Source organism: Cornus florida, unplaced genomic scaffold, assembly GCF_030987335.1.
Source record: "Cornus florida cultivar Cherokee Brave unplaced genomic scaffold, ASM3098733v1 CherokeeBrave_3.0.0_Hap2_Chr02, whole genome shotgun sequence".
NCBI classification, from domain to species: Eukaryota; Viridiplantae; Streptophyta; class Magnoliopsida; order Cornales; family Cornaceae; genus Cornus; species Cornus florida.
In genome coordinates, this window is record NW_026775572.1 from 90,030,765 (window position 1) to 90,102,853 (window position 72,089).

The following is a 72,089-nucleotide window of genomic DNA, read 5'->3' on the forward strand; positions in this document are numbered from 1 at the left end:
AAAATAAAAATTAAAAAACAAACTAGATCAAAGCAATAGAAGCCATTCTTGAATGAAAGCATCTCATGATACTCTTTAAACAGAAACGAGACCAATACAGTTGCTTCACAAAATAAGAACTCAATTCCAACACAATTTTCAAAGCTTATTGGCAATGGTAGATAACCCAAAGGCATCTAATCTGTTAATGAGCAGTAAGTAAGTATCTCATTTTGATATAGATAGAAATAAATAAATAGTTAGTTCCAGAATCTTGTTGTCAAAGGACAATCTCAATAGCATTACTGTAGTTTAAATATGCAGATAATAGCCACGTAAAACATTATTTTTTGATCTTTCTAACATTGTTTCTAATAGGAATGAACTTGCGTGAAATAAGAAATTTTTAAGAAAAAGTATGATTATTCATTAAAGTATCACTCTTTTTACTTATCAAAAAAAAGTACCACTCTTTTAAGACCCCACAATAAAACAATCCAAACACAAACAAATGACAAAGACCCCAGTCATACATCTCCTTTCGAAACAAAAGCACCAAGGCATTCATATCACCCACAAAATAAGCCTACAATTTGGTAACAAAAAAAAAAAACTACCTCAAACATAAGTCTGGTCATCTTCGTGCTCTTCTGCCACCAAGGACTCAAGCCTGCACAAAAAATAATCTAAGTAAAAAAACAAAACTAGATCAAAACTGAAAGCATGGTTGTAAAGGAACGAGACCAATACAGTTCCTTCACAAAATAACAACTCCGCATAAAGCACAATCAATGAAATGCATTTCTAGACCAATGGTTGTAAATGATCATTTGACTTACCCCGCTCCCAAACAATTCCTTTAAGAAAATTTTCAATAACCCCATACTGGCAGAGGAACCTTTGGAGAACCGAGACTGCTTCTGGAAAAAAGAGCAAAAAGTTGTGTGTCTATGAAATCTATGTTCATGTCTTTTCCCCACGCTGGATAATTTGTGGCTGATTTTTTTCTCTTCCCTTCAGGCAATTTCAATCTCTAAGGAATCTATAATGAGCCCAAGAACTCTGGAGATTTTTATTTAATACATTCCCAGGAAGTGAATTTGTTGGTACCCTATCGCGCCAACTTGTACCTGGGTCGGATCCACCCGGTCGTAGTATTAAATTTTTGGGGAGTAGATCCACTATGTGCTGGGCGCTGCCTGCCCCAAGTGAGTCTATTCTCAGATATAACGCTCACCAAGAAGTATGCCCTTTGTCTTCCAGTCATGAGTGCAGAATGATACTGAAGCAGAAGTTTCACCCCCTATTAGTGCAACAAAGAAAAAAAATGATTACAATGGAAATTAATGAAGACAGCATATTTAGTATACCAAAGACACAGAAACAAAATCACCTATTCATATTGCTCATTCTCAAGAAAAAAGTATACTCCTTCATATCTAAAGGTGTCCGGTTCTCATTCGGAAAGAGCTTTTCCTTGATCCAACCTTATGGTACGAACTTCGTGTGCTCAATAACCTTGATAATAGTCAGCAATTTTGGGGTATCATTTGTAATGAAAACCCTCCAATCTGCACTGGTGTAATAAACTTCCTCATTCATCTTTAGAACTAAATCAACTAACCCCCTTAATAAAAGAAAATGTTAGCATATTGATTACAAACTTGAATTGCTAAATAAATAGCTAACAATAATTACCTAATTATCATTTGACATCGAGGAGTTGGTCTTGAATGATCAAGTTCCTCTTCACACTAAAGAGATTTATCTTCAAACTGAACAGGATTCTTCTTCACCCATTGCTCAATTGTTTGAGTACTGTTCTCAAACAAAGCCTTATGTGTTCCCGAGTCAAATCCTTTGAAGTTCAACAGGTTCTGGTGAACCATTTTGTGGTTGCCTGTGAAATCGTTCAGTTTTGTATTCAAGTCAAATGGAATAGTCAAATGGAACAACAAAATGCCTACAGTCTAGATCCTAGATATATGCAATATCAAAATTTTCACCATCTCTCTTTTTGGTAATTATGCAATTATATCCATGTATGTACATGGTTTCCTTAATCTCCCTTTTTGACTCCCATTTTGACATTCTAAAAGAGATAACAATAACATTCAATATGAAAGAAACGTGCAAGAAAACAGAGAAAAAAATAAAAATAAAAACACCTCTATAATGGCTGTCAATATAAGAAGATTAAACAACACATATAAGCAAGGCCGGATCCAGAATTTCTCATTGGGGTGGGCTAAATCAAAATATATATGAGTCTAAGTATAAAGTTATAAACATATATTTAGTATATATGTATGATATACGTAGTATCATATTAGATTAGTAAAGTAAGTTATAAATATATAATATTAATTATTGTCTCTGCTTGTAACTTTGAGTGCATCAAAGCTTTCCATTTCATTGTTGTACACTTCCAAGATCCCATGCGTGAAACAAGCCAAAAGCTCACAACCCTTTCATTGGTTCGCAGTTGTTGCACACTTTTGTACTCTCAACCATATATCTTTATCTCTACTAGTCCATATCTATAGAAGTCTCTCATGCCAATATTAGTCAAGACACTCAGAGAGATTATTTTGTCCTAAGTTGGGTAATTCTTATTGGTGGACTCTCTCTTCTTTGATGTTTCAGTTTCAACATTTCAGAAGCTCTGTTAATGCTCAAACTGATAAATTAAAATTGCATAGTCTTCTTTTTCTTTTTCACAGATAAAATTAGGGTTTAGAGAGATGAAAAAGAATAGAGCCCAAGTATATGAATCATAATACATACCATTGTTTCAGAATTTCAGGAACTGAAAAATCGTGTGTGAAGTGACCGAAGATTCTTGTAACTAAAAGAATTAGACATTATTCTCAATAATATGTCTTCAACTCTAAATCTCTTTCAATTCTAAGTGCTTTGACTTAATTTGAGTGCATCAACATATTATCAACATCATCAGTCGTCATCACTAGAGTCAACATTGACATAACATCCTCATAATGTTGACATTGACATCCTCATATAGAATCGTCATCTAGAATTACGTAATCCTCTTACATAGATATACATTTGATCAAGATAAAGATAAATTGAAAAGAGACTTCCTATCATAATTAGTCATTTTAAAACCAACATCACTGCTACAACGATAAGGAGATTTATATAATTCAATTAGCTAGGCAAAAAAAACATACCTATTTTCTTTTTGCCATCTCCGCCCATTCCCATCAATTCTCTTCTTTCATAAAAGAGACCTATATTATTAGGACAAAAGAGGAAAAGTTTTAAAAGCGTTAATAAACTTGTAAAACATGTATTCTGAAATTGAAAACTAAACTTCCAAGTCTTTAATTCCCATTAATAAATTGTTCGAGCATCACATCATAACAATATTATATATATGTATGTAGAAACAAAAACAAAAACAAAAAATCAGTATGTAAAACATGAATAAATAAACTTAACCAATAGCTAAAAATGCCTATCAAAATTTTAGAAAAACTAAGAGCTTGTTACCTGATGACTGAGGAGACATGTTTCTTGAACCTTGTTCTTGCTAAATGTTAAGGCCCGATGCTAACCCTAAAAATAATAAAACACTCAAGTTATGAGGAAGAGGTTTCAGAATCTCACTCATAACAATTAAAACACCACCATCCAAGAATTATCTGTATTATGTATCAATCCAACCCAACTATGCTTTCAGTCAAAATGTTGGACACATATCCGTAGAAAGAGGTGTGATTAGCACATATTATACTCAGCTCTTATGTTAAATTAATCCAATAACAAAGTACAATGCATCAGTTTAGGAATAATCTTCAAAATTAACAAATCAATACCCTGATATTCTGCATTCTAATAACAAAAGAAAATCAAAAACCAAAATTTGAAAATAAAAATATGGCAGAAAGATTGAATATATCCTTCGTGCATTACACAAATTATATTTCTATGTGAAACAAAACATCCAGGATTTCTCAATGGGGTGGGCTAAATCAAAATGTATCAACCAAAATCAACTGTTGTTTAATTCAATTTTAGTTAACTAACAATGTTTCTTTTAGACAATTGACTGATTAAGGCATAGAAAATCCTATTTGGGTAGTTAATAATAATAATAAAAAAATACCAATTTATTTTTGAACAATTCACCACTCAGTACCCTATTTCTTCTTTTGACCAATTTACTAATCCTATTTGAGAATCTACTAGTGGAAGCAGAGTGTGAGGTAGTTCATGGCATGTTTTACCAAAAAAATGCCATATATGGAATTCACTCCAAAGCATGCTTTTTGTAACTATTTTAATTTTCAAGAAGTAACTTTAGAGCTTTACCCTATATTAAGTACTTTTGGTTGTCAAAGTTCTTGTTATGTTTTTTTTTTTTTTTTTTTTTTTTTTTTTTGGTTCTGAAAAGATTTCAATCTTCAAAAAGCTTGGCATGTTGAAAAAAATTGTTTCAGATTCAACCTCTGCAGATTTCAAATCCAATTCAATCCAATTTAGATTCTTTTTTCATGCCCAGATTCAAATTTTCTTGTACACATAATTGACAGAAAAAAAAAAAACAGAAATAGAAGTTATAGAAATAATATATATATATATATATATATATATATTTGCTTTGCTGAAATAAAATGTAGATTACAGTGATTAACTCAAAATGCAATGCATTTTTACCTCAAAATGCAATGCAAATTTTGTTACTTTATATTGTATAAAAAATAAAAATATTAAAAAAAAAAGATCATAAAAAATTTCACCAAATAGGATTTAAACGCAAAACAAGAATTACAAACCTTGATTAGTTGATGTAGAAAAAAAATTAAAACAAAACCCATACATACAAGTTAGCAGTTGAGAGACAGCGGGCCAGCGGCTGAAGCTTGCGAACGGCGAACCCGAACTGGAATAGAGGGCGATGGAAACTGAAAGATATGGGTTTTGATTTTTTGAACAATCTGAAATGATATGCCGATATGGGTTTTGATTTTTTTGAACAATCTGAAATGATTCTTGCAGACAGATAGATAAACTGAAATATATGGGTTTTGAACTTTTGATTCTTGTAGATTTTGTAGTTTGCAGTTGCACAGAGAGAGAGAGGGGGGAAGTTCAGGGTGGAGAACAATAATAGAGATGAAGGCGACTGGGGAGGCTGAAATGATTTGCCTTAAAAAAAAATTTGGGTTCCTAGGGTTTGCTAGGGAGAGAGAATCAAAAGGAAAATGATAGGGTCACCGAATGGTTTTCCCGAATCATTCCTGAATCTGACTTGGCTAAAGCCACGTCAGATTATTTAAAACACAAAATCTTTAATCTAATCAGATGCTTAAAGTTCGCTAACGCTGTAAAAAAGGGTCGGCTTCTCAATTACCCGGGAAGATGAAGAGTGTTTCCACGCAATCTCTTGATCACGCGGGAAACTGAAAAGTCTCCCAAATTGAACAAAGAGATCCCACCTAGTTTTGCAAAAGAAGAAGAAAAATCCAATAATCTTGTTCTTGTGAAGTTGCTCACGAAGTAAGGTTGGAATGTCCCGTCGAAGTTAGCACGCTCTTTTTGATCGGGACCATCGATCACTATTGGGTCGGTTGGTGAGTCACCCAAAAAAAGCATCGAGGGTTTAGGTGTACTCACTAAACACAAGCACGAGAGATTGTTGACTTTGAGTTGCAGGTCTTCCATAAGAATACGGAAGCCCAGCCATAGCAGCATCCGAATTGACAGAAGAATTCTTAGTTTCTAATCTACTGAGCTAAACCTGAGCACTAGCTCTCCCCTACAAGATTAAAGGTATGTTTTTACATTTTTGCAATCATAGTTTTCAGAGGCTCCTCTTTGTTTCATCTATTCTGTCGTTCTACAAAGGAATTCTTGTTACATCTATTCAACATAGAAATATATGAAGATAAATAATATTACTTCATTAAAGCTGTGATTTTGTCTAGCCATGTTCTACTTTTATATCCATGAATGTTTTATACTCTTTCCTCTTAAAAGTAATATTGATGGGCTATTGTTTTGAGAAAATTATTAATTTTTTTTTTTTTACAATAATTTCATTTTTTATTTATGGAGTTTTGTAACTGATATTGCTTAATAATAAGAAAATGAAATTATTCTTCATTGGAAGACTTTAATGTATTGAACATTGTTAATTTAAATGTGTTCTCAAGTTATTGAAAACCCTCTTGATATATTTTACTATTGCAGAGCACTGCTATTTTACATTGTTAGGGTTACTTGGGTGATCAGTTGAATTTTATATTTTCAAGAGAATAGAGAAGGATTCTTACATGGAAATGCCATTAAACCAAGATAAAAATGTCCCTTGCAATCTCGAGAGTAATAACAATGATATAGTGAATAGCCAAGAGTTAGAAAAATCAATTAGTTAAGGATGAAGTGGAAAACCCCAAGGTAGGGATGATTTTTGAGTCTGAGGAAGAACTTCATAATTACTATAATAAGTATGCGAAGCTTCAAGGTTTTGATGTAGCAAAAATAAGTGCAAAAAGTAGAAGTAATGGAAAGGCAAGTTACTTTTCACTGGCGTGTGCTCGAAATGGTAAGACAAAATCAAAGGCAAAAGATTCTTTTCATCCAAGGCCTTCAACTAAGACAAACTGCAAGGCCAAAATCAATGTTATAGCTAAGGATGATGGAAAGTTCATTATTAATGGTGTCCATCTGAACCATAATCATGCCTTAAGTCTGGGAAAGGTTCACTATAGATGTAACAAAGTACTAAATTCTCATGTGAAAAAAAGATTGGAATAGAATGATTTAGCAGGTATAACACTAAGAAAAAAATTTCAGTCACTTGTTGTTGAAGGTGGTGGATATAAGAAATTATCATTTGGTGAGAGGGAGTGCAGGAACTACATTGCAAAAGCAAGGCAACTAAGACTTGGCATTGGATATACTGAAGCCCTTGTATTTTTGTGGCATGCAAAATAGGAATCCAAATTTCTTTTACATGATTGATATGGATGAGGAAGGACGCTTAAAGAATGTTTTTTGGGCTGATGCTAGATGTAGGGCAGCATATGAGTCTTTTAGAGATGTTATCACTTTTGACACTACTTATTTGACAAATAAGTATGGCATGCCTTTTGCTCCATTTGTTGGGGTGAATCATCGTGGGCAATCAGTTTATTTGGTTGTGGTTTGCTATCTAATGAGGATACTGAAACTTATATTTGGTTATTTAAGTCGTGGTTGACATGCATGTTAGGCCATGCTCCAAAAGCTATTATCACAGACCAATGCAAAGCCATTCAAGCAGCAGTTGCAAAGGTGTTTCCAAAATCTTCTCATCGATTGTGCCTTTGGCATATAATGCAAAAGATTCCTGTGAAGTTGGGTGGACTTGCCCAATATAAAGAAATTAAGAGAATCTTAAAAAGTGTTGTATATGAATCCGTGAATTGTGACGAGTTTGAAAGAAGTTGGATGGAATTGATTAAAAATTACAAGCTTGAGAATAATGATTGATTGAAATCATTATATAATGATCGACATCGTTCGGTTCCAGTTTATTTGAAATGCATTTTTTGGGCTGGAATGTCAACTACCCAACGGAGTGAAAGCATGAATGCTTTCTTTGATGGATATGTCCACTCAAAGACCTCCTTGAAGCAATTTGTTGAACAGTATGATAGTGCCTTAAAAAGTAAGGTTGAAAAAGAAAACAAAGTAGATTTTGCATCTTTTAGTTCTACCATTCCAACAGTAACTGAGTTCTCCATTGAAAAGCAATTTCAAAATGTTTACACCCATGATATTTTCAAGCATGTCCAGGATGAATTTAGGGGATTGATGTATTGCAATACATCTCTTATTAAGAGATAAGAGTCGATTTCTACATTTGAAGTCAGAGAACATTAATTTGGAAAATATGACATATCTCGGAAAGAGATAACTTATGAGGTTTTTTACAACACAAGTGAATGTGAAGTGCGATGCTTGTGCCATTTGTTTGAGTTTCGAGGGATTTTATGTAGGCATGCAATATCTGTGATGATACAAGAAAATGTAAATGAGGTTCCATCTCATTATATATTAGACCGTTGGCTGAAGGACATCAAGCGTGGGTATACTTTTGTGAAAAATATATATGATGGTTGCAGTAATAGTGAACAAAGGCAACGGAATAATTATTTAAGCCCACTGTTATATGAAGTGCAAGAGCTTGGAGTAGAGTCGGATGAGAAGTGAGTTTTTAATGAATCTATTAAAAGAGACAAAGAAAAAGCTCTTAAGCTTTGACACGTGTTGCCATGATAGTCAAGCAAGTGTTGTAGGTCAACCTACAATGGAGTGTAGTAATAAGCTTCACGAACCATCACGTTCTCAGAAGAAATTACTCACTCCTATAAAAGCAAAAACGAAAGGTCGCCCACCTTCCAACAGGAAACAATCACTTGTTGACAAAATGGCTAAAAAGGGAAAGAAGGTATGCTTTTATTTTATTTTTCTTTACTATTACCTTTACAATTTTGTTGGTTTTCATCTATCAACATTAAGTTTCTATTTCTATAATTTGTTAACAGGTTTTTCAAGGAAAACAGAGAGGCCAAATTGATCAAAATGAGTTGCAAGTGCCGAAAAGGAGAAAGGTAACATATTATTAGTAAAACAAAGAGAACAAATTGATCAATATTAAGAAATATACTTTCTTCAGATTTCTCTAATAATGACTTACCTATTGACAATAGTAAGACATCTTCCACTAGTCAATTGTGGTGAATTGTATTAGGTCTGATCAAATAGTTTTTTTTTAAACTTTAAGAATCAATCATCTGCTGTTATATGATTAAAATTGTAAATTACTCATTACTTGCATATATTATTAATTATGAACATAAATTTCTCTTGCAGGCTTATCAAAGCATTCCAACTACTGGGAAAGATGTTGTTTTACCAACCATAAGTCCTCATACTTCAGAAATTCTTGATAAGATGGCAACACAAGAAAGTCATTCCGTAATTGAATTGTCCATATTTAAATCAATTTATAGTTTATAAATGTATACATCGAACTTGGTGAAATGCAAACTTTGTATTTTATTTATAACATCTATTTATTTATTTTTTTAAACAGGTTAATCCATCTCAACATTGGAATGAAATGCAAGCTGAAGAGGTTAATGATTTTTCCAACCTTACAGAGAAGTCATTTGAGGTAATTGAGAATTAAGTGCATGCGTTATCCTTTAATTTCCCTTTCAACATTGTCAGTTTCAAGAGGTTAATGATTTTTTTGTACATCATTCATTGTACTTTACAGAATCATGAAAGATTCAGGTCCAATACTTCAACTTATGGTTGCTCTTTTACCGGTTAAAATAATTAGAAGCCAATGATTTAGTTAAGGTATATAATTTTATGAAAAGTTTTAGTTATGAGTGAAAAATAAGTGGTTATCAAATGCATTTTTACTTATCTAAAGCCACTTTGTTTTCAATGATTTTGCAGGTTCTATTTGAAGTGCTTACAATCAAATTAGTTTTGATTACAATCAAGTGCTTATAATGGATGCACCAACTTCTTTTTCTGGATATGGATGCACCAGTTTTGATATAGAAATTGGAAGAAATTGATGGATGCACCAGCTAGAAATAGAAATTGGAAGAAATTGGTGGATGCACCAGCTCTTTTTCCCTTTTGCCCCTTTTCCTTCTGTACTGGATTGTGATGGCATTCTGAATCTTAAATTACTTTTTAAACTCTTTTTGAGACACTTACAATATATAATTGGTATTTTTGGTTTGATTGCAATTGCTGAAAGTTATCTATTAGTGTCATTTAGAAAAAAAAAAAAAAAAAAATTCTTAATTTCATATTAGAATGGCCAACTCTTGCTTTGTGCCTTTCAAAGAGATCCACAAGTGCTTCAACAAACTCCTCCAGTTTTTATGCTATTTAAGCATGAACTAAGTTTAGAAACAGAAGCTGAGGCTCAAGAAAAATAAAAGCACCTCCTGATGTGGAAGTAGATGCAAAGGTTGGAGTTGGGTAATGGGTTAGCAGGCTGCTTAAGAAATTTCTCAATAAAAATTTCTCAGGCTGCTTAAGAAATTTTAGTTCATTACGCCAACCTATTCTAGCATCATTTTAAAATAGAGCAATATACATCAAAATTCAATATATTGAACTTGGATTTAAGAATTGGATTGCTAATAGGGGGTTACAATAATGATTCTATGAAAATATATTACAACATGAGTTCACTTAACGGGAACCAAAATAATAATAAGAAAATCTAACATTTCCAAAATGAATACAATGCTGCCATCACACAGTCCAAACAACCACGAGAAACCAAAACGCATGAGTTAAACCGAGTATGCCTAGATCAATAGCCTTTTGCAGTGACTTCTTCAATAGCCTCTTACGGATGAAAGCCCCCGGTGACAGTCCATTAAGTAGAGCATGCCCAGATCAATGGCCTGTAACCATTCTGCTTTTCCTGGCCAAACATTTTACAAAATTAATTAAAGTTGGAGTAATCATAGTTAAATAGCGTATAAAGAATAAGAAGTAACTATTCATATTAATTGTATTTATAGGAAATCAAGTATTACAATAATAACGGCGGAAACGTATTCGGGTTACCTCAAAGTTGTTTTACCCGAATCAGAAACGAACTGTTGGATGCTTCACATGCCAGCCAAACCTCGATCAATCTTGCAGTTGAACTACACTACGTAAATAGTTGTTAATGGCAATGAATCTATCTATATATATATATTGTCTTTGAAAAGGTAAACAAGAGATCTTATTCAAAACCAATTATGCAAAGCCTATATGCATGATCATGGAAACCCCTGTTCACCAAGTATACAACAACTAGCAAAGAAACCTATCCAACTTACAAGCATTTACTGCAACCATCATTTACCCAAAGGGAGACATTGAGACATGAATAGAAGGTGAGAGCCATACCACTGGTAACCCCATAAATCCGATGACAAAGATAGTTGTAAGGTAAAATAAATTTCTTTATAATCCAACACCACTAGTTATTCAGTCAAATCTAAACCAGTTGAATATAACTTATACCAGTAAACCATAGAAGGATGTACACCACTATAGTTCATCTGGTTGGACTCTTCATGCCACCCATTGGTGATTAATAATCAGAGCAGCCAAGATAATGAAGGCAGTCAACACTAGATTTATCAATACAACTATGAAAACACTAATTAGAGAAAATGCAATCAGAAATCTCCCATTCTCTACACTGCCATTCGTCAACTAAAAAATGAAGGCAATTGCAATTATATTAATATCGAATCCATTCATCAAACCATTTCATAATTCTAAATTCACAAAATAAAATTCATTGAACATTTGAAAGAAATATATCAAATCATTATCAAATAAATAAAAGAATCTTATGCTTCCACACCCTGAATAGAAGAACTAATTAGGCGAGTCAAAAAAACATAGCTAGCATTGTGGGCTTTTCACCAAATAGAAGTCAAAAGGAGGTTTTGAATAAGAATTAGCCTGAACCCCAGCAGAATGTCTTGACCATCAACACTCCAGTATATGGGCAAGAAATCAAGCTTCCTTTTCGCCAGCGTGCTATATCTCATAGCATAGTACCAATTGCAATTATATTATTATTGAATCCATTTATCAAACCATTCCATAATTCAAAATTCACAAAACATAATTCATAGAACTATAGTTTATATATATGTATATATATATATATATATATATATATCAAATCACCGAAACAATCAACCATTTTAATAGTAAGTCAACACATGCAGAACTATTGATTTTAACAAAATAGATATTAAATAAGAACTCAAGCACTCAAAATATACACACATTTAACTACCCATGTTCAAAACTATAGTAATCTATTGTAATACCCCCTAAGTTCGGAACACGGGTTGATCAAGTCCGCGCACAAAATCAGGGGATATCAAACCAATTAAAGTATTTAAACAAGCACAGATTACAAAATGAAATAAAGAATAAAATAAAACGCTGAAGAAATCCAATTAATAGTAAATCCATTAATAACTTCCAAATGGTTACAACTCGGGAATCCCGTAACTCAAGGACCCCTTAACCAAAGTTACTATTTAGAATTTCAACCAATTAAGTACTAATATCAACTGAAACAAAACTAATATCCTACTTTTAAGTAAATAGAAGGAATGGATAAGTCCTCCAGCTGCGGATCCTCAACCTTGAGACTTGACCTTCTACAACCTGAAAAATAAATCGCGGGTTAAACCCTACGAGCAAGTTCTCTCTACCAAGCCTCTGAAAACCAATAAACAGATCATCTTTACCAAAACCATCCCTAATTAAGCTTTAACTTTAATATACGATGCTACAAATATATATAAATACTTATATATATAGTGCAAGAATCCTACCAGTTAATAGGGCATTAAATTGTCAAAACCACTCACCAATAATTAATTATTAGTCATACCTAGACCAAGCCCCCCCTTTTATAATTTTCTCATAAAGTAAACCCCACTCACCTTAACTCTATCCTAAACAGTAATTTAGTCATCTACACATATAGCAATTTAAATATGCACCGGCAAATCAACCATACCATTTATAAATATATTTATTTATATACTAGCAATTGAACCATGCTTCCTTCACTATATTTACTTTTACAATTAATTAGCAATTCAACCATGCTTCCCATATATGAAATTTATTCATAACCAATAAGGCAGTATATCAAAGCCTTTGGCAACTCATCCATGCCTACAATTCAACCATGTATGAATTTTAAACTTAACTCTAGGTATAATTATACATAGATTTCACATGCATATAATAAGCATGTCCTTAATTTAATAACCGTGTATCTATTACGATTTTAAATCAACCATACCATACACGAATCAAGTCATACCAAACAAGATTTATAATATTTAATAATCTTAAATAATATATATATACACATATATTTTGTAATATATATATATGTGTGTATCATACATTCCATACCAATCGTTGACTATTTAAAATCATATTTACATATATATACACATATATACGCCTCCTTTCATTGCAACAATATTTAATTAATTATATTGATACCACTAAATGCTACTAGGTATCTTAGTAACACTCTGAGGCTCTCAAAATATCAAGAACACACCCTCTAATGATTAATTTTAACCCTAACAAGCTTAAGATAAATACTGGAACTTCACCGGAGTCTCAAGCAACTTTCCAGGACCTCACACGCATCCCCACACGCCTTCACGCGCCGCCACATAGCCCTAGACTACTCCCACGCGCCTCCACGCGCTTCCCCTTACCGGCAGGCGCGTCCACGCGCCTGCACGCGCCCTCACGCGCCTGAGCCACTCTCGGCGCGTGTTGGCAGCTCCTAATTGGTTGTTGTTTGGTGCTCTTGGTAAGCCGCGATGCACTGGATCCTCTCCCTTAATCAACTACATCTAACCATTGATGCCGCATGTGTATCAACTTACAATGGACCGCATCACACCAGATCAATCCAACTAAATAAAATTAATCCTATGGCCTAGATCAACGAGTGCACCCTTTTCCTACGTACGCGACCACACTGGATAAAAATCCTATTGATGCGCAAATACTAGCCGCCTCCAGTGTGTTTGTTAAACAATTTAACATATATATATATATATATATATATATATATATATATATATATATATATATATAACAATTTCTAAATTAACATTAAAAATATAAATTAATTTCAGAAATTGTTCAGAAAATCTCAGAAAAATCCCAAAAGCTCTATTTATTATTTTGGGCATAAATGAACATATACAATTAAATTAAAATCCATTTAATTTAATTAATCGTGCTACACAAGGTTAACGCAAAATATAAAAATTTTAGAAAAATAAAATTTAATTAACCTAACCTCACCTACAAGATCTAAATTATCAGAATAATGCATACATATATTCACATGTTTAATTCTATAATTTTGTAAAGAATAAATATGCTCCTCCAATCTGAATAATAATTTAATTTAATAAAATAAAATTATAATTTCGATAATCAAGGTGATAAGTTTATGAGTTCTAAGAGGAGAAGTAGAGAAGAACTCGCCTTTTCTTTTCCAAATCCGGTCTCCTCTTACGTTCTTTGATCCGGCCTCCTCTTCGTTAGCCCTTCTTCTTCTCTTTCTAATTCTCTTATTTTTCTAACGTGGAAAAACTCCTAACCCTAGAGTCTTATGTGTCTATTTATATACATACAAAAACTAAATCCTTTTCCCATTAGGATTATCATATAAAATAAATAATATTTATCTTTTAAATAATATATATACATACATATATTTTACTATAAACATATATATATTACCTTCCATAAATAACCATTAGTTAAATAAATTATATATACCTATATATATCAATATATAATTATATTGACATATATACCCCTCTACATGATTTAATAATGAATTAATATACACATGTAATTATATAGGTATAATTATGCAAAGATAATTATTAAATATCCTCACAACCACGGGCCTTTACCAATTAACCCAACAAGGCTTCCTTCAAGCCCAATACCACATCCATTGGTCCAACTTCCTTTAATCCCAATACAAATAACTTAAATACCTAAAATAATGAAATTAAATTTAATAGCTACCAATAATTAACAATAAAGTTAATAGCTACCAATAATTAACAATAAAGGTACACCAACATAAAATCACGCAAATCAAATAAACACTTCACTAACTAGCATTCCACAAATCAAACACCGTATAAATTTAACAAATAAAATTACAAAATATATAATTTAATTAAAACAATACAATTTACCTACGCACTTAATTAAATAAAACAAATCACAACTATCAAGCACCTAATTAAATAAAACAAATCACTTAAAAATAATAATAATAATATAATATAAATTAATTTAATTAAGAAATCCTTTTTACAATATCGGAGTATTACATCTATACTCTGTTATGTATTGCGATTTGGGACGGGAAGAGAGGGAAACAAATAATACAAAGTTTACAAGAGTCAAGGATATATAATTAGAGATTCTCGCCACTAGGGTTTTGAAATTGTAAAACCAATAGGGCTTACCTTCAGAGTCAAGTGCTTCAGAAAGATAGGTCTTAGCTTCAGAGTCCCGTGTTTCAGAAAGATAAGGCTTCGAAGAAGAAAAGTTGTCGTCGTTGAGATCATAACATGGATTCCATCCTCGTGCTAAAGATGGAGTTCGTGATCTGCAGAAAAAAATAAAATTACTTTAATAATAAATAATAAAAAAAATAGAGTTTTTTACGACGTGAGCCACGTTTTAACATTTAATATTTGCGTATTTTGAACAACCTGACGGGACTTTTGCTAACTCATATTCAAAACTTCTTAGGGAGAAATCGTTCACGTTTTAACATTTAATATTTGCGTATTTTAAACAATTTGACGTGACTTTTGCCAACTCATATTCGAAACTTCTTAGGGAGAAATCGTTCGACTATTCTATCACTACTCGAATCAAAATGGTGATAAAGTAAAGATGCTTTTAAGAGTCTCATTTGTCTTATTATACCCAAATTTATAGACAGCTAAGTCTAGACTCTAGAGCCAATAGAAATGAAACTGGTAGCTTATTTCAGAGGCACAGCATTGACCAAGGACAAGTGTCTCATTGCCTTTTGAAGTCACCCTCAATATTTAAAATATTTACATAATTTTGCCACCGTCTCTCATTTTCCACTAATCATATATCCTTGCTAAAAAAGTTTCATCATTTCTCCGCCTGCACACACAATCGGGTCTTGTCCCGTCCCTTCTTGTTTGGGTTGGTTCTAGCGTGAACCCGAAGCTGTCGTTTCTAACGATAGTTATAGATTAAAATCTCATCATATTTAGTTCTATACCGTCATGTCATGTCAAGTCATCATATTTATTTAGCAGACCATGCCAAGTCCCGTTTCATTTGAGTCGATTTTACCATTATAATTTTATAAATATTGAAATCAAATTAAACCATATTAATTGTTAAAATTAAACATAATTGAATTGCAATTGACCGATGCAGTTCAATTTAAATTCAAAATTTTGATCATTTGAATCGGTTATATTTCTTGTATTAAGATTATATTTTATTATTAAGCTAATTCTTCAACACACACACATACGGAGAGAAAGAGAGAGGGGGGGAGGGGTTATTGGTCATCTAAAATATAAAATAATTATATTCAAATTGAGTATAATTATTATTATTTTGTAAGTGTCAGTGCTTCCATTAAAAGTGAAATCCTTTTACAATTGATCTGTTCAAAACTAAATGCTAAAATGACTTAATTAAATAAACACTTCACTTATTCATAATTAAATGCTAAAAATAACTGTATTAAATAAATAATTGACCTCTTTTGAGTTAAGTGCTAAAATGAGTTTTTATTTTGTAAAATTTGTATTTTAAAAAAAATTACAAATTTTGAAAATCTTCTCTTTGTAATTGCTCATATACCTTTTCTCTCAGCACTTTTTGCATTTACTAATCTAATTTCTAACACTTTTTACCTTGTAAAAAACAAAAACAAAAAAAATGTAATTGCTCATATTTGATGGATTTGTGGAGGATAGGACGCATTACTTCAAAGTTATTTTAAATATATATATATATATATATATATATATATATATATAAAAATAAGAGAGTTAGGAGTAGTACCTTAAGGGCCCGTTTGGCATGCGTTTTGCTTTAGGTGTTTTGTTTTTGGCTAAAACAGAAATAATGTTTTTACTATTGGAGTGTTTTGGCAAAAATTAGAAGCACGTTTGGGAACGATGTTTTGCTGTGGACATGTTGGAAACAGAAATATGAAAAACATGTTTCGTAAAGCCATGTGTTTCAAGAATTTTGAAAATAAAACATGTTTGGTAACTCCAACTGTTGTAAAAAAAAAAATAAAACAGAAACAAAAAATATGTTTGGTTATCATTGTTTTTAATTTATTTTTATAAATTTTAAATATATTTACAAATTTATTTCTATATAAATAATCTATATGTTTTAATAAATATATTGAAATTTGAACACACAAATATATATATATATATATAACCAAAGTGTAATTACAGAAGCAATTGCTTTAGCGAGACCAATGTTTTGGCATCAACTTGAGTCTTGATGACATGTAGAGTTCCATCTTTTTATTGTGTTCTTATGATTTAGATATTAAGATCACCTTTTTCATTTCTAATCCATCTATTTTGAGTCAAACTTCACAAAACATCTATCAAGGAGTCATAACATATCAAAAAAAATTAAAAAAAAAAAAGCACCCTGCTAGAATGGAAGCTTTTCAAATCATACTCATTCTTCTGTAGTAGGAAAAATGATAAAGAAATTAAAAACAAATTAAAGAGTAGATTAAATTAAACAGGAGATATAATTCAAAATTCAAACATAATTCACTTCATTGTTTACAAATTTCAACAATAGGATTCAAAAACGAAGAGAAAGATGCTTAACAAATAAAAAGATATTTCCTTATGTTTTCCTTATAGGAGACATACTTCAAACAATACGAATTTCACTTCCATGGAACAAGCTTCAATAGTAGGACACGTCATCTACATAACTGCACACATCACTTTCAAAAAAGTATCAACACGCTTCACATCTGTAATGGTAGAATTTAAGTTAAAAAATATTAACAATAATATCAGCCAATAATAGTAAAAGCAAACAAAAGTCCTATCAACCATGTGACCATTTTAATTTCGATTGACGAAAATTGCATACAAATCCAAGTGAATTATTGGTTCAGCTGCATAATCTAAAACTCCTATCGTTGAGAATTTTTTTTTATATCAGAAGAAGTATTAATAACATTCTAAATATCGACATGTGCAAGACATTAAGCAGTAGCAGTCATGCTGTCATGGTTGCATTACATATTTAGTTGAAATTTGATGAACTCGATCAAGAAGGGCCCAAGCACATATAGCCCACTTATATTTGAGGAGTTTGTTATAATTAAATAATCAGTTTCTTTATTTCAATAGGTTCCGTTAAATAAAGACCAGAATGCTCAACAATAGTGGAGGTAACAAGATAAAAGTATTATCTGAATTGTTACCTGTATTCTCGGAATGCGTCGAGTCCCTTCCTTGCTATGTAGCTGAAGCGATGAATGTTGACGTCAACCTCAAAGTAATTGGGTCCCTGCATCAAACAAGAAAACAAAAAATCAACACATCCTATCCTTCAAGGGCAAGACACACTATCTAACAGTCTCGTAGAAATGGTTCACACTTCGAATGAGAAGAAAAAATACAGGCAGCCGATTGGCTTACAAACACGTCTTGACAAGTTCAGCAAATGATTACCGACTTCCAAAATTAGCTATGTTACTTGGTACATTACGCTAAGTTCAACATCATAGAAGAAGTACTAATCAACATAGTCATGGAAAGACCACATCACCACATAATTGTGTTTTTTATCCAACAAGTGCCATATAATTTATACCAAACTGGATTAGTATGGAATAAAAGCAATAAAAGCCATAGCATTCAACCGAATGGACCTAGATACCTTATTACTCCCATCTCTTTCTTACGGATCAGAAAAAAACCTTCCTCATTGTATTTATAAGGTTGCAGCATTGCCTTACGTGGATGAGTAATTTTGAAAGAAAAAAAAAAAAATCTGTATACTTCGCCTTTGTGTGTAGGCCTTGTAAGAGTCACCCCTAAGAAAATCAAAAGGATATAATCTCCTTTAAGAAGAATACAACAGACCAAAAAAATACTCTGCACTCCACCTCTCCCTCTCCATAATAATTCAGTATTTTAAAGTTCTACATCACACTTCTGTTTTTCCCAACAAATTTGATAGCTGAGTTTCAGGTGATGACAAAATCTGGACTTGACAAAAAAGACAGCTGGCAAATTGGCTTGCGAAACAGATAATTGAAAGAAGATAAAGGGGAGAGGTGAAAATTTTAAAAATTTTCAAAATGGATAGCTAGCAATCACCACATCAAAGGAGTAGAAAGAAAAAATGAAGCAAAATGGATGAACAAGTGGTTTATATATATATATATGCATATTGGAGTTTTAGAATCCATTAAATTGAGATTTTGAGTTATGGGATGATATTGTCGAGGAGTCTATATTTGGAATTATAAAGAGGAAAAGGAATTAAGAAAATAAGGAAGTATAAGCAATTAAAGTTTTAAAGAACATTGTGGATCAAGAAGTTTGGAAATATTGTCCAAGTTAGGTATGAAAAACCTTAATTTATTTCTACAATGAAAGATAGTATTTAACAATTGACTATTGGAATTCAAAATTATGATAAAGATGAATATAAGCAAAAATAAGAATAAAAGAAACACAAAGAAAAATCAAATAGTGAAATAAAGGCAAAATTTGAAAAAGAATAACTGGAAGGGAAAAAATAAATAGAAAAGAATAAAATGAAAGTGGTTGAAAATGAAAGTTTTGATAAAAGCAAGAAACCAAAGTGATCGAGTACAAGAAATTCAAATTTGGAAGAAGTTGGTGAGAAGCAATTTCAAATTATTAAGAAAAATTTTATTTTTCACAAGATTATTAAGTATCAAATAACTACCACATTGGTATATTAAAAAAATATTGGCTTAGCTGCATAATCAGAAACTCATTTTTCAATTTAAAAAAAAAAAACAACAACAACAACAACAATATTAATAACATTTCATTAACAAAATTCCAGTCCATCTCTAGTATAAAACTATAGTTGACAATCTAGATGCGATCATATTCCTTCCATACCAAAATATTCACCTAATTGTTACCCCTGGATATGGAATCAAACAAATACGTACATCGCATTCCATCTGTCTAGGTTGCTGAAGATAGATAGATAGGCCAACGATTCATAGTAATGAATTAATCCATAATAATTCCAGTCCATCTCTAGAACCATATATTAAACTATAGTTGACAATCTAGATGCTGTCATATGCTTTCCAGACCAAACTATTCAATTAATTATTTACCACTGGAATACAGAATCAAACAAATACGTACATCGCATTCAATCTGTCCAGGTCGCTGAGGAAGGATAGATAAGCCTAGTCCGAGCTGCAACATAACAGAGAAACCCACAAATCAAACTGATCACAACCCACTTCTCAAACCACAAAAATTCTGTAAAGATTATCAAACTCCGAGCAAAAAATTCAACTTTTTCACTATATCTTTTGCTATCTTTTTTTCCTTCCAAAAAAACAGCAAATAATGGTTCAATAGAAGTTCTTGGAGAAGATGTTTGCACACAATCAGATAAACCCACAAAAAAAAAAAAAGACAAATACAGAATACAGAACTGGTAGATATTAAAATAGATATTTTGGATTTAAAAGAACTAGAAACTATTCGGTTTTTAGAAGCCCTCAATGTGATACCCCTCGGATCCGAGACACGGGTTAATCAGGCCCAGACCCAAAACCGAGGGAATATCAAACAATTAAGTATTTTAAAACGAACACAGATGACAAAACGAAATAAGAATAAATATTAAAAGCTGAAAAGAATACTAATATAAAAATCCTCAACTGATAAAACTTAATAAAATTCAATTTCCAAAACCTCCATGATTACAACTCGGGAATCCATCGAGTGGACCCCTAAATAAAAACCCAACTGAACTGGAAACTGAAAGTAAATAAAACTAAAACATCGAGAGAACTCCTACGTAATCTGACGAATGGAAAACTGTCCTCGAATAGCACAATCAAGCTCTAAAGCTGGAATCGTCTTGTACCTGAAAAGAATAAAGGAGTGGGTCAGGCCCGCGAACAAGTTCTAATCTAACTGCAATCCATACAGTGACCCGATACGCAGATACACCCTAGATACCTCACAATATCTATTTAGTCCATACGTATATATATATATATATATATATATATATATATATCCACACTAAGGGACATTCACTGGATTATAATAGGGGTCTCAACCTGAATAGAAGGCAACATACGAATACGCACCCAAAGGTGGGCATGAGTACCTAGACCTAACAGGGTACACCTCAACCTACTATATCCAGCTACACATCCACTGCATATACGCACCCTAACCAACGAGTTTGAGACTCAAGCTCATCTCGTGGTACCATACTCATATATCTAAAGTTCGTCCAAATCTAGAGTATGTCATTCAATTGTTCATTGAGGTGACATACGACCCACAGTCCAGTTAGTCATTCAACTTATTCAGCTGATATGACTTAACACCATTTAAGATTCAATATTTTACAATTCATTCCTTTAATCCGATAGGTTACGTCTTAGCGTTTTGAGCTACACCATCCCTAGTATGCCACCGACCCATACCGGTGCATACAATCCTCTATATTCATATAAGTTACAGAACCAAGATAACAGTTCAGCAACTTAAATCCAAATTCATAATCCAGTTACCAACTATAACTCAAATAATTGCAGAATATGGTATGACATTTCAGCAAGTTCAGTTAAAAACATACTCCAGTTAATTGCAAAATAAGATTTAATATTTCAACAATTAAATTTCACAACCATTCCTCAGTCCAAATTCGAAGTCCTGTTAATTGCAAAGTAATGTGTGACATTACAGCAATTAAATCCAAAGTAAAAATCTAGTTTAAAGGATACCAAGTAAACTACAGAATTACGAACAGTAGCTTAGCAACCAAAGTCCAAAACATGCATATGTCAAAACTAATCAATACCTGACCCTATCATGCATTTAAAACAATTTTATAAACATATTAGATCCCACTAGAATGTCCAAAAATAAGCTTAAGCAATTAAGTCTTCATCCATCCATTAACCGTATACAATGTGCATAAATTTTATACGGTTTATTCCATTAATTTAAAGGTAATCTTTAATCAATTAAAAGTCTTAGTAACACCCAAAATTAACTTCTTAATCATTCTGGAGAGTTCCATAATTTTCCAAAACAGTTTAGACACTCAACAGCTTCAAAAAGTGCATTAAAAACATTATCAGGAAGCAATTTTGGGGTGGACCCTGCTCCAAAACTTTGGGAGCAGGCTCCAATTAGCCTGGAGCCGGCTCCTCTAACCTTGGAGCCAGCTCAACATGTATGGGAGCCGGCTCCCACTTCTATGGAGCCGGCTCTCACCTCCTTGAAAGCCGTCTTCAACCGCTGCAACTTCTGCGACCTTCTGCATCGTCTTCGGTCGCTCCCAAGCTGTCTATTTGATTTAAACAGTTCCTAAGGGTCCTAACTGTGTTCAGTATAATCCCCATGGTGTGTTTGCAACAGTTGAAATGAAATACAAAAACTGCAAGTTCTACAGACTAAGCATGTTTTACGAAGACAACTGAAATCAGACATGCATAACTTATAATTTAACAGATTACAACATAGATATATCATCAATATAATATCTAATATACATATAAAACTCAGTTAATAATTAATTAAACCCTAGAGACTATCTAGGTGCACAGAACACAAGCCACAGGGAAGGAAGAAGAAAAGAACATGCCTGTGATTTTAGTTATGAAATCTCGGCGTCATGTCCACTGTTCCGGCAACACTGAACGACTGTCTAGCCTCCTCTTACATCTGCTCTTCCCCTCTCCTAGGTCCGACCTTGAAACCTCAGTTGAATCCCACACTAAACGTGCTCTGTTCTCTCAAAACCTCACTCTGTATCTTTCCGTCTTTACAGAACTCAGTTTACGTCTATAAGCTAAGTGTTATGATCGTAAACCTTAGACTTATTGTCATAATGTATTTATAAGCTTTAATCTCTAAAACCCTAATCCTTGTAAGATTAGAGACAGAGCCCAACTCGGCCCATAAACAATCCTCGTTATAAACTTTGTCGGCTTCCACCTATGAGACTTCTAACGGAAACCCTAAAGAATTTACTAGCGTAATAAAAATACTCACTTAACCTAATTTCATAATTAAACCTCTATACTAATTAATTAAGGACACATAAATAATAAAACAATTCAGATAATCCAATTAAACTAAATAATACAAATAAAACAAATAAGGCAATCAAGTAAAACAAATAATGCAATTAAATCAAATATCAAATCAAATAATCCAAACAAGTTAATTAACCAAGGAACAAAACAATTAATTAAAATACCAGGACTATCCTTTTAAAATTAGGGGTATTACACTCAAGAACACAATTAAATCTAGAAAAACATTGCTTTAAGTAAAGCAACATCAAAGGAAATAACAAAGGAAAGGTCTTAAAACAGGAGATAAATAGAAGAGAGAGTACTCACAGACAATATCGCGATTCCTTTTCGTTGCCTCCCAAATCGCCTCCCAAATCGCCAGAGTCTAGGGTTTCAGAGGAGAGAGAAAATATCGGGCCGAATGTTGCAAATGCCTTTTAAAGTTACTTCATCCGCTACAGTGTTAGACCCAACTTACTTCATCCGCTACAGTGCTTTTTATTGGGTTACAGTATTGAAACAACAAAAAACACCATTTTGGTGTTTCACTTTTAGGCCCAAATTTAATACTATTTAAAATAATGTTTTAGGACTATTTAAAACAAAACAATAGCTACCAAACATGTTTTTGGGCTTGCAATGAAGCCCTGTAACAAAAACACCAAAGCAAAACAGTTAACAAACAGGCCCTAAGCCTTCCATGTTATTCAAAATTTCAAACATGACACCAATCTGCTAGTTACTTGACCTTTTAGTGGGCTTTTTGAACTTTATAATTTAATAAATTAGACTAATCTACCCCTATGTAACATTTGATGCAAAAAAAAGTGAAATACATTCAAACTGCTAGTGATATAGCCATTGGAGACTTCATATATATATATATATATATATATATATATATATATATATATATATATTTATTTATTTATTTATTTATTTATTTATGTGTGCATATTTGGAGAATAGATGTTATTCGCGCTCCAACATTATACGTAAGCGCATCACTTTTATTTATTCAGTAATCAAATGACAAAATTAACTCTCAATTATTGTAATAGGTCTCTTTCTTTTTAGACCTTTTTCTCTCCTCTTTGATCTCTACTACTCTCTCAAGAAAAAATCTCTTTCATTTCCATCTCTTTTCTTTCTATCTTTGTATGCTTCCTTTTTCACTTTAACTGAATCACGAAATCCTGCCATAAAATTATTCTTGTTTCCATCACTTTTGTTTCACTTTTTGCATGCTTCCTTTTCTCTCCAACTGAATCACCAACCTCTGCCATTTACAAATACCTATCTAGCAAATACTAATTATTTTGTATACAATTATGAATAAGAATATGCAAAATTTCTGCAAATCACTGTCACTTAGATTTTTATGGTGAATTTTTAGAATTATTGGAAGAAAATTGGAAGAAAAATAAAATTAAGAACATTAGTGTCCATTTCTATCAAGAAAATAAGTTATCAAAGTTGGGGAAAATTATACTTACCACACACACACACACTGTAATGACCCAAACTTTGGGGTCTGAATATCTAATCGGGTCCCAACCCGTCCCGGGAACACACAAGGGAAAAATCGTCATTATGCACCTTACTATATGTTAGGAGTCATAATGATGACATACCAATCATCTTTAACCAAATTGAATGATGAAAGATTAATAACCTTGACTTTGGGTTCACCCTAGGTCCCTAGGGTTGACAAGGGTAAAATGGTTATTTCATGTCAAAGTTATGGAATGGAACCGATACCATTAGAAATATGGCTAAAAAACATGCAAGTTAGACTCAAGAACGACCTTATTCGGGCTTAAAACGAAGAAATTATACATAAGCATAGGGTCAGACAACTTTGTGCTCAAGCACAACCCATTTGTGCTCTAGCTCAACCTTGTGCTGAAGCACAAAAATTCGTTCTCGAGCATTAGCCACCCTGCAGAACATGATTCTTGGTCAGGGCCCTGTGCTCGAGTACTGGCTAGAAAATTGGCCAAATGCTCCTATAAAACTACGGTATGGGTCAAACAAATTGCTTAGACACTTGAATACATTCTCATGATTTAAAAGTTGTTCCGAAATATGGTTATACACATGAGCAAATGGATGAATGAAATCTATACATCGACCTTAAAAACATAAATCTAACATTTATGAAATCAAATATGCATCATTGGCATTCTAACTTGAAATATCGCTAAATTGATCGCCATTCATTCTTCTCATGCCCCATTACATACAAAATAGTCCCAAAAGGATAAAGATAAATGTCATGACATTCAAGGCCTCATTATAATGCTTTACAAAAGAATAGATGTGGCTAACCATTGATTACAAAATACAACAAAACATAATTCTATCAACTCCAGCTATCTTTAGGAAGGCCTGTCATCAACTACATCTTTGCCATGACCTGAAAAATATTAAAGGAAGGGGTGAGCACAGAGGCTCAGTAGAAGTTTCCAAATGCATCAACTTTGGACTCCTTTGAGCCATGAAACACATAACGGGAATAAAACGGAACTTGGGTCATGCATCAGGGATTCTATAGTATTTAATTCACATGATCATTCTCATCACGGCAAATATATAACTTATCACAAGTATGCATAAAAATGCAATGCAATGCACTATGTCCCCAACTTGGTCTCTACCGACCCTAACACACACCGAAAACCGCTAACAGACTTTACCGATGCGAGATTGATTAGTTATCCCTGGCCTCTAAATCGACAACCATTTGGGTCTAGAAATCAACTTTATGCGTCTTAAATCGGCACACGCTTCCTCTAGGTCAAAGTTAGCATCAGACTCGCGAAATTTAGTTTCTTTTATAAAATTTTATTCAAACCCATTCCAGTTCCTTTTTCCCCCTTCCATGCCATGCAAAGTACTATCATTCATACTCTTAGTCTCAATTTCATCAATGTAGATACAATGGTGTGTACATGACATTCTTAACGAAATGAACATAGACGTGGCATTAACAAGGTACCAAGTACTAGCATGGCATTCTCTACAATATAGCAACAAGCATAGTATCTTCTACAATATGACTACAAGCATGCTCATCTCACCATTCACATTAACAACCATAGTAGCATTTAAAACTTAGCACCAATGGCATCATACAAATCACACATAAGCATGCTTAAATCAAATGAACATATCATCTACTTCCAACTAGTAATTAAATCATGTTATGACATTGAATAAGAAATTTAGTAAAGAACTAGATTTTAATTCTCAACAAAAGACAAAGTTCAAGGTATTAGAAAACCCATACCTCGTCTTAGCCAAACAAGCCCCCTAGTGCAAGCTAAATTCGAAATTTTCTCCAAACCCTAGCAAGATGGATGACAAATGGAAGCTTTCTCAAAGCCCTTTCACTTTGCCTTCATACTCATCACACAAATCACACTCTAAACCCCTTAAATTTGACCTTAAAGCTTGAAGTATGTGTGTGTATATATAATATCATTTCAAAAGATGTTACCATAAAGGAATGAATATAATTGTCTCTATAAAAAATAAGAAGGATAAATTTGTCTAATGAAAAAAAAAAAAAAAAAAAATTACCTCTACTTAAAAAACACAAATTTGAAAGTTCCAAATTCTTACTCATTCAGAAGTTATACTGAGCTAAATTTGATAACTACTATCAAAAGTGCTTTTAATAGTAGTTATTGAATTTAAATGTAATTTTTCAAAATAAAAAAGCTTTTAATTTTTCAAGCAATTCCAAACAGCACTTCAGTATGTTCCCATCAAAATCAAACATGATTCGAGCATGAAAGCATATAGGTGAGCCAACATAATACTCCTTCGGCAGAGTGAAACTTCACAATATGACCCCTCCAAACTCCACCTCTTCAATGACCCGTGAGACCACGAAAGAGAACGAACAATGATGGTGTACTTTATCTTTTCTTCTTCACACCTTCACCAAGCTTTGCATAGCGGATCCTTCATTCCATTTACAAAAATAACATTCTCTCAACGAATCACAACCCTTATCCCAAGTATATATATATGTATATATACACTATATGTGCATGCTCTTTGGTTACTTTCTATGTGTCTTTAGATTATTCTGTTCCTGTTATTCTCCACATAGAGAAAAGTTACGAGTAGAAGAATAAGCAGGAAACCTAATTGACTTTTGGGAGGGAGATAACCTATTTTAATGCACGAAAAATGAAAAAAAAAAAAAACATGATTGTCCATTGGTGAAAAGTACCACTCAGTGAATACCCTCAAGCATGTAATTATAAATAATTATACAATCAATTCAGTTAATATAGAATCTAATTATATAAAAATAAATAAAAACAATCCATTTCAAGTGTTTTCCCATCACAAGACTCAACAAAATAACAACCAATCATAAGTACTACAATAAAACTGTTTTTGCCACAAAAACTATTTTTGCAATATTATTGGACAATTTTCTGGCTCGTCCAGGGACTCAAATCTGAAAAAGAAAAAAAAGAAAAAAGACAAAAAAAAAACTAGATCAAAGCAATAGAAGCCATACTTGAATGAAAGCATCTCATGATACTCTTTAAACAGAAACGAGACCAATACAGTTGCTTCACAAAATAAGAACTCAATTCCAACACAAAATAAGAGAATTCGGAAACAAAAACAAAAACAAAAGAAGAAAGAAGAAAAAGCATACTTTTCAAAGCTTATTGGCAATGGTAGATAACCCAAAGGCATCTAATCTGTTAATGAGCAGTAAGTAAGTTATCTCATTTAGATATAGATAGAAATAAATAAATAGTTAGTTCCAAAATCTTGTTGTCAAAGGACAATCTCAAAAGCATTACTCTAGTTTAAGTATGCAGATAATAGCCAAGTAAAACATTATTTTTTGATCTTTCTAACATTGTTTCTAATAGGAATGAATATGTGAAATAAGAAATTTTTAAGAAAAAACATGATTGTTCATTAAAGTGTCACTCTTTTCACTTATAAAAAAAAAGTACCACTCTTTTAAGACCCCACAATAAAAATCCAAACACAAACAAATGACAAAGACCCCAGCCATACTTCTCCTTTCCAAACAACTTTCCAAACAAAAGCACCAAGGCATTCATATCACCCATAAAATAAGCCTACAATTAAACATAAGTTTGGTCATCTTCATGCTCTTCTGCCACCAAGGACTCAAGCCTGCACAAAAATAATGTAAGTAAAAAAACTAAACTAGATCAAAACTGAAAGCATGGTTGTAAAGGAATGAGACCAATACAGTTCCTTCACAAAATAACAACTCCGCATAAAGCACAATCAACGAAATGCATATCTAGACCAATGCTTGTAAATGATCATTTGACTTACCCCACTCCCAAAACAATTCCTTTAAGAAAATTTTCAATAACCCCATAGTTGCAGAGGAACCTTTGGAGAACTGAGACTGCTTCTTTTTGGAAAAAAAGAAAAAAGCTGTGTGTCTATGAAATCTGTGTCCATGTCTTTTCCCACGCTGGATAATTTGTGGCTGATTCATAGACACACAGCTTTTTGCCCTTTTTACAGAAAATTTCTGGATAATTTGTAATTTCACCATGCTGGAAGTGAATCTGTTGGTACCCTATCACCAAAATGATACTGAGGCAGAAGCTTCACCCCCTATTAGTCAAACATAGAAAAAAATGATTACAATGGAAATTAATGAATGAAAACAGTATATCTAGTATACCAAAGACACAGAAACAAAATCACCTATTAATATCTAAAGGTGTCCGGTTCTCGTTCAGAAAGAGCTTTTCCCAATCGTGGAGCCTCAGTAAGTCATCATCCAACCACATGGTACAATCTTCGTGGGGCTCAATAATCTGGTTGATAGTGAGCAATTTGGGGTATCATTTGTAATTGCACTGGTGTAATAACCTTCCTCATTCATCTGTCTTTGGAACCTGACAGAATAATTTTTTTACCAAATCATGAAAATGGATCTGTCTTTGTAGTTATCACTGGCTGTGCAGAAAACGGGATTGTCTCCTCCATATGTGATCATTGTTTGAGCACACCTGAAAAAAAGAAAAGTATTTCGAATAACTGGTATGTGTTGATAATAAATAAGGGAGAAGCTAATGATAAAAGAATCCATCATTATCAATGTCACCCTAAACCCTAAAAACGAAAAAATTCATAAATTCCTTCTCAATGCTCAAAATAACAAATTAATGAGGTAAATAAGCCACACCGGACGATTCCAGTTCTGATGGCGGGAACACACAAGGAACCCCTATTTGCTCACATTCCAATCTTGCTTTGCTTTAGTAGCTTGGATTGGAACCAAAGTACCAAACCGTGGAATTTCTTGAAAAACAAACAGTTCCTCCCCAAGTTCCTGAAAGGAATACTTAAGAAGCGAGGCGCGGGAATTGTTCGAGCACGCCAGAGAGAAAGAAAAGTATTTCGAATAACCGGTATGCGTTGATAATAAATCAAAGAGAAGCGAAAGATAAAAGAAGCCATCATTATTAATGTCAGCCTAAACCCTAAAAACGAACAAATTCATAAATTCCTTCTTTAATAGTGAGCGAATGCTCAAAATAACAAAGTAATGAGGTAAATAAACAATCGATCTCTTGAAATATATAGAGTATAATATTATTGCAATCAGTTCAAATCTTAACAAATTCTACCGATCGCAACACATGAAGTTCAACAAAGGCATATATAAGTATATTTATTCAAAACCCTATAATGGTGAATGAGAAAGATCGGAACATAAAAAATACCTCAGTCGCTGCTAACCGACCCTCTGGATCGTGCCGTTTGCTCAAAGACGCAAAACCCTAATTTTCTTCAACGCAAAACTCCTTTTTTTTTTTTTTTTTTTTTTTTTTTTTTTCTCTCTCACTCTTTAAAAGCGTCAGATTCGCATAAATCGACGGTCATTGTTGGTCACTTTGTATTTGGTCGTGGCTGTGTTTTTTTAACCGTAGCATAAATTACACTGGTCTCTCCGAAGTTTAGCAATATTACAACAATACACTTGATATTTGTTATACTTTACTGATGAGACTATAGTGTGTTCAACCCATGATTTGCACTTGTATCAATCACAGTATAACGAATTCAGAATCGTTAAACTTCTAGCTCATTTATAACTGTAGGCATAGGCTTTGTCTACATTTGATTTATTTAGATTGACATCCTTTGGAGTCCAACAATTGCAACTGCACTATTTACCCCTCTTGTCATAATGTCTTTGAGAAGATAGATGAAGATGACTAAGAGAGACGTTCAAAAGCTAATGCCTCATTTAATTGTTTTTATTTTTTATTTTTTCATGGCGATCGTGGCTCCTCTTGTCATAATAATGTGTTTTAGAAGATAGACGAAAATTCATTTTTTGTTGATCATGTCCCCGTGTTTGTGTGTGTGGTTGTGTGTGTCTATATATATATATAGGTTTTAGTGAACAATGCCAACAACATTGGTTTTAGTGAAACATTTCTCTCGTGGACTTGCCAACAACATTGGTTTTAGTGATTTAAATATAATAAATTAAGATTTACTTAATATATATTTAGTATTATTGAATACAAAATAAAATATAAGAATAAAATTGTAATTTTAATGTCCGGCTATCTTTACCCATCCTCAAGTCCAAAATCATGCGAGTTTTTTTTATTATAATTCCATTCCCATTCCAAAATCATTTAACCACACCATAACCATTCTGCCCGGCACTCTAGATTGAGTTTTCCTACCTCAAAAAAATTCGGTTGCTTCGCATTTGATGAGAGGTCAATGCCTCATTAATTTCTTCTACAGCACAACACAATACTTTGGTTGAGGTGTGCATGTTCCTTTTTGCTAATATATTATTGACTTATTAAAAAAAAAATGTATATTTTGATATTTTTATATATACTAAGAAAAAGTGCATGTGACTAAAAATCATAATTGAAAAATAAAAAGTAATTATATTATAAAGTTCAACTTTTAAAAAAATTTGTTAAATCAGTTTTAGTTGCAAGTAGTTTATTTATTTTTGTTGCACTTTGGATTTGTTAATCCAGGAAATTATGATTTACAAAATTAGTCATTTCCGTTAATTGAGAAAATAAGGATGAATAAATTTAGGATTTTTAAGTAAAATTAATTACATATTACTAAAATAAGATAACAGGAAGAAGAAACATAACATATACTCATTTGAACTAACCACCTTTCAACTAAAAAGATAATAGAACAAATCACTTTTAACGTCCATCGTAACCATGAACCTTCATTGAGATTTTTAGACTTTTCCCATGAGCAGAAATTAGTAAACTACACCGTTAAACTTTTGCAACCCACCTCTAAAATAATTAGAGTTGCAACATCACGTCACCATTAATGTTGAAGTTGGTGGGCAAGTGAACACAAATGGGATACACTCACATATATTCAACTGAATTAGTAAACACACAATTCAGAAACACTCATTTCTATAAAACTGAATTCTTATATCTTGTATTGCTCAATTGTCTGTGTCTACCATACACTTACATAACTGACCTATTTATACTACTCCCGGGATACTTCTAGTACATGAATTTAATACATACAATGAACCAAAATGTTTCAAGTACTAGCAATTATTATGAGATTCTTCATCTACCAGATGACTTTTTACCTTCCCAAGTATCACTTGGTCTTATTAGATGAATCTAGACAAGTCTAGATTAATCATCCAACATCCCCCTTTAAGCTAGACTTGTGCAACTCCAAGTTTCTCCTTCAATTTGATAAAACCTTTTAAATTCAATGCTTTTGTAAAAATATCTACAATCTGATATTTTGTTTTGCAATGTTTGATGAAAATTTCACCATCTTTAACTAAATCTCTAATGAAGTGCTACTTGATTCTAATATGCTTGCTTCTACCATGAAAACTGGATTCTTGCTAAGTGCAATTGCTGAATTATTATCACAAAACAGAACAGTATCTTTCACCTGAAAATACTTTATATCTTCTAATACTGATTTCAACCATAATGCTTGGCAACCAGCTGTGGATAGAGAAATATATTCAGCTTTTGTAGTTGAAAGTGCTACTATGGGTTGCTTCTTCGATACCCAAAATACTGCACCTAAACCAATGTTAAAAACATAATCAGAAGTACTTTTATGATCATCTCCACTATATCCGATTAGAGTTGAATTTTGACCCCTTTTGTAATGAATTCCATGATCAATTGTACCTCGAACATATCTCAGAATTCTCTTTCCAGCATCCCAATGACTTTACTTTGGTGTTGCCATGAACCTGCTTAGCATGCTAACTAAAAACATTAAATTTGGTCTTATTGCAGTGAAGTACATAAGACTTCCCATAAGACCTCTATAGACAGTAGCATCAAAATCTTCACTCCCATCATTTTTTCTTAACTTCAAACTTACTTCCATGGGTGTTTTACTTGGTGAGGCTTCTTCCATTTTGAACTTTGCAAGTAAATCTTTTGAATACTTCGTTTGTGAAATTATGATCTTATCACTGTCTTGCTTAACTTCAATTCCAAGGAAATAATGAAAAAGACCCATATCTGTCATTTTGAACTCATTCATCATCGACATCTTAAACTCATTACATATCTTTTTACAACTGCTGGTGAAAATTAAGTCATCAACATATAAGAAAACTATTAAAATATTTCCACTTTTGTCTTCTTTGGTGTAGAGAGCATGTTCATAAGGACATCTCCTAAATCCATTCCTTATGAAAAAACTATCAATGTGACTATACCAAGCCCTTAGAGCTTGTTTTAAACCATATAAGGCATTCTTTAAATGGCATACCTTACCTTCTTTACCTTTCTTCACATAACCTGGTGGTTGCTCAACATAAATTTCTTCTTTAATGTAGCCATTTAAAAATGATGATTTTACATCCATTTGATGTATTTTCCATCCTGAAGATGCAAGGAATTCATTTCCATTTTCTCTCTCTAGAATTCTTACACTTCAACAGAATGAATTTCTCTCCCCATTACTTCTCATATTTATAGGTATTTACAAACATTAATGGGTTGCTAGATCTGGGCCCATTCCTCTGTGGGCTTTGGTCATCTTCGATGGGCTATTCGCGTTTGGCCCATATGACAGTATTTCTTTATGGGCTGGACCCAGCTGCTCAGACCGGATGCCATGTTCGCAGGTCATATCCGGCCCATATCACTTCTGGCCTCCTCAACTGCCCCCATAATTACTCCCTATTTAATAAGGGGGTAATTATCAAAGGCGTCTCATCAAGACGTTGACGGCTCAAGACACTCTTATGGGGGAATAAAACGGTCGGATCCGGAATCAATGTTCCTAGATTTGATAAACTTCTCGCCTCCCTGACGCTTCGGCCCTCGGGTCCACTTCGTCTTTACGAGGCTCTAGAATGTCACTTCATGCCTTTTTACCGTCTTCATCTCTCTCCATCATCAGTCAAATCTCTTGCTTGTCTTTTTAGAACCGTGCTAAGTTTCATCTGGTGAAATTCTTCAAGAGTCACTCTTCCAGCGATCTTGCAGCGTTCTTTGCTGCTTTCTACCCCAGAGGTTAGTCTTGTTCCTTTTTACTTTCGGTAGACTTCTTTTACACTTTTGGATCCTTCATTCGCTTTCACCATGGTTGTAGATTTAGATGTTCTTCGTATGAAACTTAGACTTTCTAACGACATCCAAGTTAGGGTTTGCCCTAGGGATGTTAATATTATGACCGGTGCCGGCCTTCTTCCCGGCGAGGTTTTATTTACTAACCTTCAACTAAATGTCATTAGGTTCCCTCTGCATCCCTTTTTTAACTATGTTTTCAATAGACTGGGGATATCCCCTCTGCAGGTAAACCCAAATTTCCTTAGAATCATATCCGTTATGTTACTACTGATTCGTGACAGAGGTCTGGATCTTGACCTCATAGATCTTCTTCTTTGCTATAAGGTCAGTAAGATCCGAACTGAAGAGCCATTCTACCACCTTTACCCGATCGACAAGATGTCCATATGTACGGATACAATCAAATCTGAAAAGGGTTGGAGGGATAACATTGTGGGTGTTAGTGGGGCCTGGTCTTCGCCGGCTGCAGAGGATTACCTAATCCCGAGCGCCTTTGGCATCTGTTCTGTCTCCTCGTATAAGAAATTCAAATCTCATAAAAACGATTGTCCCAGCAAAACATGTGTTCCTCGCTTTTGTACTTTCTTATGTCGCTCCTTAGGCATACCTTGTGCTGACTTAAGCTATAGTGTTTGCAGGGATATGAGTAATTACTTGAAGAAAGACGTTCTGAACGATATTCCTTCTTGCTCAGACCTCCTCACTTCAGACAACCTTCTAGCGCTCTCATCCCTCGGCTATACAATGAGCAGGCTTCAGATTCCTTCCTTTGGTAGGAGGAAAAATCCTCCCCCAGCCACTACTGCTGCTGGAGCAACCTCCTCTCCCGTATCAGCCTCTTCTTCAGCCACCATCTCTGACATTATCCCGAGTGTGGTGGCTATTGATCCTGTTGTTAGCACCCCTGCTACCAACCCGAGCACATCTCCACAGATCACTACTACCCCTGCTGCTGCTGGGGGTGTTCGGGACAAAGAGCGAGGCAAAAGACCTCATCCTGACGGTGGAGTCAACCTCGAGGAGGAATCTCTTACAAGGAAGACCCGAGTTTTTGGGCCGAGCGCTCTCTTGCATCGCCCAGTCAGAGCTCATGCCCCCTCCGGGCCTGTTGCAGCTACTGCCTCTGCTTCTGCTTCTGCTTCTGCCTCTGCTTCTACTCCTGTTTTACCACCATGGGCTCCTCGATACACCCAAACGGATGGGACGTTCGTGAAGCCGAACGAGACCATGATCAAGGATGGCCAGACCGCCATGGCGTACTATAGGAGCATGTGGACTCCAAAAGACCTTGAGGCAGCGAAGGGTCTGTCACAAAAGGATGTGTTCAGCCGCTTTCCCCAATCTGCCATGGAGGTGACTTTTATTTTCTAACTCATGAATCTTCTCATAATATTTGCTCTTGCCTTCGTCCGACCAGGCGATCGGTTTAACCAGTATTCATGCATATCTATGCAGACTTTGTTCGGTATGATGGCTATGCAGAAACAGGTGGAAATGGGGAACGCCAGGGCCCGTAAATTCTCTGATAGCCTTGATGTGGCTAATAAGGAAAACAATATTCTTGCCAACAAGAACACCGAGATATTGGCTCGGCTTGAAAAAGCTGAAAAAGAGAGAGATGCTCTGAAGAAGGAAACCGACTCTCTTTAGGATGAAAAAGATGCCCTTCAGCTTGGGAAGAGTGTCTGGCAGACTGAGTGCGATTCAATCAGAGATGAAAAGGCAGAGCTCCAGCGCCTTCTGGCTGACGAGCAGTCTGCTCGGATGGCATTTGAGAAAAGAGCTCTGGACGAGCGCAACGCTCTGATTGACACCATTAGCAGAGTGAATGGTGGCATGTTGGCTCTTCATGCTCGGTTTTCAAGAGTTGGAGCTCTTAGATATGCTCAGGGATTCTGAGATGGTTTTTCCGACCGAGTTCCGGCTGAGGGCCAGACCAGTTCAACTCCGGATGAAATTGATAAGGATCTAGGGATTGACCCTCTGGGGGTCTATGTTGACCCAGAATCCACCGCAGCCGAGCACATATTTGATGAGTGTCAGGAGATTGCTTCCTCCAGGATCACCACAGCTCCTTCTACCGTTCCGCCTCTAATCGCTCTTCCTTCGTCAACTATGGTATCTCCCACAGTCGCTGCTAATGTTGGGCCCCAGCAGAATGACTCAGTTATTCATCTCGATTCCCCACCTCGTGAGGGTGAGATGGCTAATGGGAACGAGGAGGCAAGTCAGCACAACCAGGAAGCTGACGGTACTGAGGCAGCTAGCTAGGGCTCTTCAGATCCTTCAATTTCATACTTTTTTATAGTCATGTGATTTGAATGCTTCACTTTTTGTAACCTAGAAGCTTATTATGAATGAGACGATAAGACTTTTTGTACTATGCTCTGTTCAAACCCACTTTCAATACTTTTTCATATTGACTTTGCCGTGTGAGTGAGTGCCTGGCGCTCGGCCTGAATGCCACACGCCATTTGGCTTTTTTATTTTTAGTAAGTGTTTGGCGTTCGGCTCATGGTGCCAGCTGCCACTTATCTTGCTTAAGTGCCTGGCGCTCTGCTAGAATGCCACTTGCCACTTAGCAAGCGTTCGGCTCATGGTGCCAGCTGCCACTTGTCTTGTTTAAGTGCCTGGCGCTCGGCTAGAATGCCACTTGCCGCTTGGCTTTTTTATTTTTAGCAAGTGTTTGGCGTTCGGCTCATGGTGCCAGCTGCCACTTGTCTTGCTTAAGTGCTTGGCACTCGGCTAGAATGCCACTTGCCACTTGGCTTTTTTTATTTTTAGCAAGTGTTTGGCGTTCGGCTCATTGTGCCAGCTGCCACTTATCTTGCTTAAGTGCCTGGCTCTCGGCTAGAATGCCACTTGCCACTTGGCTTTTTTATTTTTAGCAAGTGTTTGGCGTTCGGCTCATTGTGCCAGCTACCATTTATCTTGCTTAAGTGCCTAGCGCTCGGCTAGAATGCCACTTGCCACTTGGCTTTTTTATTTTTAGCAAGTGTTTGGCGTTCGGCTCATTGTGCCAGCTGCCACTTATCTTGCTTAAGTGCCTGGCGCTTGGCTAGAATGCCACTTGCCACTTGGCTTTTTTTATTTTTAGCAAGTGTTTGGCGTTCGGCTCATTGTGCCAGCTGCCACTTATCTTGCTTAAGTGCCTGGCGCTCGGCTAGAATGCCACTTGCCACTTGGCTTTTTTTATTTTTTCATTTTTTCATCCATTTTTTTTTTTAACCCCTTGAAAAGGAAAGCTATTTTTATAAATCTCAGGAATTTGCACGTTCATACGTGCTTGATTGAAAACAAACAACATCCGATAAAACTGAAACTTAACTTTTATTGATAGTACCTCTTCAGAGACGTTGCATTCCAGGGCTTGTTGACCAACCTTCCTACCATGGTTTCTAATGTATATGCCCCCTTCCCTATGACTTCTGCAATTCTGTATGGGCCTTCCCAGGGTGGCATCATTTTTTTGACTATTCCCACCTTTCTTTTCAGAACCAGATCGCCAGGGGCAAAATCTCTATATTTCACTCTTTTGTTGTGACTATTCGCCAATACTTGCTGGTATGATGCAAGCCTTATTACTGCAGCGTCCCTCTTTTCGTCTATCATATCGAGGTTCAATCTTAACATTCTGTCGTTCTGACTTTGACTCCATGTTAAGCTTCTGATAGTTGGGACCAAGTGCTCAACCGGTATAACCGCCTCGGTACCATACGCCATTGCAAATGGGCTCTCCCCAGTCGGCCGCCTTGGGGTGGTTCTGTAAGCCCATAGGACGTTCGGGAGTTCATCCAACCACTTCCCTTTATGGTCCTCCAGCTTCTTCTTAATGCAGGCTAAAATTGTTCTGTTTGTAATTTCTGCTTGTCCATTGGCTTGGGGATGACTTACTGCAGCCGACTTTTGATTAATTCCATACTCCTCCAGCAGCTCTCTTACTTGCTTGCTGTCGAGGTTCGTGCCATTATCCATGACTATTGACCTTGGAACGCCGAAATGGCAGATAATATGGCTCCAGATAAATCGTCTCACATGAGTCTGAGTCACGCTCGGATATGGTTCTGCTTCCACCCACTTAGTAAAGTAATCCGTGGCCAGTAGCACATACTTGTTCTGAGCTCTCGTAGTTGGTAGAGGACCGACCACATCCATCCCCCATTGCGCGAAAGGCCATGGTGAGGCATTACGTGCAATTCCTCAGGTGGTTGGTGGATCAATGGTCCATACCGTTGGCATTTATCGCACCTTCGAGAGAACTCCTTCGCATCTCTTGACATGTTCGGCCAGAAATACCCTTGTGTTATTGCTTTGTGCGCTAACGATCTTCCCCCAGAACGATTTCCATATACGCCTTCATGAATAGCTCGCAACACCTACTGAGCCTCTGTGGGGGTGACACACTTCAAGTATGGGCCAGAGTAGGATCTTCTGTACAGCTGGTTATGCACTATGGCGTACTTTGCAGCATTTTTTTTTTTTATTTTCCTAGCTTCATCCCTTTGCATAGGCAGAATGCCATCTCGAATATAAGTGATGATGGGGTCAATCCAACTCGGTTCATACGGTATGACATTGACTTGCCAAGGTTCAGAGTCTAAAGGTTCTTCAAAAATAGATGGCTGGGCCAGTATTCCTATTGGAATCACCCTCGCCAATGTCTCGCCAGAGCTCGAAGCACTACATGCTAACCGATCAGCATCTGCGTTATGTTCTCTCGGTAACTGTATGAATTCAATCTTTGCAAAGTCCTTGGCTTTATGCAGAACGGCAGAACGATATGCCTCCATCGTGTCATTCTTGGTCGCGTACTCACCATTTACCTGCCGAACAATCAACTGTGAGTCACTATAAACAGTCAAACTTCTGACCTGTAGCTCTCTGGCCAACTTTAACCCATTCAGCAACGCCTCGTATTCCGCTTCATTATTGGTGGCTCGAAACTCAAGTCTGAGTGCTTGACTCAAAGAAGTACCCTCTGGGGTTTGCAGTTTAACCCCAATTCCTGCCCCCATCTGATTAGAGGAGCCATCTACATAAAGTTTCCAAGAGCCGCATCTAAGGTCTTCTTCTGTATCCTCAGAGTCACATTTTAGCAGGAAATCGGCTACCGCTTGTCCTTTGACAGCCGTTCTCGGCTCATACGTTTTGTCAAATGAGCTTAACTCTATGGCCCATTTTGTCATTCTGCCCGAGAGTTCTGGCTTGTGCATAAGCACTCTGATTGAAAATTTTGTTAGGACAGTTATAGGGTGGGATTCGAAATAATGCCTCAACTTTCTTTTTGCGTTTACGAGTGAAAGTATCATCCGTTTGGCCTTCGAGTACCTTCGTTCTGCCTCGGTCATTGTCTTACTGACATAAAACACCGGGTGTTGCACCCCTTCCTTGCAACGAATCAGAACAACACTTATCGCAACACTAGATACTCCGAGATATAGATATAATTTTTCTTCTGGATCCGGGGCTGACAGGACTGGTGGATTCTGCATATATTCCTTCAAATGGGTTAATGCTTGTCATTGTTCATCCCCCCAGACCTGTCTTCCATGACTCCAGATCGTGTCAAAGAACGGCTTGCAGCGGTCTGACAACTTAGAAATGAATCGACTTAATGCAGCTATTCGTCCTGTGAGGGCTTGCACTTCTTTGATCGTCTTTGGGTCGACATTCTTAATCAAAGCCTCTGCTTGAGCAGGGCTAGCTTCGATGCCTCTATGATTGACCACGTGTCCCAAAAATTGACCGGAACTCACACCGAACGAGCACTTGGTTGGATTGAGCCTCATCCCATATCGCCTCAGCACATCAAATACATCTTGCAGATGTTTTAGATGATCATCCTTCTTCCTACTCTTTACCACCATATCATCAATATAGGCTTCCATAATCTTTCCTATTTGATCCTTGAAAATTTTGCTAACAAGCCTTTGATAAGTTGCTCCCGCGTTTTTCAGTCCGAAAGGCATAACTTTATAACAGTATGTCCCTCGCTCGGTAACAAAAGAAGTTTTTTCTTCATCTGCCAGGTCCATAGGGATCTGATTATAACCTGAATAAGCGTCCAGAAAGGTTAAACGCTCATACCCGGTGGTGGCATCCACCATTTGATCAATCTTAGGCAGCGGGAAGCTATCCTTCGGACAGGCTTTGTTCAAATTGGTGAAATCAATGCATACTCGCCATTTCCCATTCTTCTTCTGCACGACAACGACGTTGGACAACCAATTAGGATAGTGCACTTCTCTGATGATTCCCGCATCGAGCAGCCTATCAACCTCCTCGGTTATGATCTAGTTACGTTCTGGAGCAAACCTTTGTTGCTTCTTCTTTACTGGTTTGAAATTGGGATTAACATTCAAGGAATGACAGGATACGGAGGGATTAATTCCAGGCATGTCTAGGTGACTCCATGCAAATACATCGGCATTGTGAGACAAGAAGTCAATTAGCTCCTGCTGCTCTTCCCTGGTCAGTCTTACTCCTACTCTGGTAGTTTGCTCTGGCTTGGACTGATCGATCTGCACATCCAGAAGGGGCTCTTCGGTCAAGTCAACTGGCTCCTCTACCCTATTTTGCTTGGGTGGAGGTTCCTGTAATTGCTATCTTGGGCTCGCCGAATGGATGGGCGCCTTCCCTTTCCCAGCATATTTTAGTGTGACGGAATAACACTCTTTGGTTGCAACCTGATCCCCATGAATGTCTATCACCTTATTTCCATTGGGTCCGAGGCACCTCATGACCTGATGCAGAGTTGAGGGCACACCTTGGACTCTGTGAATCCATCCTCTTCCCATCAGGAGATTGTACGAGGGGTGAATCTCCACAACCACAAAAGTTTCCATAAGAGCTCGTTCTGCAGCTTGAACTTCTACTTCCACCATACCGATGGGCTCCACCCTCTTACCATCAAATCCTAACAGGGGATTTCCAGTGGGCTTGAGCCTCTCTGGCTTAATCTCGAGCCGATCAAATGTGTCCCTTGGCATGACATTCGCACTACTTCCGGGATCGATCAGAACTCTACGCACCAGGCAGTTCACCACTGTCAAGCTGACTACCAACGGATCTTCATGGGGGATTTGAACACGCAGCAGGTCTGTCCTGTCGAACTTTATCTGTATCAATGTGATCTGTTGGTGCAGAGTATTCACACTGCTGACCCTTTTCTTCATCTGCACCTACCGTAGGCGCGTTCGGAGTAGCTCATCTGAGTCTTCGCTAGGCTCGGATCGACCGTGAATAGCATTGATTATACGAACTGGCTGTGAATTATGGGAGCTTTGCTTCTGACTTCTTTTTACTTGCTCCATCGATCGGTTCTGCTCTATCGCCGAGCCTTGGACATAACTTGTGAACTCCCTTCTAGCTATCAACATCTCCACTTGCCTTCTTAAATTTCTGCATTCGTTAGTCTGATGACCGAAATCGGAATGGAAAGCACAATGTTTAGTCTGATCCCTCTGTTCGAGGGGTTGCCTAATTGGCAGTGGTGGATGAAACTTATCTTTGTTCTCCTGATATAGCCTCGCCAGAGTGACCTTCAACGGAGTGATTAGCTCTTCCTCCCTGGACCTCTTTTCTGCCTTCCAGGAGGTCTGACGTTGTGGCTGAGCCTACTTCTGCCTGATCTTTGCCTTGGACTTTTCCTCGGTTGACACGACCGACGCTGTCCGAGCATTGGCTGCCTCCTCTTCTTCCAGGCGCACAAAGCCATCGGCTCTTTCATTGAGTTCATCCATAGTCGTCGGCGTGTTCACTACCAGACTGGTATGGAACGGAGTGCCACGTGTCATGGCTAACTTGAAGGCTTGAACCGCTGTAGAAGGGTGGCATTCAATCACCATACTCTTAGTGAGGTTAAACCTGGTGAGAAAAGCCTGGAGACGTTTATCTTTGTGCTGTTTCATTGTGAATAGGCTCGAGATGTCCTTCGGCGGACGCTTGTTCCCATAGTACTGGCTTATGAACCGATCGCACAGGTTCCGAAAGCTATCAATCGAGCCCCTAGGCAAGTTCTTGAACCAGCTAAGCGCCGGTCCGGCTAGACTTGTAGTGAAACATTTGCACATTAAAGAGTCGTTCTCCGTATTCAGAGCCATCTTCAACTGGATATGGTACACATGATCGATCGGATCGGTTGTTCCGTTAAACAGAATAAAGACTGGCATGGCAAACTTCCTTGGATGCGGAGCATTCAGGATCTCATCAGTAAATGGTGAATCAACCGTCCGAGCCGCGGATCGGAGTGCTTCATTCTCTCTCTGGAGCCCAGCGGTAGCTCTATGAGCTACAGATCTGCTCTCCGAACCGCGATGAGTGAGTGTAGCCATGGAGGGCCGGTAAGACGGATCGAATGACCATTCCTCAATGAGCTCTCTTTGCCAAGGCGATACAACTCGGCGGCGATCAACCTCTATCACTTCCTCTCGGTTGAACCTTTCCTGATGTGGATCGAAGGTCATGACTTCGTTCTGTCTAATCTGCTCATGTCGCGGATCAACGTGAGTCGATCCTTCGTGATCCTCAACCTGACGAACATTTGGCGGCAAATCGTCCATCCTCCTTTCATCACGGTGGAGAGCTGACTGATTGTTCTCGTCCTGCTCACCTTGATGTGCGATATTAGATTGAATACCTCCTTCACCGGCCGGAAGTGGACGCAGAACCGCCAGCATTTGCTGATGCTGCATTCCAGCTTTCAATTCTGCATTCTCTCTTTTGAGAGCTTCGATCAAGTTTATCAACTCTTCAAGCTTCGTTTGCTGGACAGCCTCCATCGGATTGGAGCTTTCACCTATCATTATTCCTGAATGGAGTAAAGGCATTAATCTCAAGTTCTTGAGTAGATCTGAGCTTCGTGAGCGCAAATTTTTCAGATCTGGACTCGAATTCTCCGAGTTATGCTTACGGTTGACGAGATCTGAATTCTCCAAATTCTAAATCCGTCAGATCCGGCCGCAATCGAACAACTCGTTGTTGCGTAGATCTGAAGCCACTTCCGTCAAAGCAACAGAACTAAAATTCCTCCAGAATAGGTCACAATCTCTCAGATCTGGATCCAACTCCCAAAGATCGAGTTTCGTCTTCACGAATTGGTCTGAATCCACGCGATATTGATCAATGATCAATCAATCTTCAACGATTCCCACAGACGGCGCCAATTGAAGATGCAAGGAATTCATTTCCATTTTCTTTCTCTAGAATTCTTACACTTCAACAGAATGAATTTCTCTCCCCATTACTTCTCATATTTATAGGTATTTACAAACATTAATAGGTTGCTAGATCGGGGTCCGTTCCTCTGTGGGCTTTGGTCATCTTCGATGGGCTATTCGCGTTCGGCCCATATGGAAATATTTCTTTATAGGCTGGACCTAGCTGCTCTGACCGGATGCCATGTTCGCGGGTCATATCCGGCCCATATCACTTCTGGCCTCCTCACATCCTTTTCGAGTTATCATTGCAAGAATTAATCAAACTATCTCCAATCGAGTCACCGGAGTAAAAATTTCTTCATAATCGATGTCATGCTTTTGTTTGTAGCCTTTCACAACAAGTCTTGCCTTGTACTTGTCCACTTCTCCCTTCTCATTTAGCTTTGTTTTGTAAACCCACTACACACCAAGTGGTTTCTTATCTTTTGGAAGCTCGGTCAATTCCCATGTCTTGCTCCTTTTGATTGCATCAATTTCTTGGTATATAGCTTTCTTCCATTTCTTATCTTTTGCAGCTTCTTCAAAATTTATTGCATTAGCAAACATTACAACGTTTATCAAGTCATCTCCATCAATTCTTCTTGTTGCTTCATAAATTTGCTGGATTCTTCTTATTTTAAGAAAAGATAATTCTTCATCACTTGATGATGATGAACTCGAGCTTGGAGAATCTGGTGTGCTTTCATCATGCTGAACATCTTGATCTTCTTTTCTACTTTCCATATCCACAACAATTGAATTCTTTTCTTGAATGGTATTTTCCCATTTCTATACTTTTTTTTCGTTGAACTTTACATCTCGGCTGATGATTATCTTCTTTGAGGTAGGATTGTATAGCCTATATGTTGCCCAAGTATAGACTTTAGAGGGGGGTGAATAGAGTCTTTGGCGAACAATGGCCAATTTTTAATTTTGCAAATTATACTCAAGCCTTCTAACAATTATGCAATTATCAAGATATAAACATGAACAATTAATAGCATAAATGTAAAGGAGATAAGGGAAGAGATATTGTAAACATTCACACGGCGATTTTAGCGAGGTTCAGAAACTCCTACTCCTCGGCTCAAGACCCCTCTTGAGACTTTCCAATCCACTATGGCACCTCCTTACGGGTGGAGAGCAAACCTTGATTAAAAGCAACTCCTTGCTTCTTCTTGCTAAGAGACAACCTCTCTTAATCTTTTTTTAGGTCACACCAACCCTTACAAATTGAAGCTAGCTTGCTTCTTCTTTCTCGGGCCACACCAGCCCTTACAAATTGAAGATCAAATTTGTTGCATACAAATATATCTCTCAAAGATTGATATGCAAATATTAGCTCATAACTTTCAGCTCACTCTAGAGTATGTATATGAATATATTGAAGCTCAATACTCTATGAATGATATGGGATGAGAGAGTATGATATGAATGATGAACAAGAGCTCTTTGGATGCTAGAAGATGTTTCTTTATGGTAGCAACAACAAATCTCGATGTCCCCAACTCTATTTATAGAGTTCTGATACAGCTATTAAAAAATATAGCTGTTGTGCACGGAGTTCAAGGCAAAATAGCCGTTCAGATTCAGATCTGGGCAAGGTTCAGTCGACTGAAATGAAACACCCTTGTGTTTCGGTCGTCCAAAATGGTTTTAAGATTGCTCATCATCCTCAGTATCTCTGTTTCTGTAGACCAAAGTAAAACCCTTCTCTATTTCGGTAGACCGAAATGGTTCAGGTTGGCCATGATTCCTTATTTCGGTAGACCGAAATATAATGGTCCTGAATTTCGGTAGACCGAAATAGACCTGCTACCTCATGAATTGTTCTAAGTTAACAAGTGTGATAGTCTGTGCACAGGACATCTGCACATACCTTATTTTTATATGTCCATTTACTTTAAGTTTACAATGTAAATAAGGAAGTACCCACCATTTGGATTCAATAAAAAATACTAGAAAATTGAAATCCAACTAAATCAAAATGTAGAAATTCAGTTTTAGTACAAATTTGGATTTTTGACAGTTTTGGTAAAATTGAATCCTTATGTAGACCAATGTAGACTTGGTCAAAAATTCTGATAAAATCAGTTTAGGCTAGTTTAAGTATAAAGAGTTATTATCGGGAAAAATTATTTTGAAATAATCATTATTTCAAAAATCCATTTTTCACACTTAGCCAAAAACACAATTTTTCATGACGCGTATTCTGGGGTCCTAATAGGGGTGGCAATTCGTGTTGGCGTGTTGTGTTCGTGTCGACACGATTATTAATCATGTCTAAGACCCTCGACACGAACACGACACAACACGCATAACCTGTTTAATAAATGGATCAAGACTTGACACGATATGAAAAGACATGTTTAAGTCATTTTTGACATGAATACGACATATTTATTGTACACGTTTTGCTAAATAGGTCATTTTTGACATAAACATGACACGTTTATCTAACACGTTTAGTTAATCGGGGTTAATCGTGTCATAATTGTGTTTATAGGGTCAAACACGAACACGACACGTTTAATTAGTGGGTCAATCCGTGTCGACACAATTATGACACGAACACAATTAGCCCCAACCCAAACCCGCTTATGTCGTGTCGTGTTCGTGTCGTGTTAGCGTGTCGTCTCAAATATTGCCACCCCTAGGTCCTAATGTCCGTTACTAACTTATGGTAATGAAGGCTTCTCATGCCTTAATTGTTGACCAATACGAATTATATGAATGTTGTGCATGGTCTTAGCATTTCTAGCACAAGTGATGAGTTCTTTCAAAGCTTATGCAAGCTTGAACTAACTCATTCTTTAGCAAAGACTCCATATGTCAATTGTATATGAATGAAGTGCATAGTCTATTAAATGGATATAGGAGCATATGAATGATGATATGATATGCATGGTCCTATAGAGATGAGCTTCAAATGGATTCATAAATACTTTGACATTGAATCATAAACACTCACCATCCTATTTACCCCTTTCTTTGAGTTGTTTTCTTATTCGTTGTAGTCCAAGCTATCTTTGGATGGACTTTGCATTTGCTTCTTTGTAACTTCATGTCTTCTTTGTATCCATTGCTTTTCTTGATGTGATCTTGAATAATGGAATACTTGGAATGATCTTTCGTACTTCATTGAGGTCATCATTTGAATGTGAATAATCTATAACACTCAATGTAAATATTAGTCCTTAAACACCATTAATGGTTTGTTATCATCAAAATATCTAGATTGTCCTTGGATGAAATCATTAAGGTCAACACTATATGCTTTCGAGCTTTCACTGTAGCCAACAAAAACATACTTTTCAGATTTATCATTTAATTTACCTCTTTTCTCATCTGAAATATGGGAGTAAGCAATACTACGAAATTTTTTTAGGTGATTAACACTTGGCTTTAAACCGCTCCAAGCTTTATAAGGAGTCTGTAATGACCCGGTCATTTTCCTTCCTTTCCTTTTTCTCAGATTTTTTACGGATAAATTTTTTTCCGTTGACTTTTTTTTTCTGAGTTTGGTTTCTCATCGCTTAGTGTCGTCTCGAGTGCTCGGGAATGGTTTTTGAGACTCTTTCCTTTGAATTGACAACTTCCTTAAAGGACCGCGTCATTTTCACATTTTTCGTTTTTCGACACTATTCACTTTTCGTCTTTTTCTCTGTTTGTCACTTTGTTGGCACAACCTCACTTTTCATGTTCGGAGTTGAGTTTTGACTTCACAAATTTTCATTCTAGTTAATTTCCTCGAAAAACGTAGCTTTACTTTTGGAGAAAAGTTCGCCGATTGTTTCCTTTTCCCTAGGGGCGTGGATGAGAGGATTTTTCAGAAACATTGATATTTCTTGAGGTATTTTACTTAAATATATTTTGGAGATATTTTGATTAAGGGTTTTTAATAAAATATATTTTGGAAAATATTTTCATTCTGGGCCACTTTTGCAGTTATCCTTTCTTGGAAGGGCAATTGTGCAATTAACGAAAGTTATTACAAAATGCATCATTTTGAGCCTGGATCCTCATACGGGATTCATTTTAACATTTCATTGAGTCATGTGCTCTTAGAATTTCCTTCCAGTTATTTTCCCCAGTTTTAGGGTTTTCAGCCTTAGTTGTCGCCGAACTTTTGTTAGGAGTATATCTCTCTGTACGGGACTCAGTTTTTAAATCTGTTTCTTTCGTTGTTCATTTTTTTTTTTTTTCATTTTGGTTCTTTTTCGTTCATGGTGTTTTACTGTTTGAGTGCGTCTGCGCAAATTCCATTTTTCCGGACCTGGCGGGGCCCGTTCAGGGCACTTTTAGGGTTTTTTCTATAAATTGGGGGACTTAAAAAAAAAAAGTCTACTTTTTTTCATCTCTTTCCCCTCTTAGCCGGAATCCATGGCAGCCTAAGAGGCTACAACATTCTTGTTTCTTTTTCCGGCTACTCCCCTCTTGAATTTTGCCGTAGTGCCTTAGCGTTTATCATAGGCTTTAGCGAGGTGGTCATTTCCCCCTTATTAGAGTCAGGTTCCGACCATTTTTGAGTTCGGGTTTGGATTTTGGTGGTACCTCAAGGGTGATAGTTGCTTCCCTCGTAGTCCCCGACATAACCCCGAAGTATCGTCGAATTCAGAGCGGTTTCCTTTAGGTGGCTTTTGAGATTTTCATTTCAAACTGAGGTAGGGGATGTTGTAGGGTTATATATGTGTTGTATTGATTATTTTCTAAGCATATACAACTTGTAAGCATGCCTTTGTCCAAGTTCTAGAATTTAATTTAATTATTTTCTATGTATAAGATTTAATTCACATGGTTGTATATAGTTTAAAATTTGTCATACTATTAAATTAGGCCTTGATATGTTCATTAACATATATTAAATTGAGATTATATGAATAAGTATTGAAGCTTTTATTTAATTATTTTCTTGTATGAAAGTTTAATTCACATGATTGTAACTAGCATGAAACCAACTTGTAATGTGATATTAAAATAGACCTTGGTATGTTCTTTAACCTATGTTAATTTGAGGACATTTGAAGTTGTTTTAAAATCTAGAGAAAATTAATTAATTAGATTAATTAATTAATTTTAAGTGTTTTACTCACTTAATTGAATTTTTAACTTGATATTATTGATGAGCTTGGTATGTTCTATCATATATATTAAATAGGGAAGATTTTGATAAGTTTTGAGAACTTTATTTATTTATTTTTCTTGGCATTGAGTTTAATTTACCTAGTTGTAACTAGTGTATAATTAACTTGTAATGTGGTTTTAAATTAGACCTTGATATGTTCATTAACATACTTTAAATTGAGAATAATTGAATGAGTCTTGAATACTTTATTTAATTATTATCTTGCATGAAATTTAATTCACCTAGTGATGTCCAGTGTAGAATTAACTGGAATCATGAAATTAAAATAGGCATTGATATGACCTTTGACATGTATGATTTGTAAAATTTTTGGAATTACTTTATAATCTTGATAATTTAATTATTCAAGTTAATTAAATTCCCTTTTATGCTTCCATTGAGGTAATTAGGCATTGATGTTGTATACTTACTTAATTTGTAGTTTGGAGCTTGTTATATGGTTACATGATAGTATTCCATGAGTTGAAGTTATGATTTAACTTGTAAGTATTCATATTTTACTTATATGACATTTAATATGCCATTGTAGCTTGAATGCCTAAGACATAGCTTGTGTGTATTTCATGACTTGGTTGTGCGTGGTAATTGATATTGTGCATTGTGTATATGTGATATACTTGTTGCACAACTTGATGATTTTAGGAAAACTTGTCTGGACATTGGAATATGTTACAGCTAGGGCGTGGCTCTAGTACTGGGGATGAAAGTTCCCTCTATATCATATAGTGCGCACTGGGTGGTATCCTGGGAGCTAGTAACCTAAAAACACCAATATAACGGTTTTATTCCGGGTTTAGTGTGCACTAGGTAGTACCTTGCGGGCTGGTAACCCAGAATCATTTGATTAATCATTGAGACCTTATGTTCTTTGTCTTTCCACCATTGGTTGATTTTGCATTCAATTCCTAGTTGTAATCGTGGATTATTTTTAACTTGTGCTTGGGTGCATGATATCTCATTTTTGCTTAGTATATTTGGATTTGTATACTTGTACGCCTTATATATAAAAAATGCTTAGTATACTTGGATTTGTATACTTGTATGCCATACATGTCAACATCGATTAGTATACCTAGGAATATATACTTGAATATACATGTTGCATTTTCATTTCAATATTGCTTAGCGTACTTGGTATATACACTTGTATATTGATGATTTACTTTCGAGATAACCTAGTACACTTGTGTATTGTATACTTGTCTTAAGTTTATTTCAATATTGATTGTATACATGTGTATGTATACTTGTATATTGATTATCTTGTTGCGTTGTACTGGATGCTCCTATGTTGTTTAAATTACATGAATAATGTGGTTTATGTTAGGAATACTTTAGGTAGCTTAGGATGTTCCCCAAGTCTCACCTTGGACATAAACGCTAGGTGGAATGGACCGTATGTATTGATTTATATCAATTTAATGAACAGTAAAACATTAGATTTATGCATGCTCATCTCTTGCAAGTAACTTTATGTTACTCACCCATGTAGTGGGGACTTTTTTCAGGTACAGGAATCAAGATTCGGGATTTGCATTATGCCTCAGATGATTTATAGACTTGAAGTTTTAATTCATGCAAATGTTAGTATGAAATGCTATTTGTAACTTTATATTTCAAAACTTGTGTAATTGGTTCTAAATGTGTAATGTGTACATAAGTACACCATATGAGATGTATTTGACATGTTTTTAATGAGGCCATGGGCCAAGGATATTTATTTTGTATTCCAAGTACTTTTACTTTCAAACTTATTTTATTGAAAAATAGAAAAAATGCCATGCTTTAATGTCACTACATTTGCATGGGTGGTGAAAAGTGGATTTTAACACTTCCATAAGGTCTCTTCAATTATGCATGAAGTATGCCCAAGGGCCAAAAGATTATTTGAATCTATTTTATAATTTTAAGTTTCAATTTTCTTTTTAAACTCTATTTTTAGGCATTTTTGAGCTTTGATAGATCGTATTTTGCATCGGTCATTTTTGATAAAGGCGGACCATTCGCGCGTGCTTTAAAATACCAATTACGTTTGTGTACATAATCGTTTTAGCACACAACAACATTTAAGATCAAATGAACACTTCATGAGAAGTTAGATTTTCATTGTTTTTGACCTAAACTGATCCAGAGGTATTCTAGATATTTTACGGTGCATTTCATAAGATGTTACCATGAAGGAATGAATATAATAGCCTTTATAAAAAATAAGGAGGATAAATTTGTCTAATTAAAAAAAAAAAAAAAATTGCCTCCACTTAAAGAAAACAAGTCCAAAAGTTTCCATTTCTAACTCATTCAAAAGTTCTGGAGAGCTAAATTTAATAACTACCATCAAAAGTGCTTTTAATGGTAGTTATTGAATTTAAACGGAATTTTTCAAAAAAAAAAAAAAAATCAAACATGATCCGACCACATCACATCACATCACATCACACCTCACCTCAAAGTCTAGCAAAATACTAATCAAAACATAACAGCACAAAGTCTTAACAAAATATTCTATCACAAATACATACCAAATGGCAAATACATAGTTAAAGGCGATGCATAAAACAGGGTCCACATGATAACTAAATGTCATATCTACCAAACAGTCTCAGAGTGTTACTCAACATCAAGCTCAAAACCATTCTGACATGTGTGTACTTGCCAGGACCGTCGTCAACCTCTATATTCTGCTGTACTCGATCTACACACAGAAGTAATTAAGTGAAAAACAAAACAAGTTCAAAGTACAGAAGCCACTAGCATGAAAGCATAAAATCTGCACACAAATAATTAAGTGAAAAACAAAACAAGTTCAAAGTACAGAAGCCACTAGCATGAAAGCATATAGGTGAGCCAACATAATACTCCTTCGGCAGAGTGAAACTTCACAATACGACCCCTCCAAACTCCACCTCTTCAATGACCCGTGAGACCACGAAAGAGAACGAACAACAATGATGGTGTACTTATCTTTTCTTCTTCACAACTTCACCAAGCTTTGTATAGCGGTTCCTTCATTCCATTTACAAAAATAACATTCTCCCAACGAATCACAACCCTTATTCCAAGTGTATATATATGTATATATATATATATATACTATCTATGTCAAGAGTAGAAGAATAAGCAGGAAAGACCTAATTGACTTTTGGGAGGGATATAACTTGAATGGGGGCAAATTGGTCATATATCAATACAAAGTTAAAAAGTGGAGCAGCTAAGTATAAGACTGGAGTGTTACTAGCATCTCCCTATTTTAATGCACGAAGGAAAAAAAAAAAAAAGTGCTATGATTGTCCCCATTGGGGAAAAGTACCACTCAGTGAATACCCTCAAGCATGTAATTATAAATAATTATACAATCAATTCAGTTAATATAGAATCTAATTGTACAAAAACAAATAAATATAAACAATCCATTTCAAGTGTTTTCCCATCACAAGACTCTAACCAAATGTTCCTTCACAAAATAACAACTCCGCTTATAGCACGATCAATGAAATGCATAGCTAGACCAATGGTTGTTAATGATCATTTGACTTACCCCACTCCCAAAACAATTCCTTTAAGAAAATTTTCAATAACCCCATAGTTGCAGAGGAACTTTTGGAGAATCGAGACTGCTTCTGGATACTTAGATTATTTTTTGTGCAGGCTTGAGTCCTTGGTGGTAGGAGAGCACGAAGATTACCAAACTTATGTTTAAGGTAGTTTTTTTTTTTTTTTTTTGTTACCAAATTGTAGGCTTATTTTGTGGGTGATTTGAATGCCTTGGTGCTTTTGTTTGGAAAGTTGTTTGGAAAGGAGAAGTATGACTGGGGTCTTTGTCAATTTGTTTGTGTTTGGATTGTTTTATTGTGGTCTTAAAAGAGTGGTACTTTTTTTTTATAAGTAAAAAGGGTGATACTTTAATGAATAATTATACTTTTTCTTAAAAATTTCTTATTTCACGTAAGTGGATATTCATTCCTATTAGAAACAATGTTAGAAACATCAAAAAATAATGTTTTACGTGGCTATTATCTGCATATTTAAACTAGAGTAATGCTATTGAGATTGTCCTTTGACAACAAGATTTTGGAACTAACTATTTATTTATTTCTATCTATATCAAAATGAGATGCTTACTTACTGCTCATTAACAGATTAGATGCCTTTGGGTTATCTACCATTGCCAATAAGGTTTGAAAAATATGCTATTTCTTCTTTCTTTTCTTTTTTATTCTTTTTGTTTTTGTTTTTGTTTTTGTTTCCGAATTCTCTTATTTTGTGTTAGAATTGAGTTCTTATTTTGTGAAGCAACTGTATTGGTCTCGACACCACCGGCAAAGGTGATCGGAATACACAATACATCGACCAGCAGATCTGACCAGAACAGAAGAGTGCGGGGTAGGCGGTGACTGACAAATTGCAAGAGAAAACCCTAGCAGTAAGCATTCAGACTTTATATATCATCCGTTGCTCCTTTGGATTTGATCCAACGGCCCGAAACAAACCCTTTCTTATGTTGGAAAGTGCAAAATGATGGAATTTATTATTATTGTTGATGATGAATTTGTTGTTAAGAATATTTTAATTAAAGGATAAAGTACAGCAACATCGATTGAGGTTTGTTAAAAGGACAGTTAGATGAAACTTACTCTGTTTTGAGACAATGATACCCACTGATGATATTTGCAAGCCAAACAGAGCATTAAAACTTGTAAAAGTCAACATTACCCTTCACTATTTTATTAATTTTAATTATAAAATATTAAAATAATTAAATGACCAAATTACCCTCTACACCCAATCAATCCTACAACTGGATTCTGCCGCCACCATACCAAAACTCCACAACCACCAACACATAATCACCCCCACAACCACCACCATCCCCACCCCCAAACCATCGCCTTCGCCTTCGAGCTCTCCAAATGGAAGGGAAGGATCAAGCTTTTGGTTTATCACCATGGCAGTGTCAGCAACTTTAAAAACCCCATGGCAATGTCAACAACTTCACCTCATCCTCTCCTCCTGAAAAATCCTAACCGTCACCTTCTCAAAAGCCCTAACACTATCACCACCACCCACTTCAATGGCTTCCCCCTCAACCAATCTTTGCGCCTCAACAACCCTATATCGATCACCTGTTCGACAACCCAAGTCCAAGATCGCCCAACCTCCAACTTCCAATCCCAAGATCAGTTCTTCAATTTTGATGCCGGTCCGGCCACTCTGCCTGAAAACGTGGTCAAGACGACCGAATCCGAGCTATACAATTGGCGTGGACCAAAATGAGCATGATTGAAATGAGCTACAGAGGGAAAGATTTCATCTCAATCATCCAGAAAGCAGAGTCAGATTTGCGTACCCTTCTCAGCATACCTTCCGATTACGCAAGGCGGCGCAACCACCCAGTTCTCTGTGGTCCCTCTCAACCTGTTGAAACCTCATTCTCTCCTTCTAGGTCGCGGGAACTGTTCGTGCTTGGGTTCGTCGATCTGAACTGGGCTTCATCGGATTTGGGGCTCGCTGGACAAAACCGGGTCTTGTAGTTTGAAAGATGTGGAACAAGTTTTTGGGGTCTTACAGAGAAAGTGGACAATTACACAAGGACCAGTGCGTTTTGGGGATAAAAGGGACTTGTGCCTTATAATGAAAACGTGCATCATTCTTCACAACATGATCATTGAAGATGAACGCCATGCCAATGTTAGAAGATGGACTCCGCCACCGGAGGAGACAGTCTCGATTCCCACTTTAATTCAAAATTCATTAGTCTTAGCGGTACACATCTACTCTCGCCAAGTCCAAATTCGCAACAATAAGACAAATACGCGGTTGGGTAAAGATTTAATTGAAAATTTATGGAACCGCTTTGGTGAAGAACGTGTTTAATTTATGTGCATTATTTTATTTTTAAATTGTTATGAAGTTTATGTAATGAAATATTTATCGTGTAATGTTTTATTTGAAATAAATAATTAAATTGTTTGTTGATTAAATTATTTGGCCAATATGTATGAAACCTTGATTAATATCATTTGATTTATAGTGAAAATAAAGACATTTTTTTTTTAATAAAAAAATCATATTTGAAATAAACAATGAAAGGCTTTTTTTTTTTTTTTTTTAAATAAATATACATACATATATATATATATATATAATTATTTTAAAAAAAAAAATTCAAAAAATAGGTTTTTATGCCAATATAGCTGTTAATGCACTATTTGAAAATGTTTCAGAAGGGAAAATGTTTCGAGAGGACATATTCATTTCAAATACTGAAATCTTGTATGATAAATTTAAATCTATATTATGTGGTATGAGATGAGTATGGTTCACCATCTCAAAATTCTAAAACAATACCACCGTATCCAAAATCAACTAAATAGTTAGCGGAATATTTTTGTTAGTGTTCAATGTTTCTTTGGGTCAGCCAAACAGTGCCTAAAACGGCTATATGTCAATAAAAATATTTTTAAAAAGCACTTTTCTTTATTATTATTTTTTTTAACTTTTTTTTGCCCAAAAAAGCTTTTAACGCACTATTTGGGTCAGCCAAATAATGCCTTAATAGGTCTTTGGTTCAATTATTGAGGAAAAAAAAAAAAGATAAAAAGAAGTCAAAATTTTGTTTTTTTTCTTTTTCTTTTTTTTGTTTCCAGGCAAACATGCCCTTAGGAACAATATTCTGGATTAAAATACTGTTTGGGTCATAACAAAAAAATTTAAAAAAGGAATCGCCAAGGGGGTTGTTTTCAACGTTCCATTCCCCGACCCAATGGGTGGTACCCAATTTCTGACGAGTTCATTGGAGGAGTCTAATCGTAGAATTTGGCCCAAAATTGCTGGATTTTGGACCATTGGACTTGCCCTAAGGAGAGGAAAGAGGTAGTGTGGCTTTTCTGCTACTTTTTTGGTGTGTGTTGAAATTTTTTGGTATAGATAGTTGTTTGAAATAGAAATAGACAAGCATGTAGTTTATGCTCCTAACTTGTATGAATCTTTACCATTTTTTTTTTTTGGATCTTGTGTTTAACCACATCCACCATCTTTACCACTAATCCTTACCACCGCTACAACACAGCCACCATCTTCACCACCACTACGACAACCATAATTTAAAACTATCCAAATTGGTGAGGAATAACCAGAATTCTCTAAGCAACAAGCTTCTTGAAAGCTCTGAAATAGTGTCTGCCCAACCCAAACAATTAAAACGTGCCATCAGTCAAACCGGAAAGAGTGTCTCCATGTATCGATAGAACGTGTTTAATTTATGTTGCATTATTTTATTTTTAAATTGTTATAAAGTTTATGCAATGAAATATTTATTGTGTAATGTTTTATTTTGAAATAAATAATTAAATTATTTAGTCCGTATGTATGAAATCTTGATTAATATCAATTGATTTATTAATTTATAGTGAAAATAAAGACATTTTTTTTAATAAAAAAATTATATTTGAAATAAACAATGAAAGGTTCCTAATATCATTTGAAATAAACAATGAAAGGTTTTTTTTTTTTTTTTTTTAAATAAATAAATAAATATACATATATATATAATTATTTTTTTAAAAAAATTCAAAATATAAGTTTTTGTGCCAGTACAGTTGTTAAGGCACGTTTGGATCAGCCAAACAGTACCTAAAACGGCTATATGTGAGTAGGAATATTTTAAAAAGTAAATTTTTTTTTTTAAAAAAAACACTTTTCTCTATTTTTTTTTTTAACTTTTTTTTGCCTATAAAAGCTTTCAAGGCACTGTTCCTAAAGGCATATTTGCCTGAAAAAAAGGGAAAAAAACAAATTTTAAAAATTGAACCAAAGAGCCATTAAGGCACTGTTTGACCCAATTTTTGATGAGTCGCTGGATTTTGGACCATTGGACTTGCTCTAAGGAGAGGAAAGAGGTAGTGTGGCTTTTCTGCTACTTTTTTGGTGTGTGTTGAAATTTTTGCTAAAGATAGTTGTATGTAGTTTATGCTTCTAACTTATATGAATCTTTAGCATTTTTTTTTTCGGATCTAATGTTTAACCATATCCACCATCTTTACCACTAATCCTTACCGCTACCGCCACAACATAAGCAATTAAAACGTGCAGTCAAACCGGAAAGAGTGTCTCCATGTATCGATAGACATGGCAGTGGTTTATTTGTAAAAGCTCTATGGAGGTGGAACCAGGATGGTGTGCTACATCATGAAGCTTCTTAAAGGTGTTGTCCATAATGTTGTAGGAGATAATCATGTTGGCGCCCACAAATAGCACCAAAAACACATCTCCTTCGTCTTCTCCAGGAACTAAACCAAGCACACGTACGCTGCCAGAAATAATCATTTTCCATGATAAAAAATTTACTATCATCATGCTATAGTCAACACGATACTTTAACAACCATTTGGAGTAATCGCTTTCCATCTCAAAGATGTCAACACTATGTTTGACTTCACACTTAGAAATGAGATGCAAATGACCTCTAGACTCCCCAAAATGCAGGATTGCATTATGTGAAGCTTGTTTATATACCGGAGATGGCATTGTGCCTAATCTTTCTTAATTAACATCAAAGTATACGGAAGGGCCATAGGAAATCCAATGGATGGAACCATTGCAATAGACTCAATCATTGTAGTTTGATGATGCTGCCGAGAAAGTATCACCATCACCACCAAAAGCTCTCCATGCATCGGTTTCTGAGGAATAAATATGGATTTGATACCAGTCATTATCCTTCTTATACTTGTGAGGTATTGTGTGAAGCAAAACAAGTTTGTAGTGAAGTGATTTGGAAGGATCAAAAGCCAAATACAGAGGGTCAGCAGGATAACTAGTGCAGGAAAAGGGCTAAGGAAGATTCCAGAATTGCTTGGTAGTAGGATTGTAAACTTGGTAAGATCTGGGACTGTAGCCTGGCTTAGTTAAACAGCAGAGTAGCAGACCATTACAGGACTGTATGATTGTGGTGTCGATATGGTACATATAGGGAAAGCGAGCTATATACTTGGTTTTTACAACATCGTCTCTGTCTGTGTCCATGAGAGGAATGTATTTGATTTGAGCTCGGGATTCACAGGCAAAGAATATCCCAGAGATTTTGGGATCAGGGTGTTGTTGTTGCCAGAAGATGGAGAAGGTACGACCGGAGATTAGAGAGAACCATGTTTTTGACACCGACTTGAATCGAATCACGGATTTCAGCAGCACAAGCATAAGGATCTCCATGACCAGGTCTTGGTTACCGCCGATTATTTCAGCAGCGGCGGAGATTTGGGCCGACGATATCCTACAAGCCATTCTTCTCCTCCTGGTTGGTTGAATCTTGTAGATTTAGGCAAACCTAGGACGATATTTAGCACAAAGGAGATCTGATCACAACACAAGGGAAACGGCGAGACAGGTGGAAAGTTGCGTCTGCGGAGAAATAGAGATACCGCCGACGAATCTGATCGGAAAGTATACAAACCGGAACCGACAGATCTGTTCAGAACACAAGGGCATCGGCGAGATAGGTAGAAAGTTGTGGTCTTTGCTCAAGTATCTAGAGAAGAAACAGAGACACCGCCGGCAAAGCTGATTGGAATACACAATACACCGACCAGTAAATCTGACCAGAACAGCAGAGGATAGGGTAGGCGGTGACTGACAAATTGCAAGAGAAAACCCTAGTGCTACATTTGGTGTGCAGGAATGGAATGGAATGGAATGCCCATTCCAACCATTCCTTTGTTTGGTATGTTACTTAAAGTTGGAATGGCCATTCCATTGGAATGAAAATTTATTACTGGGAATGAAAATCCATTTCACAACTAAACCTATGGAATGGCCATTCCATTCCCAAGTAATTTATTTTTAAAAATCAACTTCCCAAAACACCTTCATATTCCAAGTCTAAAAATTACCATTACCTTCCACCACAATCATCTCCGCCTTTCACCACCTCCACCACTACCACTGCTTTCCAACACCACCGACTTTCGCTATCGCTCACCACTTTCCACCACCACCACCGCCACCGCCACCGCCTTTCACCACTGCTACCGCCACCGTTTGCCGCAACCACCTCTATCGCTTTTCACCACTGCTACCGCCACCACCTTCCACCACCTTCCACCACCACCACTGTCATTGCCTTTCACCATCTTCCACCACCACTGCCGCCATCACCTTTCACTACTGCCGCCACCACCACTGCTATCGCCTTTCACTACTACCACCACCTTCCACCATCGCCACGCCATAGCCCTACACCACCACTGCCACCGCCACCTTTCACCACCACCACTGCCATCGCCACCTTTCACCACCACCACTGCCATCGCCACCTTTCACCACCATCGCCTCTATCGTTGCCTTCAACAACCACCAACGTCGCCGCCATCGCCTTCTACCACCACCATCACCACCACCACCACCACCACCTTCCACCACCACCACCGCCACCACCTTCCACCACCGCCTTCCACCACCTTCCACCACCACCACCTTCCGCCACCACCTTTCGCCATCAGCCACCACCTTCGCCACCACCTTCCACCACTGCCACAACCACCTTCCACCACCGCCTTCCACCACCACTATAGTTACACCACTATCTCATTCCACCACAACCACCACACTACTACTACCGCCTTCCACCAACACCACTGCCACCTTCCACCACCACTGCTACCACCAATTTCCAACATTGCCACCACCGCCGCCTTCCAACATCACCTACTGCTTTCCACCATCCACCACCATCACTGCCACCATTTATTTTTAAAAAATTATTAGAGAATATCATTTTGTTAATTTAATTTAATTTATTTGTTACTAAGAGGGATATTTTGGATAATTCAATTAGAAATTTATTCCATTTTAAATTTTAAATTGGTCCAACCAAACACTAGAATGGTTATTATCATTCCATTCCTACACATTTCATATTTACAACCAAACAATAGAATGAGAATGACCATTCAATTCCATTCCCATTCTCATTCCATTCCCACTTGCATTCCATTCCATTCTTACACACCAAATGTAACATAATTGTAATTGAAATTAGATATGTACATCTAACATACACATTCATTGCACCATAGGATTTGATCCAACGGCCTAAAACAAACCCTTTCTTATTTTGAAAAGTACAAAACTACTGCATTTTGCTTCCTCCGGAGTTACGACCTACGACCTTCAAATTGGGCTGCAAATAAGTCGAGACGAGCCGAGACGAGCTGAGCTTAGTTTTGGATTGCTCGGGCTTGGCTTGTCATCTTCATAGAGGTGCTCGGGCTCGGGCTTGGTTCGTTAAATTCTCAACAAGCTCAAGCTCGACTCAGCTCGATTATGATCACCTAATAAAAAAAATTCAAAAAATTCATAACCGCCGATCTCTGAAGGGAAAAATACCACTGACAAAAAAGGGAAATAAATACAAAACATATACACCTTCAAGGTTTTATCGATTCAATAAAGAACAAAATTTGAATATGAAATTAAACCTGATTTTGTTATCTACATATATTTTGCATTACTAGATTTTAAGAATAATTAGGGAGAAAAAGACAAGACAAAGTTATGTTGTGGAAGGTTGTTGGTGGATTCATGCCATGGATGGTTCATTAGAAAGAGAGAGAGAGAGAGTTGTGTTGTGGAGAGTTACCAGCAATATCAAACTATGGATCGAGCTCAAGAGGCCACCGCGGTTGACTACTCCTTCTGAGGTTCATTCTTTATCCCTTAACATTAGTTTGTACACAAAGATATCTAATGGTTGAGATGAATAGTGGTTGATGGGTGAATGAATTAAACAATAACTAGAGAAAGGGAAAATTACTGTATTTAAATTGTAGTTATGTAACTTATGTGTGCAATATATTTATATATATATGGCTCACGTGCACTTTACACCCCTATGATATCGAAATAGTGTGTATTACCCCCCATTGTTTGTTCACCTCCCTTATACTTTAAAAATGGTGCGGATTAGTGCCTTTTGGGCGTTGACCTCTATTGACTGGTAACAGAGCTACAAAAGACTAAAATAACCATCTATCGATGATTTAAAAATAATAATAATAAAATAACAAAAAATAGGAAAAGACTAAACTAGCCCTTAATCAATACTCCATTTCTATTCTCGTTCTTGCCCTTTCTCTTTCTCTCTCTGCAACTGCAAACTACAAAATCTACAAGAATCAGAAGTTTAAAACCCATATATTTGAGTTTATCTATCTGTGTGCAAGAATCAAAAGTTCAAAACCTATTACCTATATCAAAACCCATATCGGTATATCATTTCAGATTGTTCAAAAAATCAAAACCCATATCTTTCAGTTTCCATCGCCCGCTGTTCCATTTCGGGTTCGCTGTTCGCAAGCTTCAACCGCTATCTTTCAACTCTCAAGCTTGCCCTCCCTCTATCTCTGCAACTGCAAACTACAAAATCTACAAGAATCAGAAATTTAAAACCTATTTCAGTTTATCTATGGGTTTTGTTTTAATTTTTTTTTTTCTAAATCAACTAATCAAGGTTTATAATTCTTGTTTTGCAAACTAAATCCTATTTGGTGAAATTTTTTATGATCTTTTTTATATAATTTTTTTTAGGGCAAATCATTTCAGCCTCCCTAATCGCCTCCATCTCTATTCTTGTTCTCAACTCTGAACTTACCCTCTCCTCCATCTTTATTCTCGTTCTCAACTCTAAACTTACCTTCTCTCTCTATAACTGCAAATTACAAAATCTACAAGAATCAGAAGTTCAAAACCCATATATACTATATACAAATATATATAAACTATCCTCTCTCTCTGTAACTGCAAACTACAAAATCTACTAGCATCAGAAGTTCAAAACCCATATATACTATTTACAAATATATACAAATATATATCTATGGTGAGTGGTAGTAAAGAAATATAAGAAGGGCAATTTTGGGAATAAAGGGTTTAAATGGTCATGTACATGGCATATGACTAACTCAAGTCCAATTTTCACCGGAATTCTCATCAGAGGTGCTTAGTTGCACATTTTAAATCTAGCTAAAAGGGTGTAATTCGCACAAATTGAAAACCACAGGGGTACTTTTCAGACTTTCGATCCCCTATATATATTTTTATTTAGGGTATAAATAGTTGACCATTGTACTTATAGTGTGTTGTAGGAGTCTTCTTGTTTTCGTAGTGCAGGTCTTGTAGAGGAAATCAACTATATAATCTATGTTAGTGGGAAATCTAAGGGCTTATATATATATATATATATATATATATATATATATTTAACCTGGCAAGAAGAACCACCATACGACATCTACAAGAACAAGGAACCACTGATAAAACATCAAAACACTAGCATCACCAAAACAAGAATAGCCTTCCAGAACATGATTAACACCCAACAAGGTTAACAAAAACCTAAGGCTTTAACGGGTGTTAGGAAGTCTGGATTGGCTATCTACCATGATAAACACAAATTCATCCAATCAATACTTTGTGCTTCCAAAAGGACCCGACAAGAAAAGCAACAAATAGCACCGCCATGCACGAAATCCCAAAGCACTTATGGTAAGGTCCCACCAAACGCCAGAAGAAAGCTTCCAAAATACGTTTCCATGATGTCAGCCATGACGTCATGGTTTTCCCAACTGAAACAGAAGCCGACTGCCGAAGCCAAGGCACCGATGAACCGACAATCTCGACACAGCAGACTCCATAATCGTCGACCACCTGCAAATGAATCAGGATAATCAAAGGCAGCCTTAGCCTCAAAACCATCCAGCAAGACAGACTCTAATAAGGATCCAGCAGAGATATCTACCATAGGGCATAGAAGAGATGAAGATCCTTGTTCGACTTAGATTTTATGAACAAATCGACATTAGATTTGTTACGATAACCACCTGGGTCAAAAGGGAAGTTCGGTGGATATGGATTCATCTGATTGCCACCGATCAAAACTCCCGATCCAACATACCGCTTAAACCATCCAAGCCAACCACCCACAGAACCAGTTAAGTTGATACTAGATGGAAGAAAACCCAACCGGAAACATCACGGAGAGAACAGAAAAAACTCTGATTATATTGTGTGGTCAACATGTGGTTAAATCTAACAATCACCTCTTCATCAAGCTGGGTCTTTTTGTCCACACATATGAGATATATATATTACATACATCAGAAAAACCAAACATTGGTTTTCTCACAGAAAAACCTTGACGATAACAAATGTTCCGGATGTTCTTTACATCACTTCCGCTTATAAATGGAGGCAGTAACTTAACATTTAATTCAAGCATCTGTTGGTTGTTTTCCAATTTCACAGAGATGATACTTTCTTTAATCATTTTTTACTTTTTTGGGTGAGCTATTATTTATGGAACTTCATATAAATGGTCCGTGGTATTAAATTCAGCTACATAGCTAATTTGAGCTTGTGTAGACGATTTCAGTCTTTCATGCAATAAGGTTTTTCTCATTCACATCAAGTGACATCTTGATAGTACTACTTGTATGTAACAGAAACAAAAATAGAGAAACCAAGAAACTTTATAAATCTGAAATTACAGAGAAATGAATGAGTAAAACAATTTAATTAGAATATTCTGCATAAAATAATATTTGTCCCAAAATCGCTTGCTGAACCAACTGGAAGAGTGAGCATTTCCCGGTTTTCATCAAACTGTTGGTCCAGTTTGGTTTTGGAATGTGATGACCCTATGGGCGGGTGTGCCTTGGGCGAGTGCAAGAGACACTGTCATGCTACCACACTGGCGAGCTATGGGTGCACAAGTCCCACATCGCCTGGGTAGAAGAAAGGTGAAGTGCTCATATGTAAGTGTGTCATCTCTAATTGGTATGAGGCCTTTTAGGGTAAAGTCCAAGAGCAAAACCATGCGAGCTCAGGCCCAAAGCGTACAGTATCATACCATGTGGTGGAGTGGGTCGTTACAAATGGTATCAGAGCCTGACCCAGCCGGAAGTGTGCCAATGGGGACGTTAGGCCTCCAAGGGGGTGGATTGTGATGACCCTGTGGGCGGGTGTGCCGTGGGCGGGTGTAAGAGACACTGTCAGGCTACCACACTGGCGAGCTACGGGTGCACAAGTCCCACATCGCCTAGGTAGAGGAAAGGTGAAGTGCTTATATGTAAGTGTGTCATCTCCAATTGGTATGAGGCCTTTTAGGGTAAAGCCCAAGAGCAAAACCGTGCAGGCTCAGGCCCAAAGCGGACAGTATCATACCATGTGGTGGAGTGGGTCATTACATGGAAGCACTGTGATGGTCTCTGAAACTTAAATCTGTATAAATTCCTTTGAATTTCATTTCTTTGGCAAATTTCATTATGTACTATAAGTAGACCATCTCATTCACAAAAATGAACTTTTACCAAATAAAAATGTAGTGTGTATCATATGCTTAGAAGTGAATAAAAAATTGTTGTTTCATTTATCCTTTGCTTTTGTTCCATGGATCCGAGACCCCTCTTTTCTTGTTTAGAGATCTTGTTGGTGCTCCTACCACTAATGAGAGAGACTTGTGCAGAACTGTGGAGTAGAAAGAAAAGAAATTCAGAAATATTGTAACTGAGAAAAACTTTATAAATTATTGGGTTAAGTGCATTAAACCCTACTTAACTTTTTTTTATTTCCCAAAAAACCCCCCTTAAACTATTAAAAAATCACTTAACCCCCTAAACTATTTGCTCCGTTGCAAAACGTTACTTTGCCGTCTGAAATTTAACGTCCAAAAAAGACAGTTACATAAAGTGAGTAGGCAAAATTTAAAAAGATAAAACTAATCTTATGACGTATTAAATGAATATTATATATAATTTTACACGTCAATATACGTACACGTCTATATACATCCCTCTATTATGGCCACCACCTCCAATATCCATCCATGGCGCCATCACCACCGCTCTCTCTCCCCCACAAAGTTTCTTTTTCGCTTACAACTACCTCCACCGTCCACAACCGCCACCTTTGGAATCCACCTCCCTCACTTTTTGTTTTTTTCCCTCTTTGACCTCCAACTACCAACGACAACAAAACCAACGAAGAAGTGGAAAATCATTCAACAGAGAGATGATTTTGTTGCAGAGGTTGATATTTAGAAGGGAATTGATTGAAAACATATCACATATTTTTGGGCAGTTGTAATTGAATTGGTTTGGCAATATGCGATAACAGATTTTGGGCTTTTGATACTGAATTTGTGACGCGTCCGTGGGTGACCATGGAACGCAACACCTCAAAGAACACTTGTGATAAAACAACAATAGTAAAGAAGTGATGGAGAAGTGGAGTAGACTAGTGTAGGGGTTTGTTTTCGTAACACAATAAAATACATATAAATGGTGATATCATACACAAATCTGAGGGATCCAGACAACATAATAGAATCTGAGGTGGACTGAGAAAGGTGAAAGCATAGGCAAACTCAAGAGAGAGAGGGTGAAGATGGCAGTGTAGTAGCACACCATTGACTCCTTTGATGAAAGTGTATGGAGAAAGCATGAGAGGTTATTTAATCCTCCCCTTTATGTTCCTCCTCCACTTGGTCTTGGAACACATCCTTATATAGGCCAAGTGAGAGGTTGAGTGATGTCATATGACATCATATGTGGGACCTATTAACATTATAAAATAATGTTAATCAAGATGGTCTAAAATGTATGGGAGTCAAGATGGTGTCTCTCTCTCTACGAGTCCGGTCGAGTGTCAACTCGACGAGCCCTGAACTTCATTTGCCAAACCAAGAACCTTCTCGGATCCCAAGTAATCTTGAGTCCTGCTCCCAACTTAGGTCTTCAAGTCTTCGATCTTTTGTTCGAGGTATACTGACATGATAAGTGTCACATAATTTAGACCGTTTGACCATTTAACTTGTGGAACATCGTTTCTGATGTGGCGTCACTTGTTGACCATTTGACCAAGCTTTGTGGGCCATTGTTGATGATGTGGCATAGTCTGTTGACCGTTTGACCAAGAAATATGGGCCATCTAAAGCGAGATATATTCAACACCCACATTTAGTCCCCCTGCACGGGTGAGCTTTGTAGAATTTGTAGAAGGTTAGCCGTGCATCATTGACCGAAAGTGGTGCTTATGCAAGGTTTTGCTTGACTTGGTACGATTCCGAGTTTTGGTGACCTGGTGCGATTCCAGGGCTTGATGACCTGGAGTGATACCAAGGTTTGGTGACCTAAAGAAATAATAGTACTTGGTGACCTGGTGCAATACCAGGGTTTGATGACCTAGCCTGATTCCAGGGTTCGGTGACTTGAATGTGAGGCCTTCAAGCTTTAGCGACTAGGATATGATGCGCAATGCAGGGTTTGATGACCTGGGCGTGATGCCAGGGTTTGCTAACCTGGATGCTAAAGTTTGGGTACTTAGGTGCGATACCAGGGTTTTGGGTACTTGGTTGTGATGCCAGGGTTTGGGTACCTGGGCGCGATGCCAGGGTTTGGGTACCTGGATACGATACTATGGTTTAGGTACCTGGGCGTGATGCTAGGGTTTTGGGTACCTGGGCGTGATGCTAGGGTTTTGGGTACCTGGGCGCGATGCCAAGGTTTGAGTACCTGGACGCGATGTTAAGATTTGGGTACCTAGGCTCGATGGACACGATATCAGGGTTTAGGGTACCTGGGCGCGATGCTAGGGTTTGAGTACCTGGATGAGCAATGCCAGGGTTTTGGGTACCTGGGCGCGATGCTAGGGTTTGGGTACCTGGGCCCGATGCCAGAGTTGGGTACCTGAACACGATACCAGGGTTTGGGTACTTGGTTGCAGTGCCAGGGTTTTGGTTACCTGGGAGCAGTGTTAGGGTTTTAGGTACCTGGACGCGATGCCAGGGTTTGGGTACCTAGGCGCGGTGCCAGGGTTTTGGGTACCTAGGCGAGATGCTAGGGTTTGGTACCTGATGCGATACTAGGGTTTGGGTACCTGGGCGCGATGCTAGGGTTTGAGTACCTGGATGCGATGCCAGGGTTTGGGTACCCGGGCGCGGTGCCAGGGTTTTGAGTACTACAGGCACTTGCCGAGGTGACTCATGCTTTTAGCGCTCTGATGAAAGATAGATCCGAGTTCAGATGGAGTGAGGAGCACCAACAAGCTCTCGACCATCTCAGAGGACTGCTCTCCTCGCCAACCACCATGGTAGCCCCTCAGATAGGGATCACCCTCAGACTTTACATTACCTCGACAAAACGCTCCATTGGAGCGCTTCTCGCCCAGGAAAAGGATGGTCAAGAGCGCCTTGTGTATTATATCAGCCGAGTTGTGCAAGGTGTTGAGGCACACTATTCTTTAATAGAGCGCCATTGCCTTTCCTTCGCGTTTGCAGCCAAGAAATTTTGCCATTATTTCTTAACCTATATCATTCATCTCATCACCAAATGTGACCCGCTGAGATACCTGCTCTTGCGACTGATCATTTCGGGGCGAGTGGCGCGGTGGCTTTTGATGTTGGTCAAGTTCAATATCTAATGCCTAGCACCTCGTGCTATTCTAAGTCAGGCCATGGCTGATTTGATAGCCCAATTCCCTTCTGGGAATTTTGAGCCAGTGCATGATAACCTTTCCTTCGACGAGTTTGAGTCAATTTGTTGTGCGGATGAAAACATGATTTGGACGCTGTCATTTGATGGATCATCGACCTCTACGGGAGGCGGCGCAGGAGTAGTGTTGACCCTTGAAGTGGGGAAAGCCCGGAATCTTTCATACAAGCTCACCTTTGGATGTTCCAATAATACAGCATAATATGAAGCTCTGGTGCTGGGCCTCCTGGCAGCACGAGAAGCTAAAATCAAGCTGTTGCACGTGCAAGGAGATTCAAACTTGGTGGTAAAACAACTAGATGGCTCTTATGCTATCAAGGAGCCAGCCTTGGTGGCATATAGAACCATTATCCAGAAGCTCAGTGGCTATTTTAGTGAACTTCAAATAACCCACGCGCCGAGGACTGCTAATCGGTATCCGGACACTTTGGCCACTCTGGCATCCAAAAGTCGAGATCACAGGGGAATCAGTAGATATCCGCATTCACAGGAAGAATGAGTTATGTCTGTACAACGTACAATTTGTGGACTCTGAGGATAAGGATTGGCGAGACCCTTACGAGTCGCAACTGAATGGTGGTGTGGGCGAGATTCCTTTGGTGGAACTCAAAAATTTTACAGTGTATCTGGGGGTGTTGTAGTTCAGGGCACCTGGAGGAACTCTGGCAAGGTGTATCGGAAGGAAGGAAGCCAGTAAAGTGTTGGGCAAAATTCACGGGCACACATGTGGTGACAATTCTTTAAGCTTATACTGAAGAATACAAAGGCAGGGATACTATTGGCCGACGATGCAAATGAGGCAGCGGCTATTCAGAAAGCATGTCGCAATTGCCGAGAGCTGTTCAAAGGGAACCAACATGTGGCCAATGTCAAGGAAGACTGGAGACACAAGTATGTGGAGTATCTCGAAAACCGATCGCTCCCGTAGGAGCTTGGAGAGGCTGCCCTACTCAAAAGGGAGGCGAGCCGATTCTTCATTTGCAGTGGCGAACTAATGAGGCGAGGCTTTGATGGTAAGGCCAAACGGTGCGTCAGTTTGGCCGAAGCTCGTGAAGTTTTGAAGTAAGCTCACAATGATGAACACCAAGGGTGGAAGAAATTATACAATCGCATTATACAACTGGGCTATTATTGGCCTACTATGCAAGCTGACAGCAAAGATTACGCCCGAAAGTATCGAGAATGCCAACTCCACAACAATGCCATCCACACCCCAGCTGTGGAACTCATCCCACAGACGCACCTTGGCCATTCCACACTTGGGCTATGGATTTGATAAGACCAATCTCACCCAAGTCCAAAAAAAACGCCCTACTATCCGAAAGCAATGGGCAAGCAGAGGCCACCAATAAGACACTGATTCGAATCCTGAGTTGAACATTGAAGGAGCAGCATGACAAGTGGGTCGAGCAGTTGCCACTCGCATTTTGGGCATACCGTACCACAACAAGAGGAGCTACTGGCGCAACGCCATTCTCCCTGGTGTATGGAACAAAAGCGGTGCTCCCGGTTGAAATAGCAGTTCCTTCCGAAAGTCTAGCCGAGCGGAGCCAGCTGCAGTTCGACCATCGGATTGGGGAGCTCGAGGGGCTTCAAGAGCAGAGGGAGCAGGCGAAGAGCAAAATGGTGGTTTACTAAAGGAGGGTGGCTCGGGCTTACAATGCCACCATTCGACCTCGAGCATTTCAAGAGGGCGACCTGGTTTTAAAGACTGCGACATATGTGATGCGGAACTTGTCTGCACCAAAGTTCACACTAAAGTGGGAGGGTCCCTTCGAGGTAAGGGCTGCCAGCTCTAGTGGGTATTACAATATTGGAAGGATTGGAAGCAAAAAGATTTTGGGCACGTTAAATGCCAAATAGTTAAAGAAATACTATTCCTAATTTGAAAGCCTCATTCGAGGCACTGTTATTGTATACAAGAACTCGTGTAAGATGTTAAGAAAGGCTCAAGGGGCCCTGCGCTTTACTCTTGTTTTCTAATGACTGGCATGTTTCTACTCTTTTTCTTTCCTGAATCAAAATTCCTGGTTGGCCCTATCTCTGGTAGAGGTCATGCAAGAAAAGCACTGATCATTTGTGAGAGCCTCTGGGCTATTTCGACTTTGGAAAAGATTACTTGTAGCAACCATGGTATCACCTGGCCTTGGCTAAAAGCCATTCATGATTTCTGATTCATTTAATAACTTGCAAAGGTCATCTATAATAATTTTCATAAGAGGAAAGATGGACGATAATAAAAAAACTGTTCTATTAATAAAAAGATCATCATATTTTTCAAAGTCTACAAATTATATGAATTGACATTCTCAGAATACCTTGGTACAAGGTGTTACAATATCAGGGCAAATCACCCAAAACTAAGACAGCAGGACCGAGTTGAGATGAGCTGCGCTCGATCTCATCCTTTAAAGAAACAATGTACTGTTCTCTCGAGTCCACCTGCTCCTGCAACTCGGCCAAGCGAATCTTTTCATTATATAGCACTCCTTCCTCTTCGATGACCTGATCGCGAAGGTCTTTTATTTCTTCTACCATTTTCTCACATTCCCCCAAGGCCTTAATCCGCAAAAGGATGTCGCGGGCCCAGCCTACGTCGATCTGCGCTCGGCACAAATTAGTAAGGAGACGATCGAGGGAATTAAAATCTTTCTTAGCCAAGGTACGATCTCGGGCTTCTCGAAGGCCAATCACCAACTCACATGTGGTTTTATAAGCAAAGTCCAGGAACAAAGGCAACATCCCTTCAAGATCCCCAAAGGTCTGGGGGTATTTTACTTGAACCTCGTCCAAAATTTTAGCCTCGGCGGCGAAAACGGTGATCCCACCCCACACCACTGGTAAAGGGTCGCCCATCTCTTGACCTAATTTTGAGGGATTTGAGGTCTGACCTCCTGTTTGTAAGTCAACTCTCTCGGTTATATCCTCATTGGAGGCTGGCCGAATCGATCCGTTACCCTCAGTTTGGTTGATTTCATTCCTCGAATTGTTCGACTCTGAGGTTTCATCACTGGACGAGTTACCACTGGCATTCGAGCTCTCCATTTCATCTAAACCATTATCCTCAGGAAGAGATCTGATGGGTAAATCTACCATCTGCTGTAACTCGGCAATAGGCTCTCGAGGTAGCACATGAACAACCTCGACCTGCGAACTGGTGTCACTGTCCTTACCCCCACGACCAGGGAAACGACCCTCTGAATCAGCTGCCGCTTCAGCTGCGTCAGACGTAGCTACCTCGGCACCTAAGGGATGGATAACCAATTGTTAAAAAAAAAGGGGGGGGGGGGGGGGGGAGGGGAGGGGAAAGAGAAAGATTGTACCTCCTCCTTGGGATGACGAACAACTTGGGCTTCGCTCGATGTTAACAATTCCTATAGCAAGATCCACCGAGGTATTAACCTCCCCAGTCTCCTCGTCGAACCTACCCAAACTGCGGGCTAGGGGGATCAACTCTTTGCCCACCCCGTGCTGCAAAGGAAGAGGGTTCAAGTCAGAAGACAGTATCTCGCTCTCCGCGCGCTCAGGGTCCTCCAGAATGCTTGCCAAAGTATGAAGAGGGTCAGAGGGAACGGCCAGGCCGACATCCGCCTCAGGAGCGCGAAGAACACTGCTAGTAGGCGCGGACGTTGCAGTTCTTTTTGGATGAGTAGCTCGAGACCTTGTTCTCAAAGGAACCCCAGCTCGGGTGGGCGAATGAGGGATCTCGGAAGAAACAAGATCCTTTGCAACAGTGGGAGTCTTTGAAACATCCTATAAAAAGGGAGATGAAGAATAAACTGGTCAGTATGGAGTTGGTAAGAAAGCAGAGGTAGAATTCGTCTTTTACCTTAGCTTGCTTCGAAGACACGGTTGCAGGTATGAAGGTGCTAACATCTTGATCTGCCTTGCGTTTGTCCTAGCGCGCCTTAGTAGCACTGAGGGCTATCACGGGTGCCGTTGTAGTCGGCAAGAGCAGAGGAAGTAAGCTGTTGTGCTGCAAGGTTTACCCCTCGCGGATACAGATGTATTTTTGAAGGTGCGGAACGAGACGTCACCTTTCAGCAGGGCTCGAGTAGGGACAGGGATAGGAGTGCTACTTACGAACTTCCTAAAAGAAAGAATTATCTCCTTCCAATAGGCCCTCGTCTTTTCAGCCCATCTCCCAACCCTAAGAGTAGAGGGCACATGAAGAATTTGGCGATCCCCAAGGAGTTCTGCCTCTTCAAAATCAAGGAAACACAAAAAGCCTAGAGCATAGGTGCTGTGATCCTGTCGCGCCCCATAGCCATAATCCCTTGGAAGTCCTTGATCTAACCCAAATTATCGAGCCACCCTGTGAGGGTTGTAAACCTTACCTATGCCCGAGTGAAGGGGAAGAAGCGCGGGAAGATAGCCAGGCAGGGTCATGGCTATAATAATCAAGGCTGGAGTACACTTCAAAGACTTGTCCAAAATCACCATGCCGTCCTTCGACGCACAGCACTCGACGCGAGGTCCATAGGTGTATGGGCGAGCTACAAAGCAACTCTCCCTGTCAATAAACTCCGATAATTTCTTTTTCGTGCTAAGTTTGTGCCACTAGAAAGATTGCTTCAAGCCGCGGTCATGTGCCAACGTGTTTAAACGAGGACCATACTTTGGGAAGTGTTCGTACAAGAACATCTGAAGAAAAATTGCGTTAACAGGAGAAACCACGGTCATGCGACCCACGGAGCGCTCCATGCGGGCATGCGCCAAGTCGAGCTCATGGTAGAGAGTACCCAAGAACAGAGCGGCCAAAGGTAGGCTTTTGCTATAAGATAGCCTGACGGCCAAAGGGATGAGGTCAGGACAAGGCCCGTCATCAGGGGGCCCCAGAAAAACAAATCTGGATAGCCACGACAAGATATATGCAGCAAGGCGAGCTGAGTCCTTGCACTTCGGGCCACTGAATGACTCATCCTCTTCTTGACCCTGGGGGGGGAAGGGAAGTCTCGGAAATAATAACGCAAAAGTGATACAAACGTGCACTTCTTGCCTGTCTCCGGGAACTCCTCGAGAAGTCCAGTATCTTGATAGCGCAAGGCTATCTTACCTGCCGAGGTAACACCTTTGCGAAGCTTGGAGGCAAGTTTGACCTCGTCTTTAGGGATGAACCAAGAGCTAGGGTCATACTCACCAAATACGTTCAGGCATATAAGCTGCACTACATCCTCCAAAGTAGGGGTGAATTATCCCCAAGAGGTGATAAAGGTATGGGTATCTCGGCTTTACTGAGATAGCAGGAGGGCGAGATCGTAGACATCCCGAGGTATGGTTAGCTCCCGAGTGTTTCGGATAGCATCTGTAATTTTCGAAGCCTACAAAATCCCTGAGAACTCACCATCAGATAGAATCGTGTCTGTCCATAACTCCCACCCTCGTCCATGACTGGTTTGACTCGTAAAGGCAATGTTGGAGTGAGGGAAGTCACCACGCTTTACCCTAAATCGTAAAATCGATTTGGGCTGAATGGGCACACCGGTGAGTGCGTAAGGCTCTCCCTCGAACAAGAGTGTGCTTGCCGGAGCCTCATTTACCTCGCTTAATACATCACTGTTAACCCAGAAGGTGTCGCTTGGACCAAAGTATGGGGCAACTCGCCATTCATTCAAAGGAGGG

At 37.4% G+C, this 72,089-nt stretch overlaps 3 long non-coding RNA genes across 4 annotated transcripts; all 3 read right to left on the bottom strand.

Moving 5' to 3' along the window:
• Positions 1-10,137: 10,137 nt before the first annotated feature.
• LOC132295448 (uncharacterized) lies at positions 10,138-15,320 on the bottom strand. The gene is made up of 3 exons (XR_009478471.1): positions 15,102-15,320; positions 10,606-10,688; positions 10,138-10,459 (listed from the first exon to the last, which is right to left on the bottom strand). It is a non-coding gene; the product is annotated as an uncharacterized LOC132295448 (long non-coding RNA).
• Positions 15,321-17,261: 1,941 nt separating this feature from the next.
• LOC132295450 (uncharacterized) lies at positions 17,262-23,864 on the bottom strand. 2 transcript variants are annotated; one of them, XR_009478473.1, is made up of 5 exons: positions 23,294-23,864; positions 20,722-20,790; positions 20,055-20,108; positions 18,116-18,201; positions 17,262-17,656 (listed from the first exon to the last, which is right to left on the bottom strand). It is a non-coding gene; the product is annotated as an uncharacterized LOC132295450 (long non-coding RNA). The 2 variants fall into 2 exon arrangements; XR_009478474.1 differs by having other exon boundaries at positions 17,264-17,614.
• A 1,302-nt stretch (positions 23,865-25,166) lies between these two features.
• Positions 25,167-29,840, bottom strand: LOC132295449 (uncharacterized). The gene is made up of 4 exons (XR_009478472.1): positions 29,728-29,840; positions 28,703-29,010; positions 28,319-28,609; positions 25,167-28,150 (listed from the first exon to the last, which is right to left on the bottom strand). It is a non-coding gene; the product is annotated as an uncharacterized LOC132295449 (long non-coding RNA).
• Between the last annotated feature and the right edge of the window lie 42,249 nt (positions 29,841-72,089).